This window comes from Microcaecilia unicolor, chromosome 5, assembly GCF_901765095.1.
Source record: "Microcaecilia unicolor chromosome 5, aMicUni1.1, whole genome shotgun sequence".
In the NCBI taxonomy this organism is placed as follows: Eukaryota; Metazoa; Chordata; class Amphibia; order Gymnophiona; family Siphonopidae; genus Microcaecilia; species Microcaecilia unicolor.
This window is the reverse complement of record NC_044035.1, coordinates 110,795,456-110,867,544: the sequence shown is the minus strand read 5'-3', so window position 1 is coordinate 110,867,544 and position 72,089 is coordinate 110,795,456. Positions and strand designations below refer to the sequence as shown.

The window sequence follows — 72,089 nt, the reverse complement described above, 5'->3', positions numbered from 1 at the left end:
AATTTATTTGCATTCTGCAGAGGGAAATAAGTATTTGATCCCCCACCAACCAGTAAGAGATCTGGCCCCTACAGACCAGGTAGATGCTCCAAATCAACTCGTTACCTGCATGACAGACAGCTGTCGGCAATGGTCACCTGTATGAAAGACACCTGTCCACAGACTCAGTGAATCAGTCAGACTCTAACCTCTACAAAATGGCCAAGAGCAAGGAGCTGTCTAAGGATGTCAGGGACAAGATCATACACCTGCACAAGGCTGGAATGGGCTACAAAACCATCAGTAAGACGCTGGGCGAGAAGGAGACAACTGTTGGTGCCATAGTAAGAAAATGGAAGAAGTACAAAATGACTGTCAATCGACAAAGATCTGGGGCTCCACGCAAAATCTCACCTCGTGGGGTATCCTTGATCATGAGGAAGGTTAGAAATCAGCCTACAACTACAAGGGGGGAACTTGTCAATGATCTCAAGGCAGCTGGGACCACTGTCACCACGAAAACCATTGGTAGCACATTACGACATAACGGATTGCAATCCTGCAGTGCCCGCAAGGTCCCCCTGCTCCGGAAGGCACATGTGACGGCCCGTCTGAAGTTTGCCAGTGAACACCTGGAAGATGCCGAGAGTGATTGGGAGAAGGTGCTGTGGTCAGATGAGACAAAAATTGAGCTCTTTGGCATGAACTCAACTCGCCGTGTTTGGAGGAAGAGAAATGCTGCCTATGACCCAAAGAACACCGTCCCCACTGTCAAGCATGGAGGTGGAAATGTTATGTTTTGGGGGTGTTTCTCTGCTAAGGGCACAGGACTACTTCACCGCATCAATGGGAGAATGGATGGGGCCATGTACCGTACAATTCTGAGTGACAACCTCCTTCCCTCCGCCAGGGCCTTAAAAATGGGTCGTGGCTGGGTCTTCCAGCACGACAATGACCCAAAACATACAGCCAAGGCAACAAAGGAGTGGCTCAGGAAGAAGCACATTAGGGTCATGGAGTGGCCTAGCCAGTCACCAGACCTTAATCCCATTGAAAACTTATGGAGGGAGCTGAAGCTGCGAGTTGCCAAGCGACAGCCCAGAACTCTTAATGATTTAGAGATGATCTGCAAAGAGGAGTGGACCAAAATTCCTCCTGACATGTGTGCAAACCTCATCATCAACTACAGAAGACGTCTGACCGCTGTGCTTGCCAACAAGGGTTTTGCCACCAAGTATTAGGTCTTGTTTGCCAGAGGGATTAAATACTTATTTCCCTCTGCAGAATGCAAATAAATTCATATACTTTCCACAATGTGATTTTCCGGATTTAATTTGTGATGTGCTATCTCTCACTGTTACCAATAACCTACCCTTCAATTATGGGCTGCTCATGTCTTTGTCAGTGGGCAAACTTACAAAATCAGCAAGGGATCAAATACTTATTTCCCCCACTGTATATATATATATATATATATATATATATATATATATATATATATATATAATCTTGGAGAACCACTACCTGTTGCATCTATGTGAAATCCTGACCTCATAGATAAAGGAGGTGTGTATGGGGGGGGGGGGGTAAGACAGTATTTTAAAATCAAATTATGATTTTAGCTTCTATTACACATTTTTCATCTCAATACTCAGAGCATTATAATTCAGGTACAGTAGATAGCACCTCAACCCTGACTCCCCTGATTCTTAGCCCTTTACCAATCATAGTATTTATTATTTCAGGGTAGCCTACACTCTGCTCCGGATTATATTTCTAAATTACTGGTTCCTGACATACTCTCATGCTGCCTCTGCTGGCCTCCTTTCTCTGTTGTCCATCTAGATATTACAGGCGATTTAGGCCCCTATCTATGAAACTCGCCCCCACTTGAACTTAGACTTCACTCTTCCTACCCTAAATTTAAACAAGCAGTTAAAATTTGGCTATTGACTCAGACTTTTTGCTCTCTTCTTTAGCTTGGCCCATAAGCCTTCCTGGGCACTCTGTTTTCCTTCTGCCTCCCTTCCCCTATCTCTACCTTCTCTCAGTTTAATTTGTAAACTGCTTGTGACATGTTTATTGTGCGATTAGCAGTATATCAAGCAATGGTAAATAAATAACAATACAGTAAATAAATGAGTATTAAGGTTTTTTTTATTTTTTTTAACCAAACATCGATAGCTAGGCCGGCCCATCCTATTGTGTTGTCTTTTCAAATTTTTTTAATGGCTTGTTATGTTTTTTTTCATGTTTGCTTCTAAATGGTACATTTTGTTCTCCTAATTATGTTAGTGGAACAAAACATAGCAAATACATCACGAGCAAGGTTTTTTGGCTTATCAAATTATAAATGTACACAAATAAGAACGAGGGCCCAGCCTTTACTTATTGGTACAACCGAGGCTAAAAGTGCAATTGCTGAGGATTTCCTATGTATTACAGTTTCCTTGTAAATGTTATATAAAACATGCCGTGGAGTTAATTACATAGTTTCTGAACCATCACAACAGGCTCCACTTCTGAATGAGAAGCAGGGTTTTCATTCCTGTACTCTTGTGATTCTTCGTAATGTACAAGGCAGTGGGGAACCAGGACTGTAATACAACCTTGATTTTTATAAAGCTGAAGGAGGTAAAAGAATAAAGTCTATTACCTTGTTTTACTTTACATTTATCGGATTTTAATCCTCCTAATTTGCAAAGAGCTAATTCTGGATGTTTATATTCCTTCCTGCAATATTAGCAAGAGTGATCTTAAGGCTTCTACATTTTTCAGATCCATTTTGATTTTTTTGTACAAGTGCAGCTGTTTGAAACATTTTCAACCTATATAAAAATGTAAAAGAAAAGCAATTACAAGCAGTTAACCTCCTGTCTTTGGGGCCCTGTTAATAAGGGGCAGGAGGACTAACAAGGCCTACCGTGAGCTAAAAGGGTTGTACGGCAGGACGTACTGAGGCATCCTACGGCACTTTGGCCATCAGCGCAAACTATTCCTGTGGTACATAAGTACATATGTATTGCCATACTGGGAAAGACCAAAGGTCCATCGAGCCCAGCATACTGTTTCCAACAGTGGCCAATCCAGGTCACAAATACCCGGCAAGATCCCAAAAATGTACAAACCATTTTATACTGCTTATCCCAGAAATAGTGGATTTTCCCCAAGTCCATTTAATAACGGTCTATGGACTTTTCCTTTAGGAAGCCGTCCAAACCTTTTTTAAACTCCACTAAGCTAACCGCCTTTACCACATTCTCTGGCAACCAATTCCAGAGTTTAATTACACGTTGAGTGAAGAAACATTTTCTCCGATTCGTTTTAAATTTACTGCATTGTAGCTTCATCGCATGCCCCCTAGTCCTAGTATTTTTGGAAAACGTGAACAGACGTTTCACATCTACCCGTTCAACTCCGCTCATTATTTTATAGACCTCTATCATATCTCCCCTCAGCCGCCTTTTCTCCAAGCTGAAGAGCCCTAGCCGCTTTAGCCTTTCCTCAAATTTTTTTTTGTCATGGGAGGTGTGTCTGGGGGTGGAGAGTAGGCATGCCTATGCTATTACCACGCACTACCCAATTAGTACAGGAGTAGCGCAGGAGCCCTTACCGCCTCTTAAATAGGTGCTGATAAGCGCTTCCAATGGTAATGACCACACTCTAATGGGGAAATTAGCATGTGAACAATCAACCCAGATCAATTCCACTGCTTACTAATATTGATAATCTCAAGCCACTCACATGCAGTTAAAGGGTATCTATATAGGTTAAGGGGGAAAAAAAAGTCTTATCAAACTGCGGCATAAACTCATTTGTCAATTGCACACAGTGTAAAAAAAGTGGGTGAAAGGAAGCTTGCTCTCCAGCGTTAGAACGCCTTAAATCTTGAAGTTTTGCGGTGTGGTTCCCTGAAGAAGCAGAGCGAAACAGGACTGTTGGGACTGCACTTGAATTACTACATAAGCTGGAACCTGCCATTCTAGATGCAATTGGACAAGGAGAAAAGATAAGTCCCTTTAATTTCATCTATCTGATATGTAAGGATGTTGACACATTAGGAGGTTAAGAAGTTCCTCCTTTTTTCTTGCGAAGAAAATTAAACTCAATCACAATAAAAGAAAGAAAGGTGTTTTTTTGTCGATGATTACTTTTTTACACTGTGTGCAATTGACAAATTAGTTTATGCCGCAGTTTGATGAGACGTTTTTCCCCTTAACCTATATAGACACCCTTTAACTGCATGTGAGTGGCTTGAAATTAGCATGTGGCCATTACAAAAAAAGAAAACAAATGCAGCTATTTTACTGCTGCACTAAAAGTGGCCGCAGCGCATGGGAAACCGACGCACTGATAGCAACACTGGCCACTTTTTAGCACAGCATAGTAAAAAGATCCCTTTGTCATTAAGCTGTTACAAACATCCCTTTGTTCGTAACAGCTCAAGAAGTTTGGCTGGGTGGTGAATTATGCAAAAAAGTCAATTGTTACCCACACAGTACTTTGTGCTTCAGCACCAAACAGGGGGATCTGTCTTCTGCCCAAAGAAGGCATATTGATCCAGGTGCATCCTTGAACTGGCTGATCTGAGACAATTGCCAATTCACAAGAGAATTTCAGAATGCTTTCAGCGGTATTTGTGACCTGGATTGGCCACTGTTGGAAACAGGATGCTGGGCTTGATGGACCTTTGGTCTGTCCCAGTATGGCAATAGGGAGAAAAAGAGAAGAGTGGGGGAAGATAGGCTCTTTCCAATCAATAGGGGAGATGTATATTTGAAAAAGTATCATATTTATTATAACAGGTTGACTGGAAGAGAAGAGAAGGTTGTTCTGGAAGAGAAGGAACTGCATGTTCTTTGAAACTGGTTTTTCTTGGAGTATTAATCATTCAAGTACTCGATATACTGTTGGAAGACTCCTGAAGAAGGTGCTATGGCGCCGAAACACGGCTGTGTTGAGTCAACCTGTTATAATAAATATGATACTTTTTTCAAATATACATCTCCCCTATTGATTGGAAAGAGCCTATCTTCCCCCCACTCTTCTCTTTTTCTCCCTATATTGTTTCGTGGGGATTAAGTGCACCTCCACACTTTGTGTGGCTTCATTTTTTTAGACCAGTATGGCAATACTACTACTACTACTACTATTTATCATTTCTATAGCGCTACAAGGCATACGCAGCACTGTACACCATACTTATGTACTTATGAAAGCACTTAACAGGCTGTCAGTGTGTGGTTATGCATTAAGAGGTGGTGCAGTAGTTTGCCCGTTACTGTGTGTTCTGAATTTTTCCTGAGGGGGCAGGAACACTTACTAGGGAAATTCGGTGCCTAAAATTAGTTTTAAAAAAGGAGGTAAAATGCCTCACGTGACCATGAGATGTAGAAAAAACAGTGAGGAAAAAACAAGGAGGATGCCAAAAAAACTTTATTAGGATTAAAAGCGACCCGACATGGACGTATTTCAGTCCTAAGGCCTGCCTCAGGGGTCTTGATCAATCTGGGTATGGCAGTGTAATTTAATACACCGATGAGAATTGATGCCCAATTATTGGATAATATAAACCTTCAATCTTTTCTCCTTGAAAAAATGGCATGCAAATCAGTTCTGAATTTTTCCTCAGGGGGCAGGAACACTTACTAGGGAAATTCTATCAATGGTGCCTAAAATTAGCTGCCAACTCTGCACCCAAACTTTCAGCATGGAAACACATTCTAACAGCTGCAACACGCCAAAATGGGGCTGAAAGGGCAGAATGGCACAGAAATGCACTTACATGCCCAGTTCTAGGATAGTGCCTGTGTATCTGCACGCAACTGCAAAGGGAGCGCTCCCATGGGAGGGGCATGAGCGGGCCAGGGGCATTCCAGAAAATTGTGTGCAGTATTATAGAATACCGCGGATGCGCGCCTGGATTTACACTTGATTTCAGTCGGTGTTAAGTCCTCGCATCCAAAGTTGGACACAGACTTTTGCACACAACTGTATTCTATAAAGAGTGTAACTCAGTTTGTTTTGTGAAGTTTAAATATATTGGTTACACCTTTCAACTGAAGCAGTAAAAGGATTTCTCCTTCACTATATCATGTTGTGTTTACCTTTGTGAAGCCCGTATATATTTCAAGAAATTTTGTTGTTCTACAGGTCTAAGCCAAGTGTAGGGGAGGCTAGGACTTTAGTAAAAATAGCACAGCTAAAAACTTGTGATTAGTACAGTTTATGTTTGACATGTAGGACACTGAGAGAATCAAAGAGATATATATCTCTACTCCCCAATATTGCTAAGATTGCCTGAGGATCAAGTGCTGGACTGCTAAAGTCCTAAACTATGCCTAATGTGTTTGTGCATCCCCTCCCTTTACTGAATCTAGTAGAGGCATTTAAGAGCAAATTTTGTTCATGATCTTTTCTTTTTTTTCTCTCCCTGATTTTCCACTGTATTTCCTGTGTCTGAAATGCTAGTTTTGGAGTGGATGAGTGGCCTAGTGGTTAGAGCACTGGTTTTGCAATCCAGAAGTGGCCAGTTCAAATCCCGCTGCTGCTCCTTGTGATCTTGGGCAAGTCCCTTAACCCTCCATTGCCTCAGGTACAAACTTAGATTGTGAGCCCTCCTGGGACAGAGAAATAACCAGAGTACCTGAATGTAACTTACCTTGAGCTACTACTGAAAAAGGTGTGAGCAAAATCTAAATAAATAAAACTCAAGGGAGCACTCTTTATACAATAGCGTTGGCACCTATTTTTTTTTTTGGTGTCCATATTTAGGCACCATTTACTGAATCTGGCCCTTAGTGCCTCCTAAATAGGAGGTAAGTGGTCCTGCATTAATGTCCTGCAGGTACCACTCAAAAATAGTTACATTAACACATGATTTTCAGTAACAAACAAAACAAAAAAAAATAGAAGGAATGCCCCCCAGTGTGCTGCATTAAATCTGGACTCAGCACATGGCAAAAATCCTGGGTTGCAATGCATTAAACCCAGATTCTAACACACTTTAGTAAAAGGGCCCCTTAAGTTGACCTTTGTTCATCCCTAATCCTTTAGGGGCCCTTTTACAAAGCCATGGGAGGGCTAACACGCAGGTAGCACGTGCCAAATTGGCACTACTGCTGAGGCAGCACATGCACCTGGCGGTAATTCCGTGTTTGACGTGTGCCGAATCCAGTGGTAGAAAATATTTTTCTATTTTCTACTGCGTGGGGTATTCCTGGCAATAATCAGCAGCGCAGCCACATTGGCACACACTACATGGTTACCGCATGGGTAACGTGCAAGCCCTTACTGCTAGGTTAATGGCTGGCGGTAAGGGATCAGGCCATAAATAGGTGAGTGCTAGTTTTAATTTTTGCGCACGCCCATTTCCCAGCCAATTAAAAAATGGCCTTTTTCTCAGCCGTGGTAAATTGTGGCCCAGCGTGCACCAAAAAGATATGCCCACATTACTGCAGGCCACTTTTTACTGTGGTTTGGTAAAAAGGACCCCTAAACAAAGCAGTGCTGAGAAGAGGAAAGCAATGGCTGTCTTCATTCCTTCCAGTGTATAGACTGGAGTTGCCATACTCAACTTCATATCCACTGATAAATCTTAGGAAAAGAAGGAAGGAAAGAAAAAACAAGGAAGCCCAAACAAATGTCCCAGAACAACAGATGGAAACTAATCACTGCAAGCCTACTCCACCATGTCATGCTTTCCAATCAATCAGATGCCAGTCTTCCACCACGTTTCATTATTTCCAACTTCGTTTTAATAAATTATGGCATTCATCCCGTGAAAAGAAGACAGACAGAAGGAAAACATAGGTCACAGATTGTGGGGTTTCTTTTTTTACATTTATTAAAATTTTGAATACTACATACAAGAATCCCCTTGTTCAGAAAAATGGAACAGATATAGAAAACAAAAACAGGAAAGCTAAATCCTATTCTCTAGACATTACCATTAAACAAAGCTCACCATATGGGGGTTGGAACATTACACTTAGGAGCAAAACATAGGAAATTTACTAACATAAAGAAATTATGACAGCACTCTGCTCAGATACATTTAAATTGACAGCATATTTATGAGACAAAATATCAGGTCCCCACACAGTTTTATCAGCTACAAACATTGGGGCCCTTTTACTAAAGGATTGCCGTGCAGCAACCCAGAACTACCACCAACCCAACACGGGTGCTGGCAGTAATTATGCCCCCAGCATTTGCCATTTCCAGTGCTATGGAAATATTTAAAAAATATTTCAGCAGGGGGTTACCCAGTGGAAATCAGGCAGCATTGTGCGCAGTAATGCCATCACAACCTATTCACTTTGAATAAGCTGTGTCGACAGTGCCACGTGGTAGCCGCAAGTGTGGCTTTGTCAGTGGGGGGAGGGGGGTTAGTTTTCTCTGCATTCATTTTTAATCTAACTAGCTCAGCCCAATTCTCTAGGCTGACATCCTGACTACACTTCAGAAGCCAGACTGGTTGATCTTTCAAAGTAAATTAACGCATTAGCCATCAGATGCCTAATGCATAACTCCCTTAGCCTTTGAATTTCAAAACTTATACAAATCATATCGGGCCCGGGATGACTGAACAGCATTCTTAAATATGATAAATTAAAAAGGTGGAGGTAAAATATTTTCTTAGTTTAAACATTTATGAATATTTGAAGAAGTGACATTAGTGAATTATAATGTTCTCCTGAAGATGCCATCTTGGCGAAACGTGGCTCCATGTTGGGAACAACAGCAGATTTAACTGAGCATAAAATTCATGATTTGAGACACGTTATTAACCAGCAGCACTACAAGACTGGACACGATACTATGAGATAAGTGACGCTTCTATTATTGTTATGACTATCAGATATTACTGACACATAAATGCATTATGTTAAATATCAACTTATGACTTTATAGGCAGGTTGGAGAGGTGAATCCAGTGCTACGATGGTATAAGATTGATGTGCTATATGCTGGTACCATGATAAACGAAGGTTTGGTACTTCAAATACACTTTTTAAATTAATCTTTTATCAAATTTATTAGAAAATAATCAACTGGTATGAAGTTGGAAGAAATACAATTAAGTGATACCAGATAGAATATACTAGAACCCTTGTTATTGTATTAAACTATTATGGACCCAAGGTGGTTGCTTAAAATGCCAGCTTCAGTGGGGGCCGCAAACTGCTACAATAAAGGTTAAAATAAGTATTGTCAGTCACAGTATCTCAAAGATCCCAAAACAGGTAGTTTAGGCAAGGGAAGGGTGGGCAGATTTCAAGCACTTGGTCAATGGTTTTTGCAAATTACCCTCAATTTTTATGTGTTGATGTGTTTGCCAAAGTTTAATATTTAAAGGTATGGCGCCAGTTATGCGTTTTGCAGGATCATTCAGGGAAGGGTGGTGGTAAACTCATCACAATCATTTATCAGAATCTTAGGTGGGAGAAGCCTGAGCCTGAACATTAATGGAAGTGGGAACATAGGTGTGTTTGGCTAATTGCCAAGCACTGGGCCCAGTTTAGCAATCATTTAAGGGAATATTTTAAATCCCTGCCATCATCATAGTGCAATAGATGCAAACAGATCAAAAATGGTTTTTGATCAAAAACAGTTATAGTGGAGTGGGTTTAATTTTAGCTCTAAACTGGGACAGGAAAATGAGAAGTCATAGTTGGTACTAAACCAGGCTTAACAACATCCTTATTTTTTTCTCGGGTAAATCTAGTCTGATGCACAAGAAAGGCCCTTTGACAACCTTAAGCTGGTGTAAGGCCATTATTTTAGAAACATACACACATTTAAATACCAGTTTCAATAAGCTGCTATTTACAGGTGGAAGACCATGCCCCTAATGGCTAGTGCAGTGGGCTGAGAACCTGGGGAACTGGGTTCAATTTCCACTGTAGCTCTTTGTGATTCTGTGCAAGTCACTTAGGGGGAAATTGAATAAATGGCAGCCAAAGCTAGGTGCCAGGATGATCCACACTAAGCTAGTATTCTGTAAAGGGCACTCTGCATGGAACCTTCACAGAATACTAGCTTAGCATGCATTTTGCCTAACTTTAGGCAATATTTACACCCAACTACTGGCAGTTCAGCACACAAATCAAAGTATTTATAACATCACACCTAATTTTTGGCAATACACCTGGCCTACCCATGCCCCCGTGATCTGCACCCAAAACTGCATACCCAACTTTGGGCGACCTATACAGAATGCAGCGGTTAATCGTCCATTTTTTGCAGGTACAAAACTTAGATTGTGAGCACACGATGGCCAGAGCAAGTATCTGTATATAATGTGAACAGCTTTGAGTGTACCAGTGGCGTAGCCAAGGGTGGGCTTGGATGGGCCCAGGCTCACCCACTTTGGGCTTAGGCCCACCCAGTAGCAGCACACCTATGATGTGGCTGGCAGGGATTCCCAAGTCTCACCAGCTGAAAACTCCCAACAACTGTCCCTCCTGCATACCTTGTAAATAGCAGATCTCTGCCTGCAGCGAGCAGCAGCTGATACATACTACTCACACCGGCCCCACAGCCTTCCCTCTGACGTATTCCTGCCTATGCGGAAACAGGAAGTTGTGTCAGTGGGAAGGCTGTGGGGCCAACATGAGCAGTGTGTATTAGTTGCTGCTCACTGCCGGCAAAAATCTGCTATTTAAAAGGTATGTGGGTCAAAGGGGATGTTTTGAGAGACCATATAGCATGCAGGTGAGAGAAGGAGAGAGGAAATCACCTGTGGGATGGGGTGGGATTCTTTGGCCCATCCATCTTGGGCCCAGGCCCACCCAAAATTGGGTGTCTGGCTACGCCCTTGGAGTGTACCACAGAAAGGCGGTAGATCAAATCCCTTTACCCTTTACAAATCAAGGGAGTGTGGTTTGTGCATGACTTGAGTGAGAGGTATTCCCCAGTTTACAAAAGGAATATATATCTATGAGAAAAAAAAAACCCTTCCTCATCAGGTTTCACACCAGCTCAAAGGCATGCATAGGTTTTTAAAAATTGCTTGTTTCAGCTACTGCTTACATGGGGATTAAAGGAGACTCTCCTAAAAAAAAAATCAAAACTATTACAGCCTCTCTATAGTTTACAGACACTTGCTAAACTGCTCTAAGCAGAGCAGAATGGCGTACAGTCTACATTAAATTATAAATAAAAAGAACCCCATTTAAGATAGGAAAGTATTATAATCACACACGAAGGTAGAGTAGGGGGAAAGAAGGGACTAAGAGGGAGGGGTAAAGCTCTATGTGAAGAACCAAGTCTTTAGCTCATCTTTAAAACTCTTAAACCTGGAGTTACTGCTAATGGGAAGTGGAAGACTATTCCAGATTTGGGGTGAAAGGAAAGACTACGCCTAGTTGACTCTAGTTAATTGCTGGCATTAGGTTTGTAAGATGGGGCAGCTTCCATGTGGAAGTACTGACGCCTCCAGATGGGAGCTGTCAAGTTGGGTCCATTATCCGACCTAAGCATGACCTAACCTGGAAGTCTCAATTCCAATCTTTATGTTCTGTGTAAAATGAGGCTCCAAATGTCTTAAGAAAAGTAAAATGCAGGGAAGGTAAAGAATGACATTTTGGTTCCGTTAGTCTTTAATAGAAACACTCATCAGAAGAGTTTGTATGTTTCAAAACTCTTCTTTTAGAAGGCATCACTGGGTTATAATTAAAAAAAAAAAAAAAAACCCTCTATCCTTATGCTGACTCCAACAGTACATTTGAAATATAAATAGAATTATGGTAGCTAATTCCCTGAAATATTAGCTTCTCCGTTTTCTTTTATTGAGAACTTAAAAAAAAAAAAGTCCTGGATCCGTGAATGAGGCTACATGCTTCCTAACTATGCTTCAGGCAAGGCAACATTAAATTAAATGTAGATATAGCTTCCATCTGTTTTTCGAAAAGCTAACATATGCACATAGATTTTTTTTAAACACTTATATAATATCTTTATATTAAGATGCAGTTGTAAGTAAGGTTTTACAAAGTGATACATGTTCCATTCAGTAGTCACATTTAAGGAGGCAAAAGAAATTTAAAGGGCCAGAAACAACTTCTTGTCCTTTCCACTCAACTGACAAAGGACGCTTTGACTACTTTCTCAGTTGAATGGAAAGGACTTTTATGAACAAAAATCAAGTTGGGGTCCTTGATACAGCTTTGACGAAACATGGTCCATGTTGGGACCCAGATTTTTGTTATGAAACAAACTACGTACTAAAGTTATTACTTTTTAATGGGCACGTCATCACTGATGGCATAAAAATATGAAAATGTGTGATGATTATATGCCGTTGGACAAAGTGTAAGACCAGTGGGTCTGTGCTAGTCCTCTTGATAACATATGAGCACTTTTCAGAAATATTAATAATTTTCTACATTTCTGAATTTGTTATAAATAGTACTGTGGGAAGTTTTTTTGATACTGATCATTTAAATTGCTTGGCAGTGCCTAAGCCAAAACCAGCTATTTTGGGGGGCGTTCCAGGGGTGGAATCAGCACTTAGCTGGTTAAGTTTTAGCTGCGCTCATATGATTGGATATTCAATGCCAGAGCCTGGACATAGCCCAGCATTAAAATCCATGCATAAAGCCATCAGCGATGTGCAAAACACTGACTGCTGCTATGTACCCCTGAACTCCACAATAAGATGATATTGATGTAACATGGTGTCAGAATTATTGAGCAGTATGCTGAATCAGATACAAATATATAACAATATAAAAATACAATTTTAAAAGACTTATTGAAACTACAACAGGGGAACTGATCTGAACTCCAAATCCCTCTTTCCCCTCCCTTTGGGAACATTTAAAGGACAAAAGGCACTACTTCAGAAGTCTTCAAACTTTCTCTCCCCCTCCCACTTGAAGGACTGTTTAACAAAAGCTTGGCTGGGTGGGTACTTGAAGGATCATCAAGACTTCTGCAGAACTGCAGACAGAGGGTCTGGGAAGGTATAACTCCAGCAATTGATTCAGAATGAAAGAATAAACAGGAAGCCATAAACCACTTGCCACAGAGGACTCAGTGCTCCCCCCCCCCCCCCAGTTCAGATAAGACTTCAGCACATGTAAAGACAAAGGGCTGATGGCATGTGACCCCTTGCAAACTACAATACCCAAGATCCTCTGCAAGCTTCAATATCCAGGACTCAGGGAACATTATAAAAGGCCTGGAAACAGCCCAGCTCTCTCTCTTGGGACCTGCTTCTTCTTGGGATCTGCTTCTTCTTGGGATCTGCTTCTTCTGAGGACCTGCAGCTCACCTGCCTGCTGTGAGGACCTTCCTCTGCCTCATGGCTCTTCACTGGACCACAGCATGCTCTATAACAAAGACTGTTCTGTAAATTATAACCTCTGATTTAAAAACCTGCTACTTTACTTAAGCACAGATTCTCTGTAAGATGTCTTAAGACTCTTATCTCGCTGCAACATTAATCGCTAAAATTGTAACTTAATAAACCCTTTTGAATCTAAATATATAGTACTCCTGTTCTTTCTTAAACCTGGTAATGCAGGTTAATGTAATCCAATAAATGTACTTAATGCTTAATTCATTGCAATTGTGAATCTTGTTGCTTTAATCGGCAACTGGTGGAGAATTAAAAAAATATATATGTATATGTATATAAAATTATAAACATTAGTGAGTGCTCTAGAGCTATCCCCAAGTATAAATTAATTCTTGTTACATTGAAACATTTCATACAGGGTCATCACTCAATTACAATGCAAAGCAAGGCACAAATTGTTTATAGGTTACCTTTGAACATTTTAAAATGTTCTGTACAGTATTTAATAATAATGTTGAGCTTACAATATTAAAGGTATATTGCATTTCCACTACAATGATCAAATAATCAGTGTTAGATTATTTTCTGTGTAAGGTATAGCTTTATGCAATAATACATACTAGCATTATCAGTCCTAGGTCTAGCATGGCCACCTCCAATCTGCCAGACATCTCACCGGCTTTGGGTGTTCTAGTACTAACCCAGTTACACTGTGGCTTGCCAACTCTAATTTGAGATCTTAGATTTTGTATGGTTTTTTTTTACTGTCAATGACAACACAGTCCCTGAGCACACTATGGATCAGCTTGCAGCAACCCTGGATGATGTTACATAAGTACATAAATATTGCCATACTGGGAAAGACCAAAGGTCCATCAAGCCCAGCATCCTGTTTCCAACAGTGGCCAATCCAGGTCACAAATAACCTGGCAAGATCCAAAAAAAAAGTACAAAACATTTTATACTGCTTATCCCAGAAATAGTGGATTTTCCCCAAGTCCATTTAATAATGGTCTATGGACTTTTCCTTTAGGAAGCCAGCCAAACCTTTTTTAAACTCCGCTAAGCTAACCACCTTTACCACATTCTCTGACAATGAATTCCAGAGTTTAGTTACACGTTGAGTGAAGAAACATTTTCTCCGATTCGTTTTAAATTTACTACATTGTAGCTTCTTCACGTGCTTCCTAGTCCTAGTATTTTTGGAAAGCGTAAACAAACGCTTCATATCTACCCGTTCCACTCCACTCATTAGTTTGTAGACCTCTATCATATCTCCCCTCAGCCGCCTTTTCTCCAAGCTGAAGAGCCCTAGCCGCTTTAGCCTTTCCTCATAGGGAAGTTGTCCCAATCCCTTTATCATTTTCGTCGCCCTTCTCTGCACCTTTTCTAATTCCACTATATCTTTTTTGAGATGTTGCGATCAGAATTGAACACAATATTCGTGGTGCGGTCACACCATGGAGCAATACAAAGGCATTATAACATCCTCATTTTTGTTTTCCATTCCTTTCCTAATAATACCTAACGTTCTATTTGCTTTCTTAGCCGCAGCAGCACACTGAGCAGAAGGTTTCAACGTATCACCAACGATGACACCTAGATCACTTTCTTGGTGCGTGACTCCTAACGTGGAACCTTGCATGATGCAGCTATAATTTGGTTTCCTCTTTCCCACATGCATCATTTTGCACTTGCTCACATTAAACGTCATCTGCCATTTAGACGCCCAGTCTCGTAAGGTCCTCTTGTAACGTTTCACAATCCTGTTGCGATTTAATGACTTTGAATAACTTTGTGTCATCAGCAAATTTAATTACCTCACTGGTTACTCCCATCTCCAGGTAATTTATAAATATGTTAAAAAGCAGCGGTCCCAGCACAGACCCCTGGGGAACCCCACTAACTACCCTTCTCCATTGAGAATACTGACCATTTAACCCTACTCTCTTGTTTTCTTTTAACCAGTTTTTAATCCACAATAGAACACTACCTCCTATCCCATGACTCTCCAATTTCCTCTGGAGTCTTTCATGAGATACTTTGTCAAATGCCTTCTGAAAATGCAGATACACAATATCAACCGGCTCACCTTTATCCACATGTTTGTTCACCACCCCTTCAAAGAAATGTAGTAGACTGGTGAGGCAAGATTTCTCTTCACTAAATCCATGTTTATTTATATTTATTTATTTATTTAGATTTTGCTCAAACATTTTTCAGTAGTAGCTGATGGTGAGTTACATCCAGGTACACTGGATATTTCTCTGTCCCAGGAGGGCTCACAATCTAAGTTGACTTTTGGGCTCATTTTCGAAAGAGAAGGGCACCCATCTTTCGACACAAATCGGGAGATGGGCGTCCTTCTCCCAGGGTCGCCCAAATCAGCATAATTGAAAGCCGATTTTGGGCGCCCTCAACTGCTTTCCGTCACGGGGACAACCAAGTTCCCGGGGGCGTGTCGGAAGCGTAGCGAAGGTGGGACAGGGGTGTGCTTAACACATGGGCGTCGTCGGCCGATAATGGAAAAAAGAAGGGCGTCCCTGACGAACACTTGGCTGACTTTATTTGGTCCTTTTTTTTTTTTTACAACCAAGCCACAAAAATGTGCCCTAAATGACCAGATGACCACTGGAGGGAATTGGGGATGGCCTTCCCCTACTCCCCCCAGTGGTCACTAACCCTCTCCCACCTTAAAAAAATGTTTTTAATATTTTGTGCCAACCTCTATGCCAGCCTCAAATATCATACCCAGCTCCATGACAGCAGTATGCAGGTCCCTGGAGCAGTTTTAGTGGGTACTGCAGTGCACTTCAGGCAGGCGGACCCAGGCCCATGCCCCCTACCGGTTAAACTTGTGGTGGTAAATGTAAGCCCTCCAAAACCCACCACAAACCCACTGTACCCACAGTGGGTTTGGGGGGCTCAGCACACAAGGTAAGGGAGCTATGCACCTGGGAGCAATTTATGAAGTCCACTGTAGTGCCCCCCAGAGTGCCTGGTTGGTGTCTTGGCATGTCAGGGGGACCAGTGCACTAAGAATACTGGCTCCCCCCATGACCAAAGGGCTTGGATTTGGTCATTTCTGAGATGGGCGTCCTCAGTTTCTATTATCGACGAAAATCGGGAACGACCATCTTTAAGGTCGACCTAAATGTGGAGATTTGGGCGTCCCCGACCGTATTATAGAAATTAAAGATGGCCGCCCATCTTCCCCGTCCCTTCGCGGGGACATCCTGCGATGATGCCCTCAGATAAACCTGGGCGCCCCATTTGATTATGCTCCTCCACGTCTCATTAATCCATGCTTTTGAATATGCTCTGTAATTTTGTTCTTAATAATAGTCTCTACCATTTTGCCCGATACCGACATCAGACTCACCGGTCTATAATTTCCTGGATCTCCTCTGGAACCTTTTTTAAAAATCGGTGTTACATTGGCCATCCTCCAATCTTCTGGTACCACGCTCGATTTTAAGGATAAATTACATATCACTAATAGCTCCGCAGTCTCATTTTTCAGTTCTATCAGTACTCTGGGATGAATACCATCTGGTCCAGGACATTTGCTACTCTTCAGTTTGTAGAACTGCCCCATTACATCCTCCAGGTTTACAGAGAATTCATTAAGTTTCTCCGACTCGTCAGCTTCGAATACCATTTCCGGCACCAGTATCCCACCCAAATCTTCCTCGGTGAAGACTGAAGCAAAGAATTCATTTAATCTCTCCGCTATGGCTTTGTCTTCCCTGATCGCCCCTTTTACCCCTCAGTCATCTAGCGGTCCAACCAATTCTTTTGCCGGCTTCCTGCTTTTAATATACCTAAAAAAAATTTTTACTATGTGTTTTTGCCTCCAACGCAATCATTTTTTCGAAGTCCCTCTTAGCCTTCCTTATCAGCGCTTTGCATTTGACTTGACATTCCTTATGCTGTTTCATATTATTTTCAGTCGGTTACTTCTTCCATTTTCTGAAGGATTTTCTTTTAGCTCTAATAGCTTCCTTCACCTCACTTTTTAACCACGCTGGCTGTCATTTGGTCTTCCATCCTCCTTTTTAATACGCGGAATATATTTGGCCTGACCCTCGCAGTTGCTCCTCTAAGTTTTTTTTTCATTGTTCTTATCATTTTATCATAGTCTCCTTTTTTAAAGTTAAACGCCGACGTATTTGATTTCCTATATACTTACTTCAAAGCTAATATCAAATCTGATCATATTATGATCACTGTTATCAAGTAGCCCCAGAACCATTACCTCCCGCACCAGATCATGCACTCCACTAAGGAGTGGGTCTAGAATTTTTCCTTCTCTCGTTGGCTCCTATACCAGCTGCTCCATAAAGCTGTCCTTGATTTCATCAAGGAATTTTACCTCCCTAGCGTGCCCCGATGTTACATTTACCCAGTCAATATCAGGGTAAATGAAATCGCCCATTATTATTGTGTTGCCCAGTTTGTTTGCGTCCCTAATTTCCTTTAATATTTCTGCATCCATCTGTTCATCCTGGCCAGGCGGACGGTAGTACACTCCTATCACTATCCTTTTCCCCTTTACACATGGAATTTCAATCCACAGTGATTCCAAGAAGTGTTTTGTTTCCTGCAGAATTTTCAATCTATTTGATTCAAAGCTCTCGTTAATATACAATGCTGCCCCTCCACCAATTCGATCCACCCTATCACTATGATATAATTTGTACCCCGGTATGACAGTGTCCCACTGGTTATCCTCCTTCCACCAGGTCTCAGAGATGCCTATTATATCTAATTTTTCATTTAGTGCAATATATTCTAACTCTCCCATCTTATTTCTTAGGCTCCTGGCATTCGCATATAGACATTTCAAAGTATGTTTGTTGTTCCTATTTACATCATGCTTCGTACTTGACAGTATTAATTTGCAATCTTTTGTCTGATTTTTTTTTAGGACACCTGATCTACTATGGTCTCTTTTGCAACCTCACTATCAGGATACTCTATCTTCCCTGTTTTGGTGATATCTCTGAAAGATACCTTATCCCGAACCATGCACTTTTGAGCGACTGTCGGCCTTCCCCGTTTCTAGTTTAAAAAGCTACTCTATCTCCTTTTTAAATTCCGATGCCAGCAGCCTGGTCCCACCCTGGTTAAGGTGAAGCCCATCCTTTCGGAATAGGCTCCCCCTTCCCCAGAATGTTGCTCAGTTCCTAACAAATCTAAAACCCTCCTCTCTGCACCATCATCTCATCCACGCATTGAGACTCTGGAGCTCTGCCTGTCTCTTGGGCCCTGCGCATGGAACGGGTAGCATTTCAGAAAATGCTACCCCATAGGATCTGGATTTGAGCTTTCTACCTAAGAGCCTAAATTTGGCTTCCAGAACCTCTCTCCAACATTTTCCCATGTCATTGGCACCCACATGTACCAAGACAGTTGGCTCCTCCCCAGCACTATCTAAAATCGTATCTAGGTGACGCGTGAGGTCCGCCACCTATGCCAGCCCTCTGGGGCTTGAGGGGATTTGTGGTATAAAGGGTTGAATTTTTGATACAGCAGATGATCCTCCAACTCTCGCACATGGCTCCAACAGCATCTCAAATAGTCCATAATCACTTGATGAGCGATGCATCTTCTCCAAATGCACTCTGAATTCTGTGTCCATTGGCTCCAGTAACTCTTGTATAGAAGAACATTCTCAGAATAGTTACCTGTTATCTACACAGGTCAGAATGGTGTATCATCAGAAATCCTTCCCTCTCCCTCTCCACACAATGAAGCATTTTGCAAAGTCTAAATATAGAAAAGCAAGCTGTCCCCTAAGTCCCAGCCTAACCTCCTCCAGCTTGGAAAGAGGAAGAACTGGGCTATGATGTATGGTTTCTGGAGTTTATCTTTAACAAGCTAGACTATTTGTTCTATAGCCAGAAGCATTGTTTATTTTGTATTAGAGTGTAAGGATAGTTTTTGTCTTGGTTTATAAAATCGCCATCCATATTCTAAAAACGATATTGGGACACTAACTTGGAGTGATAAGGTTTTCATTCACATGTAATGAAATTACTCAATAGGATAATCTACACACCAAAAAAAGTTTACAATTGAAAAAAAAAGAAAGGAATAGCAAATCAAAAAGCTAACAAAAGAGAACTATTTTACCAGAAACGACAGCAGTCATTAATAAGAAAAGATATGAGGCAGAGCAAAGCCATTCATGCATCAGATTGTTAAGCCATCAGCACCATCTTGTGGCTGTAAACAAGAATCACATTTACTCAGTTTTATTCATGATTTAAAAAAATGTTAACCTACATAAGAATGTTCCATGTATACAATGAGGCCGATTTTCAGACTGTGGGTGTTAACTGAGAGCCTATATTCATTGCCAGGTCATTTCCAGTGACCAGCATTGAATATCTGGTTTAACTTTGGCCGGTCAGACTTTAACCATGAAGCCGATAGTCAACGCTGGCCAGTTAAAAGTAAAACCAGCCAGAGATATTCCAGGATTTCACACATGCAAATATGGCCACCAAACGTAGCCAGTCTGACTTTAAACAAATTGGTGGATGCCAGTGATATTGACCGATATAACCGGCTAGCTGCTAAATATCAGCAGATAGCTGGCTATCCCGCATTTGACCGGCCAGCTGCTGATCCTGGCTGGTCAAATGCAGCTGAATAGCAGGTGAAATAAGTTTCTAATTTCTTATAAGAGCATTATGGTCTGCCAAGCTATTTGAAGTAGAGGACATGCCAAATTTTGGGGTGTCTCATAATCCACTACATGTATGTACAGGCAAAAATGATTTAGATTTAATATTCAATTATCCGCTAGATTTCAGATATTTAAGTGGAACACAAAAGTGAAGTACAATTTGTGAAATTAAGTCTTTTGAAGACTCCAGTCCACGATTTATATAATATATCTTTTGTAATTTCCTTCTCCTGTTCTGCATTGAGCCTCTTCTATGCTTTCTCTGGTATGTAGCACCACCTGCTGGAAACCATTGTTGTAGCACAAATTGGTGAAAAATCAGTTTCAATGAATGCTGCATTAATTCTATAATGACATTCTAGAAATCAACTGAGACAATGGAAACCGTTGTTGCCTGGTGAGTATCAGGGTGGCTTGCTATAAGTAATCTTTGGACTGTTTGTGAGGTCAGGGCTGGGACCAGGCACAACTGGGAGGCCGAAGGGCACAATAAATCCATTTACTCAGCACTCTCCTTTCAACCAATGTCATCAATCCAGGCTAGAAGCTGCAACTGGATAGTATAGCCAAACATGGGACAACTTCAACATTAACTATGTAGAGGCAGTAGCATTAAACACATTGGTGGCAATTCTATAAGTGAGCACCTCCTTCTAGGTATCCCAATGCCGTACGGTGACAGCGTATTCTATAAACAGCATCTGATTGCCCAGATTCCATTACAGAATGCTAGTGTAAGCCAGCATCAGTGTGGCTAACATTGAGATGATCACAGTTACACCAGCCATAGAGCTAACAAATGCCAACAACAGCATGTGTCATTTACAGTAGAAGCTCCCCTTGCATATTCTAATGGCTCTTCTTCCACCCCCATCCCGCTCTCTGTTGGGGTTCCTCAAGGTTCTGTCCTTGGACCGCTTTTCTCGATCTACACCTCTTCCCTGGGCTCGCTGATCTCATCACATGGTTTCCAGTACCATCTCTATGCTGATGACACCCAGCTTTATCTCTCCACTCCCGACATCACGGTCGAAAGTTTCGGCCTGCCTTTCAGACATCGCTGCCTGGATGTCCAACCGGCATCTGAAACTGAACATGGCAAAGACTGAGCTCCTTGTCTTTCCACCCAAACCCTCTTCTCCTTTTCCCCCCCTTTCCGTCTCTGTTGACAACGCCTTCATCCTCCCCGTCGCCTCAGCCCGCAATCTCCGAGTCATCTTCGACTCCTCCCTCTCCTTCTCTGCCCATATCCAGCAGACAGCTAAGACCTGTCGCTTCTTCCTCTATAATATTAGCAAAATTCGCCCATTCCTCTCTGAACAGACCACCCGAACCCTCGTCCACTCGCTCGTCACCTCTCGTCTTGACTATTGCAACCTTCTTCTCACTGGCCTCCCGCTTAACCATCTATCCCCCCTTCAATCTGTCCAAAATTCTGCCGCACTTCTTATCTACCGCGTGAACCGATACTGTCATATCACCCCTCTCCTCAAGTCACTTCACTGGCTCCTGATCTGCTACCGTATACAGTTCAAGCTTCTCCTTTTAACCTTCAAATGCACTCAATCTGCAGCCCCCCATTACCTCTCTACCCTCTTCTCATCGTATGTTCCCACCCGTAACCTCCGCTCTCAGGACAAATCACTCCTATCTGTACCCTTCTCCACCACCGCTAACTCCAGACTCCGCCCATTCTGCCTCACATCACCATATGCCTGGAACAGCCTTCCCGAGCCCATACGTTATGCGCCCTCCCTGACCATCTTCAAGTCCTTACTCAAAACCCATCTCTTCTCCCTTGCTTTTGGCGCATAACCACCTTCCCCACTCATGATACCTACACTGACTACATAGTTTGTAACCTTTAGATTGTAAGCTCTTTTGAGCAGGGACGGTCCTTCTCCATGTTAAACTGTACAGCACTGTGTAACCCTGGCAGCGCTATAGAAATGCTAAGTAAGTAAGTAATTATGCCCTGGCCTATATTATAGCATTTGTGCATGCCCTTACAGAATATCATTTAGGGTGCTTATGCACATTATGTGCGAATTTTCTCTGCACTTATACTTGCAAAGGATGTATGACTGTGGACGCAGTTATAGAACAGCACTTTTAGTCTTTCGGAGATTAGATTTCCCTATAACTCCTTTTCCCTGAGCTTGCAGGTACAATGTCTTTGTAGGTGACCACTTTTCCTGATGGGTTCACTACTATTGTTTCTGTCTTGTTTCTCCTCCAGTCCTAGGAGCTTCCTCTGGTTCCTGCTTTTGCTTCTAGGCTTCATCTCATTACTCTCTTTCTTCCTCTTGTAGCAAGTTTGTGGAGGGCTGGCTCCCCATTCCAGCTGTCTCCTGAGTGAAGTGCTGCTTTGGTGCTTGCATTTCCACTCCTCTCTCCAGATACCAAGGCTGTATTAGCTAAAGACCCTCTTCTCTTAAACAGGTGAATTGTTATTAGGGAGAATAAAGCTTAGCCTAGTCCACTACCACTAGTGGTATAGTGACAGGGATCTGGAGCCAATGTCACTGGGCCTGGAATTTATACCATCACCGTTTCCTTCCAAAGTGTGTCTCTTCCTACCACTATCAATCACAGGTAGGAGTTAGGTAACCCCTGTCCTGAAGTTGTGAGAATCTTCCAAGTCAAAAGTTCACATACCTAGTACTGTTAGAGGCACGAGAGTACACTGTTAAGCTGTTTGTAGAAAACAGGATCTAAGTGCTTTCTATACCAATATAATCATCTTAGTTCATAATTTACAAGAGGCCTTTTATTTTTCTCCATAACTTAATTTGAAAGACCATTTTGGAAAGTCCAACAGGAATGAAAAACTTACTATTTATTGCACTGATAGTAGGCCTGCATTTTCAGCATGCTCTCATAAAAAATAAAGGTTAACAAATACAGATTAAAAAGTTATCTTTGTAATGGGACTAATAAATATACTGCCTAATTCTATAAAGTTACATGCCAAAATTTGCAACCAGTGCGCTAATTTGTGCGCACAATTTATAGAATACAGTCAATTGCATGTGTAAAATAATATTGGCCTTAATCACTTATTTCCTATAACTGGTGTTAATTGGTCCTAATTGACAGTTACATGCCTACATCTCCTTGGTCAGTACTCTGTTTTGTGCTCAAATTGCAAAGCGTGCAACTGTAAGTGCGTGGACCTGGGACAGGCATAGGCAGGTCAGGGACATGTCAGGTAGTTACATGCACAGGTTATAGAAGACTGCAGTGGTCCCCAAACCTGGTCCTGGAGGCACCCCAGCCAGTCAGGTTTTCAGGATATCCACACTGAATATTCATGACAGATCTGCATGCACTGCCTCCACTACATGCAAATCTCTCTCATGACTGGCTGGGGTGCCTCCAGGAATATTCATTGCAGCCACGCTATCTGCAGTTGTGACAGCTGAGGAGCGGTACTGATCTCAGTGATATCTTGTCGCAACTTCAAATTACCCCTATTCACGTTAAGCAGCTAGTGCAGTATTTTGTTTTGTTTTCTTAACCACACTGGCTGGTTTTAAACGCACAGCAGCTGTTAGTGTGGGACTACACTAACTTCTATTGCATAGTCAAACCCAAGCTACTGCTTAACGCAGCTTAGTAAAAAGGGCCCCTTAGACATCAGTCGCCTCCATTGATGTTTTAGATGTTGATAAATGTAAAATTGTTCCTTCTATCGCATGTTTTTAGTCCATATAGTTGCATTCCTGTAGATATTTTAGAAAAGGTTCAAGACAGCAGATCCTTTTCTAAAATACTAGAACTGGACAAACTGGATACATCCCGACTTGGACGTCTCCATTCTGATTTCTATGTTCTATCTAAAATGGGGCTGCACATGCTGCATAAATGTATTAAATGCTGGTGGCCCCTACTGCATATCAGCTCCTGTTGTTTAACACACACATTTGCCTATTTTTTTAAAATTTTATTTCTTTCTTTTATACCACCTGCAAGCCTAAAGGCTATTGAAGCTGTGTACATTCAGGTACAGTAGGTCTTTTTCTGTCCATGCAAAGCTCACAATCTGAATTTGTACCAGAGCAATGGAGGGTTAAATTACTTGCCCAGGTTCACAAGGAGCAGCAGTGGGATTTGAAACTGGCTGCCCTGGTTCTCTGCCCACTGCTCTAACCACTTAGGCTACTCCTCCCACTAAGGCTATATTAAACATAACCAGCAAATTTGTCATCAGTGTCCAAAATATACAAGACTGGTCAGCTGACTTCATATATCACCTGCATAACACACAATCAGCCTTGACTAGATGTAGCCAATGCATATAACTGTCTTCAATTAGTACAAATGAGCCAGGGCATTTCCATACTGAAATATGCATTTATTTCTCTAGCATTTTATTGCATTAAACATCATCATCGTTTGACTTTAACCCTATACAAAGGATGTAATATTCTTGGATGCCAAGTTGCCCAGGCACCTTAAAATCAGTGCATGGCACTGGCCCAGACAGACACTGCCACCGTAGATGTGCCTTGGGAGAGGAATTGCCACTGCAGCTTGTGGGAAAGAAACACCAAGAGAGAAAAAAAAAAAGGCAATTCCCCCCTCCCCACATAGACTAACAGGGAAAAAGAAGTCCGACTGGTGCCCACATGTTCTCATTTTTTCACCCCCAACTATATTATATGTGATTAAAAGGATCATAGTGTTTTTAAAATCCAATATTAATTGGAGATATCAGGCAGGAAATAAAAGGACTTTGAATGTTTAAATCACTTATGTAACCAGTTCAACACACTCGTTCATAAATCATCCCAAACATGCCGGACTACTGATTTTTGAAGTTTGCTGCTCTTTTCTCCACAAAAGCCTTCATTCCTTCTTTACGGTCCTCCTTAAAATGGGAGACAGAAAAAAAGGCCATGTTACATTACAATCCGCCTTATTTTCAAAACAGAAAGACACCCATCTACACTTCTTCCCTTGGTTCATTAATCTCATCCCATGGCTTTTCCTACCATCTCTATGCTGATGACTCCCAAATCTACCTTTCTACCCCTGATATCTCACCTTGCATCCAAACCAAAGTTTCAGCACACTTGTCTGACATTGCTGTCTGGATGTCTCAACGCCACCTGAAATTAAACATGACTAAAACCGAGCTTCTCATTTTTCCCCCCAAACCCACCTCCCCACTCCCCCGTTTTCTATTTCTGTTGATGGCTCTCTCATTCTCCCTGACTCCTCAGCTCGAAACCTTGGGGCCATCTTTGACTCTTCTCTCTCCTTCTCTGCTCATATCCAGCAGATCGCCAAGACCTGTCGTTTCTTTCTTTACAACATCCGTAAAATCCGCCCCTTTCTTTCCGAGCACTCTACCAAAACCCTCATCCACACCCTTGTCACCTCTCGCTTAGACTACTGTAATCTGCTTCTTGCTGGCCTCCCACTTAGTCACCTCTCCCCTCTCCAATCGGTTCAAAACTCTGCTGCCCGTCTCATCTTCCGCCAGGGTCGCTTTACTCATACGACCCCTCTCCTCAAGTCGCTTCACTGGCTCCCTATCCGTTTTCGCATCCTGTTCAAACTTCTTCTACTAACCTATAAATGTACTCATTCTGCTGCTCCCCAGTATCTCTCCACACTCGTCCTTCCCTACACCCCTTCCCGTGCACTCCGCTCCATGGATAAATCCTTCTTATCTGTTCCCTTCTCCACTACTGCCAACTCCAGACTTCGCGCCTTCTGTCTCGCTGCACCCTACACCTGGAATAAACTTCCTGAGCCCCTACGTCTTGCCCCCATCCTTGGCCACCTTTAAATCTAGACTGAAAGCCCACCTCTTTAACATTGCTTTTGACTCCTAACCACTTGTAACCACTCGCCTCCACCTACCCTCCTCTCCTCCTCCCTGTACACATTAATTGATTTGATTTGCTTACTTTATTTTTTTGTCTATTAGATTGTAAGATCTTTGAGCAGAGACTGTCTTTCTTCTATGTTTGTGCAGCGCTGCGTACGCCTTGTAGCGCTATAGAAATGCGAAATAATAGTAGTAGTAGCTTCAAGTTACACAACTGCAACAATACCTTGCCAGACTGCCTCCCAAAATTCTGCAAAGTAGGGCACTCATAAGTAAGATGGAGCAAAGTGTCTGCTCCCTTACATGACCAACAATGATCATTACTCCGCCCACATTTTTGTGTTTTTAACAAGAGTCCACAGAGACCGACGATACAAGAAAAAAAATGTCTTATGGACGCTGCCATTTTTTGACTACATGGTCCGCGATCAACAAACTGCTACTGTTGATCTGTCAATGCATCTTGCAATTCAAATTCCCACACTTTCTGAGTACCCACACAAATCTTTCTGGTTTGAGTCTGGCAACATTTATAAATAACTGACATTACCAGATACCATGAACTTTTCAAATAAAGCTGGTATCCACCATCGGTCTGCTAGAGTCCTAATATCTAGTTTAGAGTGTCGCAATGCATGTAGCAACTGCAACCATGGGTAATTCTGAATATCAGGAAATGCAAACTCCCTCCCTTAAGGTCTGAAAAGTCTTAAATTTCCCATCCTGTACCAGCTACCACACAAACCAAATCTGCCAGATAGGCCAATGAACTCGGGGTTTTTTGCTACTAGAATACTATTATTGTTCCGAATGAGAAGCAATACCTCATTAGAATGACAACATGCTTCCGTTCAAACAGCTGAAAAGCAATCATAGTTATAATTACTGGAAACTCCCTTCCGCATGAAAAGGCAGCCATATCTGCTAAATTTTCCAGAGGAACTGGAGTCATCAAAGCGTATTCTACCTGCAACCAAACAGGCTTATTCTCACAACCCTGCACCTGAAACCACTGCCCACTTTGACTTAACAAATATGCCAAATGGTAGTGCACAAAATCTGGCAGATTTACTCCCTCCAACTGCTTAGGCTGCTACAGTTTCCTCATTCCCATTCTAGGAAGCTTCCCACGCCTTAAGAATTTTTAAACAATCCCCTCAATTCTCTTAAAGAAAGACACCAGAAAGGACAAAGGCAATCTACCCAGAACATAATTAATATTTGGGGCCAAAACCATTTTAATAGACTCCATCCGGCCCCACCAGGATAGATGTAACAGAGACCAACCTTTGACCAAAACATTTCCAAAGATGAAACTAAATAATCTACATTTTCTTGTACAGTTTCCTCCAAAGTGCGCCCACACCTTATACATAAATACTTCATTCCAGAAGCCTGCCGCTTAAAAGGGAACAAACAAATATCTGCTCGATACAGCTGCCTTGACAGAGGGAAACACTCAAGTCTTATCCAAATGTCTCCTATAACAAGAGACAAGACTAAAACTCTATACCACGGCTAAGAACGCAGAAATTGCTGTGTTTAGCATAAGACCATCAGCATACAGAAATAACTTAATTTCTAGAGGTGACACCTGAACCCCCTCTATAGTCTCTGCCTGCCAAATTGCCAGAGCTAGAGGCTGCATGAAAAGGTTAAACATAAGATGCAACAAAGGACAACCTTGACATGTACCCCTAAACACAGAGAAAACGAACTGCACTCCATTCACAAATATATTTATTTATTTTAGACATCTGTCCCTAACCTTCTTTCTCCACCTTCGCCCATCACCCCTCTTCCCCATGCCCTACACAGCTCCATTCTCCTCCCCCCCACAACCCAGGATCAGCCCCCTAACCCTTCTTTTCTCTCTGCCCAACACCATTTCCATCTCACAATCTCCTCTTGCTCTGCCTCCGCTCAACATTTCCCTCCTCCCTCTTCCCAACCCTAGTCCCTCACAACTTTTTCCCGTTCCCAGCACCAGCTTCACCCAAAGCTCTATTCTCTCCAAACCCCTCTTGTGTCTCCACCTCTGTCTTGCACCAATGCCCATCACAACTAGTCCCCTTATTCCCTTTCCGTCCTCCCAATTCCTCTACTCCTGTGTCTAACCTACAAGAGGATCAAATTTGGGGTGTCTTTTACTAATGAGGTGGTGGGGGAGGGGGGTACTTAGCAGGAACAGAATGAATTCAGCCAACCCATCCTCCTTAGGCCACTGACCAGTCCAGGTTCTACTCAGCTTCTTCCTGGCCCATATCCACATTGTCTTATCCCAACCTGTTCTTGCTCTTCCGTGTGCTTCTTCCAGCTCTGCCTGTTTTCTCCTCTACCTCCAGCCCCACCCCCTTCCTAACCCATGCTTTCTCTTTCTGAGTTGGTGTGCTGCTCTCCTTGTTCATACTGAGCTGGCCGGAAGATGTGGTTCAGAAAGTCAGCTTGATACCAGGAAGCTGCAGAGCTAGTCCCTGAAGTAGAGGCCGCATGAAGAGATTGCTAAAGCCATACCTGCTTCTGAAGGCCATGACCCCATTCTACACCCATCCCACCTCGCCTCAATCCAACACTAGGAACAAAAGGTAGAGCTTACAATCTAACAGCCAAATTTATTAACTTGCATTAATGTTTTAATATGAGTTATTAGTAACTATGATTCACAGACAATAATGAGGCTTGAATTAAATAAGTCAATTTAATAAATCTGGCCCTAAGTTTGTAACTGAGGGAATGGAAGATTGAAGACTTGCCCAAGACTACAATAAGCATCAGTGGGGGGAAATCAGAATTTGAACCCTAGGATCCCTAATTATCCATCCACTGCTTCAATCACCTGATTAGAAATGAAAATGGCCAAGACAAACAGTTCTCAAGGTAGTGGGAGCTTTAAGGTGGATTTATCAACTGTGTCTTACAAATGAAAAGATCTGGCAGTTAATTGTTTATGCATTGTTTATACCTCAAATAGATTACTGTAACTCTTTATACTACCAACTGCAGCTAACAAGTATTTGTTGTACAAAACTCAACCTAAATGCAGCTGCATGGCTGGGGGGGGGGGGGGGGGGGGGGGGGGGGGAGGGAGGAAAGAGAATTCTGCTGGCTCTTCTCATCTGGAGGAATTGCACTGGTCTACTTTAAAATATTGTATCTAAGTGCAAAATGTTTGCATCACTCAGTACTTATCTAGTGATTTAGTTATCTGCAGGTTAAGACTCAATCTTCCCAACAGTATTATAGGCAACTCTTGGTCCTTCTGTGACTTGACTGTCTTCCGCTTAGCAGAGTGTTCAACTATTTTGTTCCATTTTTATGAAATTTAGTTCCCATGGATTAACATCTGGAAGTGAGCTCCATGTATTGTCATAGAGGTTCCAAAACCTGGATCTGATCCCTTGAAATTTTAATGCTGTTTAAGGGATTGATAATGGGATTGAAGTACAGAATTTATGAGGCAGAAGGGAGCAAGTTGGAGTACTGATGGATTATCTACATGGGTTTCTTTGAGTTATTACTGATGCTATTTTATGTAACTTGCTCAGAACACGGTGTTTTGGTTGAGTAATGCTTTTAATAAAATAAAGTTTGGGATAAAACACAGAAGACCCTTAGAAATAAAGTCTAAGGCTAGGAAAGTTCTGTTGGTACCACATTAAGAATAAGCAGACTACATGAGTCTTGCAATCCTGATCTGCCATCCGTTTCTAGCGCTATGTTTATTTGGCTTCTTCCCTGCTCCTACCAGAGTATCTGAAATGCCCTTTGCTGATTTAGAATACTTACTGTAGCAAATGTTGTATAAAATAATTTCTTCTCCAGTCTGTTTCCTTCTGCCAAAGATAATTCAAAAGCTTAAAGAAAAAAAAGTAAAAATAGTGTTACTTAAAATCATGAAATCACTCTTAGGCTTAAAGAAGAGAGACTGCATTTTGAATGCTATCATTAATGGTCTCACACAACACCAAACCATCATATTCCACAGTATGTCCCCAGTTAGGTCTTTATTTAAATGCTATGTATAACAATCCAAGTTCCACATAAGCAGAAAACAAGACAGAATACATTTATAAACAAACAAAAAAGGCAACAGACTCCTTACTATGATAGAATAATAGTAAAAAAGGTAGACTAATAGAAAACATAAACATATGAAATAATTTATTGGTGTGAATCAAAAAACAAACCTGACGTGGCCACGTTTTGCCCTCAGGCTGCGTCAGGGGTCAAAACTAAGAAATAAAAACATTGATATCAAATCATCAAACATAATTCATATATATCAACTTTCATTATAAAACCATTCATATGTGTCATTATATTTTCAAAATAATTTCAAATAAATAACAAACAACATCAATATAGATATACAGTCAACCATGAATATCAAACAATTATATGAAAAACTCATATGTGTCAATCATGATAAACATTCATGTATGTCATAAAATATTGCAAAAATAGCTTAAAAATACATGACATTGATAAATAATTAAAAAACAATATAAATAAACTGATATCAAAATATATGATAAAGTTAAAAAACTTGAAATTCATCCTATATAATAAAACGTACCTCCAACATTCTGAAGCTGACTGCATGGCTGAGGAATTCCTGCTCTCTGTATCCATCTCCTGAATTGACATCACGTACTTCCGGGTTCATCATAAGCAGAAGTGACCAACCACACGAGGTTTCTCGGCTTCAGAATGTTGGAGGTGCATTCTATTAAATAGGATTGGCCAGTTCCTTAAAGCACAGCCAGAGCTCAGCGTCCTGCACAGTAACGCTCCCCTGCCTCCGTCGCAGCTGCCGTAGTGAAAGGCCGTCAGCCTTCCCTTCGTTTCCTGTCAGTGTCCCGCCTTCTTCTGACGTCATTGCGCGAGGGCGGGACAAGACAGGAAACGAAGGGAAGGCTGACGGCCTTTCACTACGGCTGCTGCGACGGAGGCAGGGGAGCAAGGAGAATCGCGGAGTGGGTATGGATGCCGGGCAGGGGAGCGAAGGGAATCGCGGGGTGGGGATGGATGGCTGGGGGGGGGGGCAGGGGAGCGAAGGGAATCACGGGATGGCTGGAGGGGGGGGCAGGGGAGCGAACGGAATCACGGGATGGGCATGGATGGCTGGAGGGGGAGGGCAAGGGAGCAGATGGGGGGGGGGGCAAAAAAAAGGTGCCGGTACGCCGTACCGTTGCGTACCGGCACAAAAAAAAGCACTGATCATGATTGACACATATGAGTTTTTCATATAATTGTTTGATATTCATGGCTGACTGTATATCTATATTGATGTTGTTTGTTATTTATTTGAAATTATTTTGAAAATATGACACATATGAATGTTTTATAATGAAAGTTGATATATATGAATTATGTTTGATGATTTGATATCTATGTTTTTATTTTAGTTTTGACCCCTGACGCAGCCTGAGGGAGAAACGTGGCCACGTCGGGTTTGTTTTTTGATTCACACCAATAAATTATTTCATATGTTTATGTTTCCTATTAGTCTACCTTTTTTACTATTATTCAGAATACATTTATAGCCTTTTTTTTAAAATTGGGAGCAGGGAAGGGAAATATCAAAATGGCACAAGCTGTACCCAAAGGCATAATATGTCATAGAAGAGGGTTTGGTATGTATTCTGAAAACTTATTTATTTATTTTAGCACATTTATATCCCACTTTTTCCCACAGTTTTGCAGGCACAAAGTGGCTTACAATGTACTGATGAGGCTAACGCCAGATCAGTTCTTATACAAATACAATCAAATTAAATAGGATAGAAGGAACAGGGTTAAAAAAAAAAGAGAAAAAAAAGGTTAAAGTGTCTAAAATGGTCCACGGATAAGTCATTAGGAAAGACTTTAGGTTATACGTTGAAACCATAGAGAAGACTGTCCGAGAGAGGCTGGACATAGGTAGTTTCCCATTGCTGAGACAGCTCTGGTTAGCTGAACAGCTCTTGGCAAGGCGGTCCATAAGTGGGTGGAGGTGAAGTGGAAAGCAGCCCCTAAGATGAGTGGTGAAGTGATCCGTTCACTCTATGGTATTCAGACACAAAAACTAAGTGGCCCCAAAGGCGCTGCTCAACAGGTGGAGATCGGGTCAGGAGACTAAAGCGATCATGTGGCAGGCTGGGCGGAAAGAGGCTTACACAGAGTACGGCAGGAGGAGACCAAGAGAGCAGAAGAAGTCAGCAGCCTTGCTAACATGCATACAATCACCCATGAAGGAAACATGAACTCTCTCTGTGTATATATATCCATATGCAACAGTGGCGTAGCCAGAATGTAATTTTTGGGTGGGTCAGTGGGAAGGTTGGGTGGGCATGCATTTCCTCTTCCCTTCTCCACCCCCCCCCCCCCCCCCCCCCCCCCCCCCACCATCATGATGAACTTTAAAAGTTAAATACTATAAATCTGAACCCCTCCCCACCCCACCCTGACATTCCCATCTGAGCCCCCCTGCATGACCCAGTCCCCACCTGCCTACCAGCTCCATGATCGACGAGCAGACGACCCTCGTCTTCCACCCGGCACTGAGCGTTTAAAAAAAACGGAGAAACGCCTCGCGTCTGCTGTGCGCTGCTGTAAAGCAAGCAGCAAATCATCTTGTCGCATCGGCCCTTCCTTCACTGTGTCCCGCCCTCGCGGAAATAGAAAGTTACATCAGAGGGCAGGACACAGTGAAGGAAGGGCCGACGCGACAAAGCAATTTGCTGCTTGCTTTACAGCAGCACACAGCAGACGCGAGGCGTTTCTCCGGGGTTTTTTTTTTTTAAGGCTCGGTGCCGGATGGAAGATGAGGGTCGTCTGCTCGTCGATCATGGAGCTGGTAGGCAGGTGGGGACTGCAGCGCCAACAGAGCACCCCCCTCCCCACCTGCTGACACCCGGGGCAGGGCGGACGTTGGCTGGGCGGGCCTGGAGGGAAACTGGCTGGGCCTGGGCCCGTCCAGGCCCGCCCGTGGCTACGCCCCTGATACGCAAGTTAAAGAGGTCTTCTCATAGAGCTAGATGAGTGCATTGCTGCTTTAATTAGAAGATGAGTTCGCATCATTTGACTAAACTTGTAAACCAACACTTTTCAATCTTTTGTGGCTGTGACTCCGAAATCATTGTCAAATAAAATTGTATGATCCCCTCCACCCCCGGTACCGAATAATGATGTACCTATGGAGAGATCACCCAGTTCAGAACCCTAAATGCAGGTTGTGTGACCCCCATTTGGTGTCCCAGCCCACTGTTTGGAAAGCTCTATTGTAAACCTTTTCTGAATTACGATAACCATGTCATTCTCAAGCATAGGGGTATTCACCAGTGTTTTATGTGGGCAGGAGATGCTTCTCCATTTATGGTATTCAGTGGCACTAAACCGTCATGGCAAGCAGAAGATACTTATCTGGAAACTTTTTCCAAAGGTTGAGGGGAATCAGCTCAAACAAAGATAGTTCCTGTTGTATCACACTTGTGATAAGAGTACAGCAATCAGAGGGTCTCAGTCAGCAATGACTAGTAGCCCATCAGCCAGCATCACTGCCAGACCACTCATTTTTTGATTGAGCTTCCCAAACCAATACTCACTAACCCCCTGGAACAGTGATTCTGCAACCTAATGCTTGGGGCACGCCAAGACAGTTGGGTTGCATCCAACCAGTCAGGGTTTCAAAATGTGCATGAAAGGACTGTATGCATATCTCTCAATCACTGAGAGTATCCTGAAAACCTAAGTGGTTGGATTCAAACCAAAGGTTGACAAGTCCTCATGCCCATGGTCTGTAAACTGCTTTGATGTACTCTGGTTTCAAAGGACAATCAAGTACATTTTTATAAATATGTAAGCCTCCTTTGTTGTATAGGTGAGATAGGTGGCTGCCTAGTCACTGCCCAGGATAGTGGAATCTGGGCAGGAGCCAACCTCAAGGTTGGAGGACCAAGCAAGCAAGGCATCGGACTTCCACTCACACATGTCACGCTTGTGAGGCCTTCTGCCCAAACGGAGCACAGTGAGGAGGTTTTGAGTATGCGCCCTGTTGGGCAGCCGAGCAAACCCCGAGGCTTCACCTGGGAGGACCACCGTTCCCTGAGGGTTGAGCCCCCAGGTGCAGGCGGCCCGCAGGACTTCCGGAATCGGCAGGGGTCAGACGGCCGCAGCCAGCAGGCAAAGGAGGACTGGGCTCAGATAGAAGCTAGGGTCAGGTCAAGTAACCAGCAAAGAAGAGTCTGGATCAAGGAGTAGTCTGGAATAGCAGCTAGCGGAGGGGTTCCGGATCAAGCAGAGGTCTAGTGAGACAGCAGAGGAGGAGCCGGGTTCTCAGCAGAGGTCAGGTTAGGCAGCAAGCAGTCAGGTTCCAAGCAGAGGTCAGGTCAGGCTGCAAATATAGAGTAGTCGAGTTCCAGGCAGAGGTCAGGTCAGGTAGCAAGCAGAGAGTAGTTGGGTTCCAGGCAGAGGTCAGGTCAGGCAGCAAGCAGAGAGTAGTCGGGTTCCAGGCAGAGGTCAGGTCAGGTAGCAAGCAGAGAGTAGTCGGGGTCCAGGCAGAGGTCAGGTCAGGCAGCAAGCAGAGAGTAGTCGGGTTCCAGGCAGAGGTCAAGTCAGGTCAGGTAGCAAGCAGAGAGTAGTCGGGTTCCAGGCAGAGGTCAAGTCAGGTCAGGCAGCAAGTAGTACTAGACAGAGTCTCCTAGTAACACAAGCAATCTACCAAAGTAGTAGAAGCCGAAGCAAAGTGTGTAGAGAGAGCTGCTCCTTAAATAGCCCCCACCATCGGGACTGATAGCTGTCAGCTGGCAAGAGGTGGGGACATAGAAATCAGCTGGCCCAGGAAGTGTGGATAGGCGGGCCGATAGGAGAAGGTGGAGGCGAGACCCGAATGGCCAATCTCGAAGCCAGGGCGTGGCCAGAGTTCCCAGGCTCCGCGCCCGGAAGGGAGGTGTACATCCTGGGACGCCAGCGTGGCCCAACATGGCCGACGTTCCCAGCAGCAACAGGGGGCAAGAGCTTCGTGCCGGCGCCGTCCCAACCGCCAGCAAGGCAAACAGGAAGGGGAGCAGCCCGCGGAGCGCTGATCCAGCCCGCCTGACCGACGCTTCTCGTTATGAAGGCGGGATCGGAGAGTGGCTTGGCCCCGGGGAGCGCGCTGCAGGTGAGGGACGCGACACACAACAAATCCAGAACACATCATGAAGTAACTTGAAACAAACTGGAACTTTACTGCACCGACAATTGATGGAAGCACAAAACCCATAGTCAAGTCAAACACCAACTTATGCACATTGCATATCCTTTACTTCCTGCTCACACTTCAATTCAAGGCTACCAGGGTAGGCTGATGGTATTCAGTAAATTGTTAAGTACAGTTCAGTGAGATATTACATTCACAGTACACAGATACCTTTGCTGCTGTAGCCTGCTACAGTTAAATATGTTTCTTTCTATGTCTTGAATTTTCCTCCACTCTGCTATGGGATGTAGCATCCCATAGGAGTAGTATATGAGCTGCCTGGGTGGTAGGGCTGACTTGTCCTGAGTTTCCCCTTACTCCTTCCACTTGAGATATGCGAGGTGAGAAGGGTCCCTCCACACCTTCTCACTGTAGCAAGTCAGCGCCGGGTTTCAGACCTCTCATTTGCCCAAGCCTCTGAATCCTTGCTTCTGCAAGTGCTGTGAATGTCTAACCAATTGGGTATAGATGGGCTGATTCTCTCTCTCTTGGGAGCCAGCAGCAGGCATTGGCAGGAATGGGGCTTTCCCCCGACTGGTATGGTCAGTGGCGAGAGAGGTTCTAAAGAACCTTTTGGTGGCAAAGTCAGAATTTAAATCTTCTTTAAGGGAGTGTACTACTGACACTAGCAACACCCCTCGGAAGGTCAAACTCCTCCCTGCTTTCAGGTTCCCTTCTAGAAACTACCAGAAACTTCTCCAACCCTCTAGCAGGATCTGCTACCAGAAGGTCTGAGTACCTTGTCCACTAGAACAGGTGTAGGAAGCACACAGGAAAAAACAGCAGCTCAGAAGTTCAGAACTCTGCTGCACGTCTTATCTTCCGCCTGGACCATTATGCTCATATCACCCCTCTCCTCAAGTCACTTCACTGGCTTCCGATCAGGTACCGCATACAGTTCAAGCTTCTCCTACTAACCTACAAATGCACTCAATCTGCAGCCCCTAATTACCTCTGTACCCTTATCTCCCCTTACGCTCCTACCAGAAACCTCCGCTCATAGGACAAATCCCTCCTCTCTGTACCCTTCTCCACCACCGCCAATTCCAGGCTCCGCCCTTTCTGCCTCGCCTCTCCCTATGCTTGGAATAAACTTCCTGTGCCCATACGCCAAGCCCCCTCCCTGCCCATCTTCAAATCCTTGCTCAAAGCCCACCTCTTCAATGTCGCCTTCGGCACCTAACCATTATACCTCTATTCAGGAAATCTTGACTGCCCCAATTTGTTTGACTGCACATTTTGTCCATTAGATTGTAAGCTCCTTTGAGCAGGGACTGTCCTTCTTTGTTAAACTGTACAGCGCTGCGTAACCCTTGTAGCGCTTTAGAAGTGTTAAGTAGTAGTAGTAGAAGTGCAGCCTAGAGACCTCAGGTCTGTAGACAGCTTGAAACAAAATGCTGGGACAGATTGCTAGGGAAATTCATCAACAGATCACTCCTATTAGTTGACAGAAAAGAAGGCTGCCAGCCACCAGCTAGATACAGAAACTGATGCATATTAGGAAGAGCAAGAGGAAAAATACATACAGCCATATACTGTATATTTTCCTTTGTTACACCTTCTCCCTGGTTTTTGTGAACAAATGATTTCCTATTTAAAAAAGGAAATCATTTGGGGTGTCCTCATCCACATCTCCTTCCACTCATAACACAAAACTGGATCCATAAAATGTATGCAGTCCCAAATAATTTTAATGGGAGGCCCTCCCCAATTAATGCAGGGATCCAGCAGATAACACTAGATCCAATTAATCACATCCTTTTGTAAACTTAAGTGTTTCCTCTGAATTAGAGAGAACAGCAAAAAGAACACTGAATAGAAATCTTTAAGAAATGTAAAACAGAGTGGCAGTGGAAAACCAGTCACAATCCCAGTGGTGCAGTCGTCACCTCAGGGTAAAAAGAAAATTTATTATTGTAAAATTTAGCTGAAAATCGAAGGTGGACCAGCGTATGGCTGGGCATGCTGGATTTCTAAAACTGTTTGGATCTCTCTCTCTGGGTGTAACGGAAAAGAAAGCATATCCCCTTATAAAACCAATAGTGGCATCATTTTTGAAGGGTCTAACTTCTTCAGCGTAACTTCTTCAGCTTAAGTTCTCTAACACTGAATGCATGGACTGGTACATGCACTAAAGTGCAGCAAACAATTGTTTTGAATGTGAAGCTGTAGGTACTGCCTACACTATAGCTTTCTGCTTAGAATCTATGGAGAATACTTTAGCCACACCTCAACATGCTGGTCCTAAGGAACCAGGCCTAGCTGGTGAAGGACATGCACATGGGAATGAGGGCCTTAAGTACATAAGTATTGCCATACTGGGAAAGACCAAATGTTCATCGAGCCCAGCATCCTGTTTCCAACAGTGGCCAAACCAGGTCACAAATACCCGGCAAGATCCCAAAAATGTACAAAACATTTTATACTGCTTATCCCACAAATAGTGGATCTTCCCCAAGTCCATTTAATAACGGTCTATGGACTTTTCCTTTAGGAAGCCATCCAAACCTTTTTTAAACTCCGCTAAGCTAACCGCCTTTACCACATTCTCCGGCAACGAATTCTCCTATTGATCCTATCCGCTGCCACCACAAAGATATCCCAAGAGGCATCCTCCGGCTCTCATATGCAAGCTACAAGCCCAGAACTGACACAAATATTTTTAAAAAGCAATTATCTGCTAACCACTCACATTTCTGCATAAATAGTGCACACAGCATCACTGCCTAATGGCACCAGAACTTAATCATTAAAAATACCCCTTATACCAGCTTTCAAAATCCACCTGCCCCAATAAGATAACTTTTTGTAACCTTATTTGCAGATATTAGCTCATAGAAATTAAGGCTGAGTGGAAAAGCACTATGATACGATGGCATGCACCCAATAGGCACTTGCATTTCCATTAGTCTTCATATTTCCTTCTGTTTAAATATTAGTCATCACGTGAAATGCAAGTGCCTGTTGGGTGCTTGTCATCATTATCATAGTACTCTGGCATTTTTATTAAAATGTTGATGATACCTTTAATCTCTTTGTCCATTCAATCCTCAACCTCTCTGTACAAAGTCAGCTAAGAGGATCTTTTGTAGTAAGAACTAAGGCTACCAGTTTTTGTTAAAAAGGTAAGCTAGGAGGAGTGGCCTAGTGGTTAGGGTGGTGGACTTTGGTCCTGGGGAACTGAGGAACTGAGTTCAATTCCCACTTCAGGCACAGGCAGCTCCTTGTGACTCTGGGCAAGTCACTTAACCCTCCATTGTCCCATGTAAGCCGCATTGAGCCTGCAATGAGTGGGAAACCGTGGGGTACAAATGTAACAAAAAAATAAAAATAAATACTGGAATAGGAAAATTAGAGATGAAAGCCTCTAAATCTATGGCAATCCACTAAGCTGTCCAATACAATTCTGATGTATCATTTTGCAAAATGAAATGGCTGTGCTTGTTTTTCCTACAGTCTTGCTCCTCATTTCTGGGTGTTGACAGGTAATATACCGAGTGCTGGAACATTTTTCCTGAGAAAAATACTGCAGTGCTTTGCCATTGCCTTCTACAACCCCCTCATCTGGTCTTCTCTGTTGTGTCCCATTTAGTACTAACTAGGGCCTACCCTACTTAGCTTCCAAGATCTAAGGTATGTGGGATCTCCTAGGCCATTGTTGCTTCGATATATAATTATGAACTGCAGAAGAGAAGTAAACATTATATGATGCTTGCATTTTTTTTTAAAACATGTAACACTAGCAAACTGTACCCTCACTGTGTAAAACCCCATAAAGACCTCAAGAGTATCTGTGAGAAACTCATGTACATGTAATGCAGAAAACTATTCAAACTCTCAGGGTAACACTAATGTCACTGATAAGAAAATGTTAAGCAAATCCTCACTCACCTCCATTAACTGCTTCTTTTGCTATGGATACTATAAGTTGAGAATTCTTTGCAATTTTTTCTCCACAGCGGATGGCTTCTTCAACTAGTTTCTCAGCTGGGTAAATTTTGCTAACAAGGCCTGTCCAACAATTAAAAAAAAAAATGGTCAACTGAGTAGTATCAGCAACAACTAGATCATTAATTAAGCTATTTGCTAATATCTGCCTTATGTTGAGAGGCCCAGTTCCCCAAGCCTGCAAGGTCTTTATGCAGTTCCTCACAATACATTCATATTTTAATTTGTATAAGCAGCATTTGCAAAATTTGATCACTTTGCTTTTGGCTCAGTTTTCAAGATCATTAATATATACATTGGTCACAAACCCGTAATGATTCAGCTCTGGTAGAGAAACCAGAAGAGATTTACTTCATTGTTAAAGCTGTCCACTTAGTCCTATATTGTTTCCTATCTTTTAACAAGCTTCCAATCTACAGTAGAACAGATTTCTGACAAAATGAAAAAGATAAAGGGACAGACTGCATTTTGGTTTAACTTATGTGAAATGTCATCAAACGTTTCTTGAAAATCCAGATAAACTGACTGGCTGACCTTTACCAACATGCTTATTTTCATCTAATGATTTTTTTTTTTTTTTAAGATGTGAGGAATAGGAATGTGCAGGCAAACAAAAATTTCACTTTGGTTTAGTTTCCTATGTTGTTTACAGGCTGTTTTTTTTTAAATTTCATTTTGTGTTTCTGTTTTTTAAAAAGCCATTTTAGAGCACAACTGGATAAGAACACCACTGAGGCAGAAATACAAAAATACAGCTAGGCATAGGCTGGCTACAGTAGACTCAAGAAGCAGAAAAGCTCCTCCTGGAAGGTAACAGGGTCAAGGCTGCCTTGTGCAAGGTATCTATTAACATTGGGGGGAAAACTTCAGAAATGTAATAATACTGGAAAGAAACCTGTCATTTGTTTTTGTTTTGTTTTTCCTGTCTCATCAGGTTAGACTCAAATTTAACCAAGTTATATGTGCTTTTTTTTTTGTTTGTTTGTTTAGGTGGCTGAGCCTATCTTTGAACCAGCCAAAGTAAAGGTACTGATTCTGTCAGAATCTCTAGCAGGGACTCCTGAGGCTTGAATGTTAGCCTAGCACATGGATTGCTCAAGGTATCCTAGTTCTTGTCTTGTACTAATCTACTATTCAAGCCTCAGGAGAACAACAATGGAAAAGAAAATAAGCCAAGAGAGGGCAGAAATGCTCAAACCTGCTCTGAGCTGGTTCCTATTGGGTAACTCAGGAGGCAGAACTAAGATTACCAGCAATGCAAAAAAACTAGAAATAGGCTAGCTGTAACAGTTTCCCAAGAGGCAGAACAGCTCCTCCTGGAAGGAAACTGTCTCCTGACATTTCAGGGGGGGGGGGGGGGGTTCCAGTCCTTTCAGGTTAGGCTCCAATTTAACCAAGTTCTTCTATCAGCTTTTCTATTTATTGACCCAGACATTCAAATCCCAGCTTTTTGATCAACCTAGCATGTTCCCTTGAGGTCTTCCCTATTTCATCTTTTTGCTGTACTTCTTCCAACTAAGATTCAGCTTGTATATGCTAGTCATTCATAATTCAGCTACACCACATCTTATCTCTGGAACTCAAGCATATAAAGCGGAGAGTTAGTCTTACCTAGTAGGCTTTCAAATCTGGTCTAAAACTTGGGTACTTGAGGAGGTTTCTAATCTGACATCTGGAAGCACCAGAAATACATAACTACTAACTGATGTCTGCAAACCTCTTCTTGGGCATACTGGAGGAGCTGCATTAAGTTTTCTTTGCCTGAGCTTTCTAACCATCCCCTGGTTCTTCATTTTTTGTAAGGAAGAAAAATCCACCTAGGTGGATGGACAATGAAGTCCCACGAAATCAAACAGAATGCAGGGAAACATTATCAGTTTCTGACGTAACTCTTCATTTTTTGTAACTTTCTTCTCCTTGATTCTGATTTCTCTGCCTTTTCCTTGTTTAATGTAGCCTGTTTTTAGCCTACTTTGCTGTGCAGCTCTATCAAGTCTATTTTAATGCATTTAACTTCCAAGCTAGGAAGGCAGGCTGCACGTTTCATCTTCAATGGCATCAAGGATATTCCTAATGAATACGCATAGCATAGATTTGTATTAAATACAAGCGTTCTTTTAAGGGTATCCTGGAAACCTGGCCCGCTTGCAGTCCTTGAGGACTAAACCTTTGCACCCCTACTAAAAGGCAACAAAAAGGAACATTTCAGAAGGAAGTGTAGACTTACCATAGCTACTGCTAAGTTCTATAATATCAAAAAGGCACAACAGCGAGTTACAAAAGAAAAAAATAGGGGCTCCCGAAGAATTTTTTTTAGGACAGGACATTGATTCAAACATATAGCCCTTGCTGAATATGGTAATCTGGCCATTACAGGAATGGTATGGCATGCAAGGCTGCATGTCAAGAATGTACTTGTCATATTGCCATTATTCGGTACTGAGATCTACAATTTAGATATAAGAACTGCATAGGATAGCGGAGGGAGAGAGAGAGGAAAGAATGCTTTCCAGATCCTGACTGTTCTCGAATTTAGTTTGACCAGTAGTACCAATTTCTCATTTCCCTGAGAGCAAATACTTGAAAGAACACATTAACAAGAAACTATTAATTTTAAAACAAACATTTTGTTTCATTTAAGTGATAAATGAACAGGGTAGCAAAATCTCTGGTCAAAAATGTGAATCTCTCTACTTCTGGGTTTTGACCACTGGACTCCACGAGTAGATGAATACTATCTCCACCTTAAGCATGCAGAATACAGAATCTCATGTCTACTGGAACATGCTGTTTTTGTACCTGCTTGTTTGGCTTCCTGGGCTGAAATTCTATCTCCAGTGAGAATCAGTTCCATTGCCAATGATTTCCCAACTGCTTTTGTAAGCCTTTGTGTTCCACCGCCTCCTAAAACAATTAGGATGTGAGCATTTATTGGTTAATAGAATAACCAAAGACAAATCTAAAGGTTTTTCAGAAAACAGAAAGAAATCTTTGCTTGGTAAAAACAAACTTACAAACAAAAAAAAGAAAACACTGTTTTACTTTAATTGGCAGCACAGGAGTAAAAATGATCCCAAAGTTCATTTGAAAGAATGTAACAGTAAATTAGTTATCCCTTCACTACTCATCCCATTCTCAGACCAGGCTTGTGCAAGTGGAGAAAAAGTTTCCTTCAATTAACACACCTTTTTCTTCTTCAGAGATCTAACAGACAAAAGGCTTCTCTTTAATTCTCATTCATATTCCTTCCAAGCACTATTCCCCCACCCCAGTACTAACACCCTCTGTATAAGCTTTTGTATCAAAATGTTCAAGCTATCAGCTCATTAGCTGATGCTTCTCCTAACAGCAGGTGCTCCTTCCACTCAAACTACTTCAAGAGTCTGTCATTTCTTAGGCGGGGGGGGGGGGGCACTTGGCCACAAGTACCCACCCATGGAAAGAGGTGGCAGCGCAAGATTATCCTATATAATAAAACGCACCTCCAACATTCTGAAGCTGACTGCATGGCTGAGGCATTCCTGCTCTCTGTATCCATCTCCTGAATTGACATCACGTACTTACGGGTTCTTCACAAGCAGAAGTGACCAATCACACGAGGTTTCTCGGCTTCAGAATGTTGGAGGTGCATTCTATTAAATAGGATTGGTCAGTTCCTTTCCTATATAATAAAATGCACCTCCAACATTCTGAAGCTGACTGCATGGCTGAGGCATTCCTGCTCTCTGTATCCATCTCCTGAATTGACATCACATACTTCCAGGTTCGTCACAAGCAGAAGTGACCAACCACATGGTTTCTCGGCATCAGAATGTTGGAGGTGCATTCTATTAAATAGGATTGGTCAGTTCTTTGAAGCACAGTAACGTTCAGACACCAGAGAGAGGGGGGGGGGGGGCTGACAACAGAGAGAGGGAGGGAGGGAGGGGGGGCCTGACACCAGAGGGGGGGGAGGTATCTCTGTCACACACACACTCTCTGTTTCACACACTCTCTCTCTCTCACTCTCACACACTGTATCTCACACTGTATCACATTCACTCTCTATGTGTCACACAGTCACTCACACACTCTCTTGGTCTCATACACTCAGTCTCACTGAGATTCTATGTCTCACACACACTCTCTTGCACACACTGTATCTGTGTGAAACACACTCTCTCTCTCTCACACTGTGTCTCACATACGCACTTGCACACACTCTCATTCTCACACACACACACTCTTTCTCTCACAGACACACTCACACCCAGACTCACTCTCTCTCACACACACACACTTGCACATTCACTCTCTCTCTCACACACAGTCACTCTCACATACACTCTCTCAAACATACACACTCTGAGGAAAACCTTGCTAGCGCCCGTTTCATTTGTATCAGAAACGGGCCTTTTTTACTAGTGCATAATATATTTGTGTGCACTGCATCATCCATATTCATCATCAACCACCTAAGAAAACGGAGGCTTGCCCAGCTGGCCCAGGATAAAAACTACTGTTCCAGAGGAATTTTTACCCATCTTCTTTTGATCCTGTTCTATGCCTTCTAATTTTACCTCCCTTTTCCATTACCTTCTCATCTTAAGCAAGTTACTGAGCTGTAGCAGGTGTATCCCGAGGACAGCAGGGCAATTATTCTCTCATCTGTGGAGCCTGGTGTGGAAACGCTGCCTAGCATACTCTCTTTTTTTTTTTTTTTTTAATTTTATTTATTAGATTTCAAAAATTTTTTTACACGTAAAACATGTAAATAGTAATACATTGTATACCTTGATCAATAATCTAAACAATTATATTATTAATAATTTGCAAGTATACAAATTCACCAAGTAAGAACAGGTTATACAATTAATTAGACCACAACTATAACTTCCAGGGGAAACGTGAATTAGATTATAGGAGATCTCAAGGAAGAAAAAGAAAATAATCGTTTATGGCCTGGCCTATCTTATCCTTACTACTATTGATAATCTGGTAACATCAATTACTCTGCAGGTGTAATGGCTACTTTTTTCATCGCTAAGAATGCTTTAAGATGTTCCGGTTCAAAAAATATATATTTTACTCCCATATATTTAACCAGACATTTACATGGGTAAGCAAGTAAATATGTTGCCCCCAAGGCTCGGGTCTCTTCTCAATATGAAAGAAATATCTTTCTCCTGTCCTGAGTTGTCTTACAAACATCCGGGTATATCCACAATCTTTGGCCACAAAAGGTTTTTAAAACATTTTTGAAATATAACTTCAGCACAGCATTCAAATCCTGTTCAAAAACAAAAGATATCAAAAGAGTTCTGCGCTGTTCAATTTCAGATAAAGATGAGTCTAATATTACTGAAATGTCCAGTTGTGCTTGAGGGTCCAAAGTTATATTCCCCATTTCAGTTGTCTTACCCTTGTCTCCCGATTCAGCTTGCAAAGGAATTGGAAGATAATATATTCTATTTAAAGGAGGAATAGCTGAATCTGGATATAACAAGATTTCTTTTAAATATTTCTTGAACATTTCAATAGGACTCAGTTCTTTAATCCAGGGGAAATTCAATATTCTAAGATTCAATCTTCTATTAAAGTTCTCAAACTGTTCAATTTTCTTGTGGATTACTATTTTATCTGTTACTAAAGATTCAGTCACAGATTTTAAAGATTTAACTTCCTGCTGAAGTGCTTCAGTTTGTAAGACCGATTCCTGCTTAGTTTTTCAAGAGAATTAGTCAAAGAGTCAATTTTACTTACTAACAGAGAAGTCTCTCGAGCAGATTTTATTACCGTCTGGCTCAAGCCCTGTAGTATCTTCCATATCATCTGCAGATTAATCTCCGCCGGAGGGTTCCCCTCCAAAGAAATATCCTCAGCGTTCGGGGGGGAGTTAGCGCCATCTGAGGTTTGGTCCAACACGCCTTCCGTAGTGGCTTCATCCTCCTCCCTCCGCCCCGAAATCGCTGGCGGCGGAGGTCGATTATCTGGCGGCGAAAAAGATATTTCCAGTGCTGAGGGAGATATGGCTCCTCCAATAGCTCCCAATTCAGCTTCGCTCGCCCTATTTCCTTGGATAGGCGTCGCGAATCGGTCCAGTGTTTGTTGGGACGGGGAGGAAGTTCGGGCCGCTGGCGTCAGGCCCTTAACTGCCTTAACTAGCCCCTTCCTTTTGGTGTGAGGCATTTCAGTTGAGAGGAAAAACACAAAGATTAGGCTCCCAGCAAAACTACCGTGAGCGATCCACGAACGCTCCGGCCGCCATCTTGACACGCCCCCTACATTTCTTGATCTGACGAAGAAGGGCAACCTTCGAAAGCTAATCAAGAAATGTATTAAGTTATGTCCAATAACAAAAGGTATCATCTTATTTTCTTTTCCATGTTTTATTTTGTTTGATTTCACTCAGCATGTAATTAAACTCTGGAATTTATTGCCAGAGAATGTGGTAAAGCAGTTAGCTCAGTGGGGTTTACAAAGGTTTAGATAGCTTCCTAAAAGAAAAGTTCATAAGCCATTATTAAGATGGACGGGTTAAATCCACTGATTATTTCTAGGATAAGCAGCATAAAATGTATTGTACTGTTTTGGGATCTTGCCAGGTACTTGTAACCTGGATTGGCTACTGTTGGAAACAGGGTGCTGGGCTTGATGGACCTTCGGTCTGTCCCAGTATGGCAACATTTATGTCTTTATAGCTAAAAACTGAATTCACTTCCTACAGGAGTCTGGGAGAGTATGTGAGAATAACTGGCCTGCTGTCCTCAGAGAATACCTGACACATGTAAGTAACTTTGCTTTCTCCAAGGACAAGCAGACCATATAATTCTCATATGTGGGAATCCCTAGCTACTAGGCTCACCAAAAACAAGAACAAAAAAACAATAGGGACTCGCAATGGCAAGGCCAATTAGATCAATTAACCTGAAACTATACAGTGGGGGAAATAAGTATTTGATCCCTTGCTGATTTTGTAAGTTTGCCCACTGACAAAGACATGAGCAGCCCATAATTGAAGGGTAGGTTATTGGTAACAGTGAGAGATAGCACATCACAAATTAAATCTGGAAAATCACATTGTGGAAAGTATATGAATTTATTTGCATTCTGCAGAGGGAAATAAGTATTTGATCCCCCACCAACCAGTAAGAGATCTGGCCCCTACAGACCAGGTAGATGCTCCAAATCAACTCGTTACCTGCATGACAGACAGCTGTCGGCAATGGTCACCTGTATGAAAGACACCTGTCCACAGACTCAGTGAATCAGTCAGACTCTAACCTCTACAAAATGGCCAAGAGCAAGGAGCTGTCTAAGGATGTCAGGGACAAGATCATACACCTGCACAAGGCTGGAATGGGCTACAAAACCATCAGTAAGACGCTGGGCGAGAAGGAGACAACTGTTGGTGCCATAGTAAGAAAATGGAAGAAGTACAAAATGACTGTCAATCGACAAAGATCTGGGGCTCCACGCAAAATCTCACCTCGTGGGGTATCCTTGATCATGAGGAAGGTTAGAAATCAGCCTACAACTACAAGGGGGGAACTTGTCAATGATCTCAAGGCAGCTGGGACCACTGTCACCACGAAAACCATTGGTAACACATTACGACATAACGGATTGCAATCCTGCAGTGCCCGCAAGGTCCCCCTGCTCCGGAAGGCACATGTGACGGCCCGTCTGAAGTTTGCCAGTGAACACCTGGATGATGCCGAGAGTGATTGGGAGAAGGTGCTGTGGTCAGATGAGACAAAAATTGAGCTCTTTGGCATGAACTCAACTCGCCGTGTTTGGAGGAAGAGAAATGCTGCCTATGACCCAAAGAACACCGTCCCCACTGTCAAGCATGGAGTTGGAAATGTTATGTTTTGGGGGTGTTTCTCTGCTAAGGGCACAGGACTACTTCACCGCATCAATGGGAGAATGGATGGGGCCATGTACCGTACAATTCTGAGTGACAACCTCCTTCCCTCCGCCAGGGCCTTAAAAATGGGTCGTGGCTGGGTCTTCCAGCACGACAATGACCCAAAACATACAGCCAAGGCAACAAAGGAGTGGCTCAGGAAGAAGCACATTAGGGTCATGGAGTGGCCTAGCCAGTCACCAGACCTTAATCCCATTGAAAACTTATGGAGGGAGCTGAAGCTGCGAGTTGCCAAGCGACAGCCCAGAACTCTTAATGATTTAGAGATGATCTGCAAAGAGGAGTGGACCAAAATTCCCCCTGACATGTGTGCAAACCTCATCATCAACTACAGAAGACGTCTGACCGCTGTGCTTGCCAACAAGGGTTTTGCCACCAAGTATTAGGTCTTGTTTGCCAGAGGGATCAAATACTTATTTCCCTCTGCAGAATGCAAATAAATTCATATACTTTCCACAATGTGATTTTCCGGATTTAATTTGTGATGTGCTGTCTCTCACTGTTACCAATAACCTACCCTTCAATTATGGGCTGCTCATGTCTTTGTCAGTGGGCAAACTTACAAAATCAGCAAGGGATCAAATACTTATTTCCCCCACTGTATACACACTGGTTGTGAAGGTGCAGCCTGGAACGGAATAAACCAGGCCTAGGAGGATGGAGTTCGATTCTAAACCCAAGCAAATTCTGCAGGACTGTCTGACCAAACTAGCTGTTGCGTCGGGCGTTCTACTCAAGGCAGTGGTGGGATGTGAATGTGTGGACTGAAGACCAAGTTACAGCCTTGCAAATCTCTTCAATGGAGGCTGATCTCAAGTGGGTTGCGACACAGCCAAAGTTCTGACATTATTAGCCATGACATGCCTTCCAGAGTCGGACCTGAGTGGGCATAAGTGAAAAAGATTCAGTCTCCTAGCCAATTGAAAAGAGTGTGGTTATCGATGGGATCAAAAGAAACAAAAAAGCTGGGTGGACTGTTTATAGGGCTTAGTCCACTCTAGATAGTAGGCCAAGGCTCATTTGCAGTCCAAGGTATGCAGTGAGATTTCTCCAGGATAGGCATGAAGTTCGTGAAAGAATGTTGGCACGACGACTGACCGGTTAAGATGGAATTCCAACACCACCTTAGGAAGGAACTTAGGGTGTGTGGAGAACTACTCTAATGCGATGATATTTCATACAAGGTGGATCTGCTAGTAGGGCCTAAAGCTCATTGACCATGAGAACTGAAGTGGCTGCCACAAAAACAAGACCTTCCAGGTCAAGTACTTCAGATTACAGGAATCTAGTGGCTCAAAAGGAGCTTTCAACAGCTAGGTAAGGACAATATTGAGGTCCTATGACACAGACGGCGGCTTGATAGGGGCTTTGTCAAAAGCAAACCTCACAGAGGCTGTCCAGAGATATACTTACCTTCCACAAGGTGATGGTAATCACTAATTGCATTGAGGTGAACCCTTACAGAGTTGGTCTTGACACCAAATCCGGAGAGGTGCAGAAAGTATTCAAGCAGGTTCTATGATCTAGGGTCTTGCCCTCATACCAGAGAGCAAACCTCAATTTGAAAGTACACACCTCTTAGTAGAATCTTTCCTGGAAACTAACTCCAGAAGATGCAGGAACCGTATCTGCCTGGGCCAATACGGGGTGATCAGTATCATGGTTCCCCTGTCCTGCTTGAGTTTCATCAAAGTCTACTCTATGAGAGGAATGGGAGAATACGCATAGAGAAGACCTGTCCCCAATGAAGGAACAAAGCGTCCAACGCTAGTCTAACAGGTGACCTGAGCCTGGAGCAGTACTGAGGGGCTTTGTGGTTGTGTTGAGTAGCAAAGATGCACTGAGGGGTGCCCCACTCTTAGAAAATCTTGCGGGCATTACTCTGCTCAGTCTGTCAGCCAGGTTGTTTTCCCACCAGATAGGTGGCTCTGAGAACCATCCTGTGTTGGACGGCCCAGTTCCACATCCTGACAGCCTCCTGATACAGATGGTAGGAACCTGTACCTCCCCTACTTGTTGACGTAATACATCACAGCCTGATTATCTGTTTGAATGAGAACAATTTGGTTGGACAGCTAATCCCTGAAAGTCTTCACAGCATTCCAAATTGCCTGACGCTCTAGAAGGTTGATCTGAAAATCAGTCTCCTCGGCAGACCATAGACCTCGAGTATGAAGCCTGTCTAAATGAGCTACCCACCCCAGGTTGTATGCATCCATTGTTCACACCTTCTGGGGCAGAAGAACTTGGAATGGTAGCATTTCTACACTGGGCTCCATGGATGTCATTCACATGTGAGAATTATATGGCCTGCTTGTCCTCTGAGATATAATCAATTTCATATTTCTAAATTATGTTTCCTGGCAATAACATGTTGTCACTGCTGTGCCTATAAATTCCTCTCCTTATGCCTAGCATCTGGTTACAAACTCACTGTCAAACCTCAATTCTTTAGAAATTTTGTTTTTAAAAAGCCCCAATTCTTACAATTCTCTACATAATCTTTAAATCTAGGCTCCACTGTTTCTGGATGGAACATTGCAATGCAAATTTTCAGTTTCTTGCACTCCTGTATTTGTGAAGGGAAATGGAAAATAACAAAAACTTTTGCTATTGTACAAAGACCAAAAATAAAGCATGCAAGCGTTACAACCACTCTGGAGCAGCAAATAGATACAGATTAGTCATATTGTTTTTTTCCAATCCCCATACTCTATAGCGGTACTCAGACCATATACGCCACATTTCATCTTCACGTGGACTCGGTTTTCTCTAGTTTGGATCACTGCTTTCTTATCCTTGGTTATTATTTTAATTTTCCCTTTATACTTCCTTGCATGACTTGCTTTAGCACCTTATACTGACCTTACTAAACACACACACACACACACACACACACACACACACACACACACACACAAGGGTTCTGTCTGGGGACAAAATAAATCCAAAATGTAACCAAGTAGAACCAAATTTGACATGGGAAAAATGCTAAAAGCACATCAAATTAAAAAATGAGCTCCAGAGAAATTGCATTTCCCCAAAAATGGCCCAATGCATTTCTATAACAAAAAGCAATTCCTGTTTCTGCAGCATTGAAACTGATACACTGAACACATAGCAGTTCGGGATCACTCCATTCAAAACTGCCTCTTCCATCTTCTCTACTTTCCCAGTCACAGACACACAGAGCCAACATACACATACACAGTGTCCGGACATAATTCCAAGTGCAATGCTCCCCATGTTTTCCCCACTTATGTATTTGGTCCATCCATGTCTGACTGCAGCTTGTTTAGCTATGCTTCTTTTCTCCTTATAATAAAGGAATCAGTTGATGTCATATGATCTAATTACGATGGTTGTTTTGCTTGCCTACCTATTCAAGTACTCCGAACACAAAATTACACAGAATAAATACATGCAGTTGTAATATAAGAATCTATTGGTAATATTAATCAAATCACAAAAAATTGACAATTATTTACCTGGAATGGTTGCAAGTAAAATTTCCGGTTGCCCAAACTGTGCCTTCTCGCCAGCATAAATGATGTCACACATCATAGCCAACTCGCAACCCCCTCCAAGCTTTAATTAAAAAAGAAATATATATATATATTTACACCGCATTAGGCAACTTAAACATTTTTCATCAAGTAAGTCTAACCTATCAGTTCAAAAATGAACCTTTGAAACATCACTGGTTTTTAAGTCTAACCTTGAACATGAAAAAAGCAGAGTAGAAAGCAAACAGAAGGGGATATTCAGAAAACTCACAACTCAGTGTGACTGTGTAGATGCTATATTTTGGAACATTACATTGCCCCAGACATGTCTCACAAGGTACAAATAGGATGGAGTTGGTCCAGAGGGTGGCTACCAAATTAGTAAGTGGTCTTGGTCATAAAACATATAGTGATAGTCTCATGAACCTCAACATGTATACACAGGAAGAGGTGGGAGAGAGGAGATATGCTAGAGATGTTTAAATACCTCAGTGGCGTTACTGTACAGGACGTGAGCCTTTTTAAAATGAAGGAAAACTCTGGAATGAGAGGGCGTAGGATGAAGTTAAGAGGAAACAGACTTAGGAAGAATCTAAGAAAATACTCTTTCACGGAAAGGGTGGTGGATGCATGGAATGACCTACTGGTGGAGGTCATGGAGATGAAAACTGTGTTGGAATTTAAGAAAGCGTGGGACAGACACATGGGATCCCTTAGGAAAAGGAAGAGTTAGTGGATACTGTGGAAGGGCAGACTGGATGGGCCACTTGGCCCTTATCTGCCGTCATGTTTCTATTTCCTGGTCTTGCACAGTCCAGTGACATTAACTAATAGGATCTGGAGATGGGCTAGAGGGAGGGGACGTGTTGGTTGAATTTTCATATTTAGGATAGTAATAACTAGACATATTGGTCCAAAAAAATGGCAACAATTTGGAGCTAAGCTGGCATCTGGTACAGTAATACAATAAAAAGCCTTACAAATACAATAAGTGCTTATACTCCACAAAGTTCCAGCCAAGTCCTATACGTTTTACAATAAAAGAAGCTGGGCATACCCAGGAAGTATAACTTATGAACTGATGAGTTAAAAATATTTTTTTTAATTTTCATGAAGTCTTTATTGATAAATATTATACAACATCAGAAACATAACATATCATGCAGATCAATTACATTCCATTTAGGCAGAATACCAATCTCTGGGAATACTGCGAACAGATTGTACTAAACATGGTAATACTCCCACTGTGAACCTAAGGAACACAACTTACTGCATTAGTGCGATTATAGAACTAATCAGAATAACCATACCAAAACTTCAGACTTTATGGTTTTTTTTAATATTCCCCAACTCCCCCCTTCCCCTACCCCAAAGAACCTTATACCACCCCCCAACCTACTCTTCCCTCCCCCCCCCCATCTGACACCACCTTGACCAGAGACATCTATGAATTTATACATGAAGAGTGAAAGGATCCCAGATCTTATGCCATCTACACAATTGATTGCGTCTTTCCGCTAATAATCTTTCCATCTCGCAAACATGTCTCAGCTTTTGTATCCACCAAGTTAGCGGTGGGGTTTTACACTGCTTCCAGTGAGCAGCAATTACAACTCTGGCAGCGCTTATGGCCTGTTTCAGGAAGGTTTGCTGGGCACATGGTAGACCCGTAACACCTGCAGAGAACAAGAAAACAGTCGGGCTCCAGGGTATCTGGCAACCCATCCACGTCTGCAGTCTGCTACGTATCGATCTCCAATAAGCACCAACCTTCCTGCATGTCCACCACAAGTGTCCCGCTGTACCCTTTACCCCACAGCCCCTCCAACACAGCCCCGTCGTTGTGGGATAAATGCGCTGAAGACGCTCAGGAGTCAAGTACCACCGATACTTGACCTTAACCGCATTCTCCTTAAACGGTACATGAGGCGACACTCCCACCGCAGCCCGCTCCATTCTCTCCCACATCGCCTCCTCCAGTTCCATGCCAAGCTCTCTCTGCCAACTCTTCCTATGGAGTGTGTGGCTCGGTAACTGCCTATTAACAATGTGATATAGGCGCGATATCAGACCACTGGTCTTGGGTGGGCCCTCACAGATAGCCTCTAGCGTTGATTGTTCTCTGGACACTACCTCCCGAACTGCCCGTGTCTGAAGGAAAGAGGTTGAGTTAAAAATATTTTAAAGTTGAAAAAGATAAGTTTTCAAAGCTCTCATAAACTTTTGTAATCTTCGTTACATTAAACAGTAAGGCATTCCGCCATTTAGCAGACTGAAAAGAGAATAGTCCATTAAATATCGTTCTATATTTTACTCATTTAGGACTGGGATATTGATAATAGTAGAAGCATATTTGTCAATGCTCTATTTCTGTTAAGTAAGATTAACCTGATCTGATAAAAACTTGGGAAAAAATCCATGCAGAACAAGAACGATCACTATACATAATTTAAAATTGATCGGAAGCTAATGAAGGAATTCAAACCTCGATGATCCACACATCGATCAGACTGCTGTATTTTGTAAAGTCTGTAATTTTTTCATCAGCCCATTGGCTAGCCCCACAAATACAGCATTACAATAGTCGATATGGGCTAAGAGTAAAGATTGAGCAATAATTCTAAAATGCATTTAAATTAAAACTTACATTTTACTACTGCACCAAGGGCATAGAGAGCATGTACATGTTTATGCACATGTTTCACAGCGCCTTTAACAAAAATTACTTTTCAAAAACTTTTAATAAAACAAATAAAGAAGCAATACACACCTTTGCTTCAACGAACAATTCCAATATACTCAAGTAATCCCAAGAACCCCTTCTTACCAGCCCCCACCCCCGTTGCCTTCCACCATCCATTTAGGCGCTGTCCTTTCCCCCATGGCCTCTTCATTGGCATTGCAAGTGGTTCATTAAAGGCTCTACAAGACACTCAGAACTCTATAGCAAGTGTTATTGCAGGTATGTCACGTTATAATCACATTTTTCCTGTCATGAAATCTCTGCACTGGCTTCCCATTAAGTTTCGCATTGAATTCAAGATTTTGGTGCTAGTTTTTAAGGTGTTGAATAATTGTGTTTCCCTACTGCACTGTTCCATTCTGAGATTTTACCAACCCACATGTTCAAGATCCTCACAGTTACTTGAGGTTCCATCGTTTCGTCAGGTGCACTTAGAAGAGTACAGATCCTCCACTTTCTATATTAGTGGCCCAAAGTTGTGGAATGCACTACCTGCAGAGCTTCATTCAGTGCAGAATATTGCTCAGTTTAAGATTTGAAGACCCATATGTTCATTCAGGCATATGGGTCATTGGAATAATGCTTTTTGTTTTTGCTGTTATATATTGAGAATTATTAGTTTTACTAGACTGCTAGTTTTGACATTATGTTTCATGTTGTATAATTTGTATTGGTTTATTTTATTGTGCATGTATTCCTGTTCCCCGCAACAACATTGCACATGGTTCTCAGGGGGGACTTCTCAATAACTGCTCCCCTCCCTCCACACACCACTCCATCTTCACACAGTGATCAGGTTCTGCTTCCCACGTCTCTTCAACACAGGCGCTATAACTTCCTTACCTTTTCAAACTTCCCCTGCGCTCAGCTGCCTTGAATACTGGGTTCAGATCTGGTCGCCATTATCTCAAAAAAGATATAGCAGAATTACAAAAGGTTCAAAGAAGAGCGACCAAAATGATAAAGGAGATGGAGCTCCTCTCGTATGAGGAACGTAAAGAGGTTAGGGCTCTTCAGCTTGGAAAAGAGACAGATGAGGGGAGATATGATTGAGGTCTACAAAATCCTGAATGGTGTAGAACAAAGTAGAAGTAAATCGATTTTTTACTCATTCCAAAGGTACAAAGACTAGGGGATACTCGAGGAAGTTACATAGAAATACTTTTAAAACAAATAGGAGGAAATATTTTTTCACTCAACGAACAGTTAAGCTCTGGAACTCTTTGCCAGAGGATGTAGTAACAGCAGTTAGCGTATCTGGGTTTAAAAAAGGTTTGGACAAATTCCTGAAGAAAACGTCCATAGTCTGCTATTGAGACAGCCATGGAGAAGCAACTGCTTGCCCTGGGATTGGTAGCATGAAATGTTGCTGCTAATTGTGTTTCTGCCAAGTACTTGTGACCTGGCTTGGCCACTGTTTGGAAAACATGATACTGGGCTAGATGGACCATTGGTCTGACCCAGTATGGCTTCTCTTATGTTCTTTCAAGAAAGTTAGTCAATTCCAAACTATCCTCAGAAACATCTGCCTGCTGGTTCCCAGATGATAAGTAATAAGCCCTTGAGATAGGAGGCATAGTGTCTTCTGTAAATTGTAACACTTCTCTTAAATACTTTTTAATCATCTCTAATGGTGACAATAGAGGGGATTTGGGAATATCCACAAATCTTAAATTTAAATGCTTCAACTGATTCTCAATGGACTCCAATTTACCATTAGGAATTTATCCTTATAAAGCGCTCTTTGAACGGTTTGTAACTCTCCAACCTGCTTTTTCGAGATCCCCAAAACAACAGCAGAATGACTCAATCCCTCCTTAGACTCCATCACATGGGAATGCTGCAAATAAACTCTCACACCAAACTTATCCAAACATTCTGACATTGAATTCTCCAATCTTCCAATGGCCGCCAGAACTTCTCTCCAACCCACACCTGGACACACTTGCCTGAATCTCTATAGACCTTGAACCAATGGTGCCGGAGCTCTGGTCGCTCCCGGACCGCAAAACATCTCCAGGGGTAGCCAATGCCCCAGGCAACACAAGATCAACGACTGAAGCTGCTCCCATATCGAGGCTGTCCCGCTATCCAAATCTAGGGCACCGACACCTTCCGACAAAGCACCGGTCAGACAAGCCTTGCTGGTGGTTTCACTTCCGGGTATCGGGAGAGTACAGCGTACCTCGGGGCTCAAGAAGTAATCACTTCTTTCTGCTTGCACTAGCTCTCCTGAACAATGTGCAGAAACTGAGGCTACCTCCAATGCTGGAACCATATATTAGTCTAGTCAGTTGACCAGGAGGCGGACCAGCAGTATCCTCAGTGGAAAAGGTTCATGCCTTGCCTTTATGCTTCTCTATCGGGTTCGGCTCTACAGACAAACAGTCCAAACCATCAGAGCTCATGCCACCACGTCTTCTCTTGTAACCATCTTGACTCCTCCCTATTAATTGATTTTTGTATTATTATTCCAGGAGACTATTTGTCCTGAGGCAGAAGAAGAAATATAGCTATGTCAGCAATGGTTCTCCTACACATGGTAAGATAAATTGATTGTTATGAATTTAATATGTTGCACAAGATAAATTTTGAAAACATTTGGATACAGACACATGAAGACTGCACATGTAAGGACCAATGATGAGAAATGGTGTGCTGCGGTTCTCCCTAACGAAATTTACTGGGTGAGCTGCCACCACTGACTGGGCCAAATATTTTTTTTAATAAATTGTTTATAAATATATATAGTATACAAACTTAGTTGCGACTGAAGATATTATTGTGGATCTATTGAAAGTTTGACAGCACTGGGAGCTTTCTTGTTTTTTTTCTCTCGTCATTTTCCCCTGCTACTGTTAAATGCATCACTGAACCTTTAAGCAACTGCACCATGACAGAAGCTGCCCTCGACTCCCAAAACTCCCGGTCTGAAACTCTATGCTCTAACTCATCCACTCTGGGCATAAGACCCTCTAACTTTGCCTCCAGTCCTGATATACCTGTTTACACCTCTTGTAGCTCATGGACGAATCTGATTGCATTACTTTTAACTACTAGCAGCCTGTCACATGCACCTACTAGCTCTCTCTTCTCAGGTCTCTCCACCTCACATGCATCACTTAAACTGGGGCCCAGCTGGTCCTTGCAAAAGTTTTGCAATCTGCTAGTCTGCGTGTCTTATCTGGGTTACATCCTGAAGTTATCCAGTAGATATCTTACACAATGTGGTGAGTGACTCAAGAATCTGACAACAGCATTATCAGGTAATCTCCAATCCAGATAGGCGGAGCTTTGGCAAAGTGCAACCACCGCCATTAGTGCACACCCTCCCCCCCTCCCAGTACCATTTTTTGAATGCATCAATCACGGCTAGGCAAGCATCAATGTAGTAAATGTTCAATGCAGAAAGAATTATTAACCAAACTTTTATAATCTTTGAAACTAGCATTTTCTTCTCTATATCAGTACTCTTATCCTCTTCAAACCTCACCACTGTGCCCATATTGCTATTTTTTCTCCCCTTTCTCAATCAGCCTCCCAGATTTTTTTTCCTTTTTCACACCCTAATTTTCTTACTCTATCACCTCACCTACATCCTCTACTCTGCCTCTCACCACGAGTATTCTCAAAATTCATGGGCTGGAGTGTCCTAGCTCTGCTAACTTTGCCAGATCAGCATAGGTAAGATGGGGGTTGTTGGCACATAGGTTTTGATTATACTCATGGTGCCAGGAAACAACTGTAGGCATGCATATAAGAAGGGGACCACGTTCCCACTGCTCCTCAAATCAGCTAGGCCAGTATCCTGCTCCTACTCCCTCCAGCAGGCCCTGTGAGACTCTTCTGCTTTTCCCCATTGCCTATCCATAAATCTTTGGGTCTGTGTGTGGGACCACTGGGGAGTCAGGTACAGTTTCACTGTATAAAGAAGCCTGGTAAAAATACTTAGAACTGGTATACGAAGATAAAAGTAAGACAGTAATTGCATAGACAGCTGAGATTTTAAAAAAATGCAGCTGTAAATAATGGGCCCAACACTCAGCTAGCGGCAATCAGCATTTTGCTGACCGCCACTGGCATTATGCCCAAAAATTTAATGCCAGGACATGTTCGGGCTCTGGCACTGAACTTCCAGGTATACAGAGCCAGTCAAAATATAGCCGGTTAAGCATGGAATTCAGCACTTATCCAGCTATAAAGAACCGCACAAAGACTTATTTATTTATTTATTAAGTCAAATTTTATATATCGCCTTAAAACTAACGGGTAGGTCTAGACAGTGTACAATAATGTATTAAGAATAAAAGAAAAGAACTACAATAATTTGACAGGAAAGCAATTCGAATTCATTCATTCACAAGTTAAAAGATAGCAAAGGAAAGGTAAAAAAAAAAAAAAAGGGAGAGATGAGAGGAACGGTACAGGCAGTGGCGTAGCCAGACTGCCAATTTTGGGTGGGCCTGAACCCAAAGTGGGTGGGTACAAAATTTTCTCTCTACCCCCCTCCCCCAGCAAAATTTAGTCACACTAATCAGATGCATTTGTCACATAGGGGTACAGTGCTGCTTTTCAGTGCATCAGGTTTCAGAAAATAATTTATTTAATAGCCTAACACCTTTTCAATGAGCTTTCAGAGGCCAAAACCTCCTGCCTCAGGCCAGTATAATGCTGTTATGGTATCCTCTCCTGACCTAAGGAAGTATTGGTCTCTGAAACGTTATTAACACGGGTACCATATTACTTGATCCTAAATTAAAAATAAAATTATTTTCTTTACCTTTGTTGTATGGCCATTTACTTTTTCTCATTGTGTTGCTCCCAGTCTCTAGATTCTGCTTTCCTTCATTTTCTCTTAACTCTTCTGCACCATTTGTCATTTTTCTCTCCTTTTTCTTTGCTTTCTTCAATATTTTTCAGCCTCTCTCTCTCTGTCCAGATTTAATTCATTCTTACTATCCATTCTTTAATTTCCTTCTCTACCTATAGCTTTTCATCTTTTTCTCACCCTTGTTCTCTCCATGCCCCTTCCTCTTATTCTCTACTCCCCTTTTCCATCCAGCAGCTCTCCTCTTTCTCTCCCCATCCTTCCAATGTCTCCCCTCTTTCTTTCTGCATCCTTCCATCCAGTGTCTCCTCTTTCTCTCCCCATCTGTCCACCCATCTACCCTCTCTCCTGATCCTTCCATCTAATGTCTCTCTCCCCCTCCTTCTATCCAGTGTTTCTCTATCTCTCTGCCCTTTTCTGTTCAGTGTCCCTTCTCTCTCCACATCCTTCCAGTCTCTCCCCTTTCGCTCTGCATCCATTCATCCATCTCCCCCTTTCTCTCCCCATCCTTCCATCGTGTCTTTCTCTCCCCATCCTTCCATCTGTTTTCCCTCTTTCTCTCCCCATCCTTCCATCCGTCTACCCTCTCTGGATTCTTCCATCCATTCTTCTCTCTCTCTCTATTCCCTTCTTTCCATCCAGGCCTGCCCACCCAACACAGACCTGCCAAGTCTCCCACAAAACACGCAGCGCCAGCTCCCATTTCCGGCCACTGCTGCTTTTCCTATTGAGCAGCAGCGGCCCCTACAAAAACAAAAAGCTAATTAAACAACCAAAAATGTTTTTAAAAAGCAAGCACGGCACCGCAGGCAGCCATTGGCTGTCGGCTCTGCAGCTGTTCCTCTCACCTCTCATATCGCTGCGCTCCTCCAGGGTCCTGCTCCAGGGGCAGTAATGTGAGAGGCGAGAGGAGCAGCTGCAGAGCCAACAGCCAATGGCTGCCTGCGGTGCCGTGCTTGCTTTTTAAAAACATTTTTGGTTGTTTAATTAGCTTTTTGTTTTTGTAGCGGCCGCTGCTGCTCAACAGGAGAAGCAGCAGTGGCCAGAAATGGGAGTTGGCGCCGCGTGTTTCGCGGGAGACTTGGCAGGTCTGTGTTGGGTGGGCCTGGAGGGAAAGTGGATGGGCCTGGGCCCGTCCAGGCCCGCCCGTGGCTACGCCCCTGGGTACAATTAGATTTTGGGGGGCCTAAATTTTACATGCGGCCCAAAAAAGGGATGCAGAAATGGGAGGGTCATGGCCATGGGTTTCAGTTACACACATAATTATAGAATATAATTTCTATAGCTTTCGTTGGTGAAAATGGCAGCACTTAAATTTACACGTGACTCCTCGGCATTAAGTGCAGTTTATAGAATGGCGCTTTCTTCAGCACTGTTTTTTGGCATCATATATAGAATTCACCCCCCAAGTGTCAAAAGGATATGTTTCCCCTTCCCCCATTTACTAATACATGCATTTCTCTTCAAGGACTGGGTGTGAAGACATGGCAAAGCATGACTTATTAGGGTGAAAAGAAATGTATGAGGTACATAAGAACAGCCATACTGGGTCAGACCAATGGTTCATCTAGCCTAGTATCCTGCTTCCATCAGTAGCCAATCCAGGTCACAAGAACCTGGCAGAAACCCAGAAACATGGGAGTTTTGTGCCCGTGGGCAGACAGACAGACAAGACAAATGGAAGGAGCTTCCCCAATAGGTGTTATTGCTTGGGTGAAATCCACCTAAAAAATGTAATGTAAATTCTGGTCAATTAGCAATTTAACACACAGTCCAAGAAAAGTAGAGGATGACACAAGTGACCACCAGCTGCAGAGAAGGTACAGTCTAAAGCACCAGCCTTAAAAACCCTGCCTCAGGGGTTACAAATAAGGCTAGAGAAAACATTTTAAAAACCCAGAATATATAAACACCTATATATGTGTAATATAAATATAAAACAAATACATATGCAAACTTAAAAACATTTGGTAATACAACTTTAAGAAACTCCATTCTATAAGTGATCCACTAAAACTGACTGATCCATATTCATATGAGGGCAATCATACTGATACATAAAAAAATAAGCAGAAACAATCAAACATGTTTAAAAATAGATAATGCACATATGCTAAAGTATCTTTTTAAACAGTATACTGTAAAACATGCATATACATAAGTACCTTTATATAACAAATGAGCCGCCATACAGCATAGATCATAGTATTAAGTTGTATAACAAAACTTTTTAAAGTTTACATATGTATTTGTTTTATATTTATATTACACATGTATGGGTGTTTATATATTCATGTTTTTTATGTTTTATATAGCCTTATTTATAGCACCTGAAGCAGGTGGCACTGTCCACTGAAACATGGCGGGATCCTAAGGCTGGTGCTTTTGAATAAAGAGGAATGTAGTGGCTGACCTAATTTCAGTTTTGGCACTGAAACCAGCCCGAAATCCAGGTTTTGGTTGAAAATGCCACTGTGGAGATGACTAGGGCAAGAGCCACTGAATCGCTGTGGTCCCAGTTAGGTCACTAGACCACCAGCATGCCTAACGTAGGCCGAGGTGAGGGTGAGCGGGGTGAAGCAAGGTAGGCAGGGGGCAGGGCCTGGCCAGTTTCATTTTCAGCCAATTTTGGCCAGACTTTAAAAGAATAACCTAAAATGGGGGGGATGGGGGGTCAACTATTCAGGCAGTAACAAGGAAGCTACTACTAAACTACTGGAACATTCACAAAACTGCATTTAAAAATTAAGCCGACAACTCACTTAAAACATAAACTGAAAAGCATGGTAAAAAGAAAGACTTACAGCAAATCCATTAACAGCGGCTATGATGGGCTTCCTGATCGCAGAAATTTTGTTCCAATTTGAAAGAAAATCCCCACTATAACATTCTTGGAAGGTTTTGTTCTCCATTTCTTTTATATCTGCTCCCGCTGGGAAAAAAAACAATAAATAAACACTGATAAATTATAAAACCCAGGGCTTTTTTTGAGGGGGTACTGAGTACTGGCACTTTTTCCATTGTCTGCTAAAATTAACCCATGGTCCCCAAGTTTTAATGAAAGCACACACAAATTCTGCCTTGTCATAGATTCTGTGACTGGTTGCAGGGGGCCTGGCTATTGTGGGATGGGTCCCTCAGTGATCACCCCATCCCTGAAGGGTGCCTGGCATTTGAGTACCAGCACTTTTTTCACTAGAAAAAAACACACTGATAAAACCACATTTCATTCTGAGGACAATCAAGACTGGAAGAGACACCAGAACCAAGAACTGTCACAACTTTAAAGTAAACTTTTAAGGAAGTGGGAGAAAGGAAACGCAACCTTGAGTTTGGATAACCTCCTCCCGCACTCAAGTTCTACAAAAGCAGATCTGAAGAATGTTCTTCTAAGAGATTGATGGGTGGGGCAGGGGGGATGGATCTCCCTTTCTAAAGAAGTACAGGTATAAGTAGAAATTACAAATGTAGTGAGGGGAGGGAGATGGGGAAATATGCTTTCCCAAACTTGTCCTAGAGGACCCCAGCCAGTAGAACTTTCAGGATATCCATAGAGAATATGCATAAGATAATTTGGCATACCACAGAGGCACTGCATGTACATTTCTTATTTTCAGTGCAAATACCCCAAAAACTCAATTGGCACGTGGTCCCCTAAGGCAGGTTTGCTTTAGAAGATTAAAAGCTAGATTTTTGAAACTCATCTGCATTCTCATGAACCCTGATTGTATATATATGATTTAAAAAGAAACAAAAAAAAAAACCCTACACGTTTGACTCTCTCTCCTTCTGTCGTACACTACCAATAAGGTACTAATCTCTTTTCAACACTTTTAAGGAAATGTTCTTGAAATTAAGCCTGCTGTAATCAAAATAAATAGTTCTATGTCCACAATGACCTACCTGCAAAAGCCTTTTCACTGCCTGTGATGACAATGGCCCCAACTCCAGGATCTTTCTCAAATGATTCAGCAGCCTGGATCACCTCCGTTATCAGCCCATCACAGAGCGCATTCAAGGCTTTAGGACGGTTCAACTGGATCATGCCTACATTCTGATGTTCCCCTTTCTTCTCCACCAAAATATATTGATAAGAAGAGCCTAAAAAAAAATACCATAAATGCATCATTATTACAGTCTCTGCAGAGTTCATGATTTTAAACTTCATTTTGCTGTAAAAGAGCTGCCATCCATAACCTACCTGTTCTCGAGTGCTTTGAAAAAAAGATTCTGCCACAAGTCTCTGATAGGCCGATCAGAAGCAAACAGGCGCTAGAGGCTGTTAGCGCTATACTAGCGCCCAAGTTTGCTGCTACCTCATGATCAGAGCCCCCGAGTGCGTGAAACGTGCTTGCGGGCTCTGAACACAACTAGCATGCGAAACAGGGTTCTTAGCACAAGTAACATGCCTATTCATCCCCAATGATTAGTGACCAGCACGCCAAAAATTGGTTCGTTGGCTGCTGCAAACCCTACGACAGCTCCAAGACCAACAGCTTCTCCTCCTCACCCCTCAGTTGGAGACCAGTCCAGCAGCAGGGACTAACTCATCGAGATCAGGGGGAGAGACAAACACCTAGAACCTTCTCCTTCCTTGAAAGGGATAGAAGCTTCATGTGGGCACATAAACAAGAATATTTAGATAAAATAGAACCCATGGAGAGGACCACATGATGTAATGCTTGGGCAAGGCTGTACGCTGTACCAGTTCAAGGTGCTTAGTCATCAGCATTAAAGGGACAAGTCCAACATAGATGCCAACATCTGTGCATATGTTATTGTGTAAATGAATACATGTATAATGTGCACATACACATCAATTTTCCACCTATACACTATTTGAAAATGTGTCTCACAGCATTATATTACATAGAAATATTTAGCATTGAAATTCAACTTTCTATAACTGAACAATATAAAAACAATACAAATAAATGTGGAGACAACATACCAAACATGCTTTCATGCCGTGATCCAACAAATTTCACATAATCACACAGCAGCTACATAAAGGCATTCAGCCATCAGAAACTCAGACTTTATAGCACTCATAAAGGAGCAGCGATGGATTTTTAAATGAAAGTCTACATATCCTACTGGACTTAACTGTAAGACTGAGTGGCACACTTGTGCATACAAGTTTACTTGCAACGATGGATGTGCCGTGAGCTGTTAAATGAATAAATTGTTAGTGTGCCTGAATTTGATTGGTCGGGAAGGAGTTGTTTTTTTTTTTTTAACGAATGCAATTTTTCTGAGTACGACTCTCAAACCTCTGAAGCTCATTGGATGGGAGGTTGCTATGGTAGAAGAACTTTCACACACATTCTGAGTTTCTTTTTTTTTTCCCCTCTTGTTTTAACTGGATTGGATAAGGGACAGCTTATGAGTGCCCAACAGATGAATCCTAAATATGTTGGAGAAGTGATAGTGGCTTTGTCCTTTTAAAAGATTAAAGGGTCCTTTTACTAAGTGGTGGTAAGGTAAACCCCCCTGGTGGCGGCATCTGGCATAATATCAGATAGCAGATGATGTTAAGGAGTGGTGACCATGGGGTAAAGTTTCCCAGACAAATCTGACACCAACAACGGAACAGATAACATTTACTTTCTTGTGTAGAATTAATTGCTATAAGTTCCTCAAATTGTCAGAAAAGAACAATGTATCTATTTTTCTAATTACAGGATTAAGGGTATAACATAAGACCACATCACAATTTTCAGATTTAAGGTTTTAAGGATAAAGTTTATGCATCCTTCTTATTTATTCAGCTAACTTAGGGGCCCTTATATCAAGCAGCGGTAAGGTTACTGTACAGGTAACGCACGGCAAAACAGCACTACTGCCGGGCACACCCAGGCAACCGGAAGTAGTTCTGAGCTTGCTGCACGCCATTTCCTGTGCTAGAAAACTATTTTTATTTTCTGGTGCAGGGGCATGGAATAGGCGATCCTGGCGGTAATAGGGCAGCATGGGAACACTGGTGGCGGTAAAGGCTCAGGCAGTAAATGGCCATGCGCTAATTTTGATATTAGCGAACGGCCTTTAACAACTCAAAAAATTAGCCTTTTTCCCACCGCAGTAAAAAGTGGCCTTGCGTGTGGCAATCCAATACGTCAACACTATCACAGGCCACTTTTTACTGCAGCTTGGTAAAAGGATCCCTTAGTTTTCATTAAGAGCTCGACTCTTTTGTTGTCACTTTTTATGTTTCATTTCATAAATGATTTTATCTCGGGCACAGGATAAGTATTTTTATTTTCTCTCCTCTCTCTCTACTGACCTAAATACCTCAGTTATTTTGTCCAAATCTAATTCTCTATTGCAGCACCACAGGTCTGATCTTCTTCAGATACCTACTCCCTACCTTTACAAACTCAAAAATGTATTATTTATTTATGTATTTATATTTTGCTCACACCTTTTCAGTAGTAGCTCAAGGTTACATCGAAGTACACTGATGCTAATCAGGCCTGTACTAATAGCATTTTTTTTTTCAGATGCAGTTACTTTTTCCTGTCTAACTTTCCCCAAAAATCAACAAAATAATTAGTAACCCTGCCTACACCAGCCAACCTCACATATTCATTCACTCCACAGATACTGATATACTTCACAGCAACACCCACTCTCTCTCTCTCTCTGTTAGCATGTCACTGCTGCACATCAAATAAACCCGAAACGTTACTCTGTCACACCTGTCACATTTCTGTATCAACACAAAACTATTTTTCCCACTTCCATGGACAACAGCTTCTCACACATCCTCTCATCAGCTCAGCTCCCTCCCTACTGCCTGCTTCAGAAGTTTAGTACTCTCTCCTAAAGTTTTTTCAATCACGAGGTAACTCGTGCTGCAAGTTGCAGTAGGCAACTCCTGCCCTCCCTTTTCCAACCTATGAACCCTTGGCAAAAGCCAACATAAATAAAAAAATCTTTTTCTTTTTCCCTTATCTCTGTCAGGGTCTTCACTGAGCACCAAACTCCCATTTTATGTTTGTAACCTTTTACACAGCTATGCCCACCCGTCACTTCTTTAACGTGCATATTAGTCCTAGCCCGCTCCTGCCCAACTCAGACCTTCAGGGAAGCTCTCTGGAGCCTTCTCCAAATACAGCTAACATCTTCGTGAGCTCAACCCTGAGCACCAGAACCAGCCTGGCTCCCTGAATTGGGCTGGCTCCCCTCAGGCCCGATCCAAGGCTCTTTCAGTACATGCACTGGAAAATCGCACATGCTCAGTATAGCCCTGACCGAGCCTGGCCTTCCCTGACCCCACACTCCCAGTGCATGCGCGAGAAACCATGAATTTGTGCAGCCACAGCCCAGATTCTCTTACTTCCCATCCGGCACTCTCTCTTATCTTCTGCTGCCTGGAACTTCAGCAACCTTCAGCTGCCGCAATGCAGCTTCTCCAACCTTGATCTGCCTCCCGCAACCCAGACCTGAACCCCAAGCAGCCAGGTATTTAAAAAGATATATATATATTTTAAACCTAAAGGGCTACAGCAAGCATTTACACGTGCTTACTGTGTGGGAAAATGCACTACCGCAGGGTGCACTCAGTTGTTCCACAGTAGTGTTTGCATTTGCGAATGCTTCCCACATGCTAAAAAATACTTTTTTTTTTAGCACTGGGGGCATGTTTGGGGCCAGGAGAGTAGGCATGCCCAATGCTAAACGGTTAGTGCAGCTACATTGCTGTGCACCTACCGATTAGCGCATGGTTAGCACATGAGCCTTTTCTGCCTAATTGGGAAATAGGTGTCTGTAAGGGTTCATGCACTAATTGGGAAATTAGCACATGGCCATTAATTGAGGAAATGAAGAATCAGCCATTTTATAGCTACTATAAAAGTGGCCTCAGTGTGTGAGGAAACCCACGTACTAGTCATAGCGCAGGTCATCTTTTAACACAGATTAGTAAAAGGGCCCCTATGTTTGGTTTCAGTACAAGCAGTATATAGATGCTATGCTTGTGTTGGCAGCACTACAAAATGGCCTTTTTTTTTTTTTACAGGTGTGCTGAAAATTGATTCTGTGCGCATCCATAACACGCACCTACACTACCGCAGCCCATTTTTCAGAACACCTTAGTAAAAGGACCCCAATGTTAGCTGAGGCAAACTACCGCAGAACACTAACGCATTTTGCGGACGGCCTTTTTTTCCTGTGCTAAGGACATGTTAGCACTTCACGCGGTTTAATAAAAGGGCCCCTAGGTTTGGATGATGCTTTTTTTTTCTTTTAAATTTAAAAACACATTTGATTTTTTTGTTCATTTAAGTAAAAACCATTGTTTTCAAATAGGGCTCTATGTAAACTCAGGGAGATTTTGGTGTCTGACTAACAAAGTTCCTATATTTGCTACACAGGCACTAAATTATGAGCACACCATTTTACTCCCTATATTTTATTTATTTATATTTTTTAAATTTTTTTGCTCTTTGGGTAAAAAGTTTAAAGTATTAGAAATATTTTGTGTCAGGGTGTTTTGTTTGAGTATATTTTGGGTCTCTGAAATTTTCATAAGATACTGACAAAACTATGATACAGGTGTGTTAACTTCATATGCAGTGTAGCCTGTTTTAAAACAGTGGTTCTGTACCCAGTTTTTCTGAACCTGCTCAGTCAGATTGTTTTCAGGATATCCACTGAAAACTTCATAAACATTACAACACTGCTATACCAAAAAACCCCTAAGATCACGACCTTAAGAGAATCTCGAGAATGAAGAGGTTATGATTATCTAGGACATCCCCATTCCAACCAATAAAAGGCTGGATGACAGTGGTAAAAGAGAAAAAAACAGTAGAATGGTACTGATGACAGAGGTGCCAATCCCAAGCGAGTGAAGAGAAAGAGAAGATCCTCAAGTACCCAGAAATGCAGTCCAAAACCAAGAAAATGTGGCATTATTTTGGGCATCGCAGGGTTGATTAAAAGGAATTTTCGATCACACCTGGATAGGTTGCTTATACACATTACATATGAACTCCAGAAAGAAGCTCTCTTTGGCATGTGCAAGTGCAACAGGCAAGCATTAGCAGTAAATCTGAGACTTGAGATCATGTTCCACATTTTGTTTTATGTGTACACATAGTAATAAACCTCACCCATAAGCCATTTGGAGACACTGCCCTTGAAATATACACAATATATATATGCATTGTGTCTGTTGTATGCAAATAACCTTCATGCATAGTGAATGGTTAGCCTGAAAATCACACTGCCAGACTGTGTGCCAAAAACCAGGTTAATAACCATTGCTTTAGATCATGGTGAGAAAACTCATCATAATCAAGCGAAATGACAGGAAAAATCTAATGTCTAAGCAGTTAACATACAAATCTATGAAAGTTACAAAAAAAAAAAAAAAAGTAAGACAACTGCTGACTACAGAGAAATGCTAACTGCATGATCACTTAATACTGAAAAGAATTTCTAAACCAGCAAGAATACATGAGAAACTAGTTGCATGATGGGTAGAAGTGGGGGCAGTTTACATTCATCCCAGGCCAATTTTTTGTTATCCCCCTCCCCGATCTGTGCTCTGCCTGGACTCTACACACCAGGCTACTTTCTGCTCTGACTCTAATTTTGTGGAGCTCTTCACATTTAGACACATTTGGAAAGCTTGTTCTGGAAAAGAAATAACTGAGTTTTCACCTCCTTTTTACAACAGGCATTCCCTTAATTACCTAATTAACTGCTGGATGGTGGTGGGCATCCACAGCATCAGAATGCTTTTTTTTCCATGTACCCTTATAGTTCTCTGCTGGTTGGAAACTGTTGTTTTATTATCTAGTGGAGTAGCTGCCTAGTGGTTAGAGCACCAGGCTTGACATCCAGGGGTGCCTGGTTCAAATCCCACTGCTGCTCCTTGTGATCTTGGGCAAGTCATTTAACCCTCCATTGCCTCAGGTATAAAATTAGATTGTGAGCCCTCCAGGGACAGGGAAAATACTTAGAGTACCACAATGTAACTCACACTGAGCTACTACTGAAACAGGTGAGCAAAATCCAAATAAATAAATACCCTTCCTTATGTCTTTTTGCATTAATACTGTTAATATAGATCTTATGTTTGTTCTGTCTCAGTTGTTTGTTGTTTTTTTATACTGCAGTGATGTGAAGGATTCTTGTAATAATTGCAGTATAATAAATGCCAATTAAACATCAGTCCAGAAATTTTGCAATTCTATGCATTTGCATTTCCTATGCAGTTAGCCAGCCACCTTGCCCCATTCCTTTGCTCCCTCACCCCTTTCACTCTCCAGTAATCTCTGAAATGGATATTTTATTACATGAAAAAAAATTTTCTGGTATATCAAATCCCACCTATTTCCTGTCAAGCTTCATTCAGGTGAAGAGCTGGGTTCTCCAGAACCAGTCTGTTCAATTCTCCACCTTCCATGCAGTTAATATGCAAAAAATGATCATCTTCGATTTTCTGTGCCTCCCCAAATTACTTCCAAATTCTGAAAACCAAAACTATCTTCTCCAAAATTTTAATTCAACTCAGTCTAGCCATTGACAACTTACTAAAGGAAAGGGGCATACACAAATTGAATTATAGACATTTAATAGCATCATTTAGTAAGAATCTCTTCATACAAAACTGAGCTCCGTAAAACAAGGAAATGTAATCGATATTCTGTGTATGTCTAAATATACTAAATGGTATGTGGCCTAGAATACTGGTAGCCCTCCTAATAAATACTATTCTTACTTAACAAAATCTCTTGGAATTGTCTCAGTTCCAAAACAACCAAAATATTGAGCAACGAACACAACCAGGGAAACACTGCAAATCAACAGACTGCATGAATTATGATAAGAGGAAGGTCTCCTCCCCCCTAGTCCAGTGCACAGTTAGAGGGCAAAGAAGTTGGATGAAAACAGGAGTCAGGATGATGTCAAAAAGTTAAGCCAATTAGGTTAGACTGTTTCCCCTTCCCTGCACAGCCATCATCCAAGTACACTCAAAACAAAGCAAACAAACCTATGAGCTGTTGTACCCACATTGTATTTCTTTATTATTGGTAGCATTTTTATTTAATCTCACTTATATTTTCAAACATGCTATCTTGTGCAGCATATAGATGTGCACAGAGGAAGTATAATAACTTTTCATATGTAGAATATTAGGGCCCTGTTTACTAAGCCATGCTGTAAGCATGCTAACTTTTTAGCGCATGTAAAAATTAGCACACGTTAACTCTAAAGATACCCATAGGAATATATAGGTGTCTCTAGCATTAGTGCGCGCTTGTATTACCATATTGAAAATGCTACCATACCATGCCTCTGAGGTTATGTTCCGCTAATATGTTAAACAATTAACTGGCTTTCTTGAAAGGATTATATAAACTTTAGATGCATGGCTAGGGACACAAACATACACTTATTTATTCAACATCACAAATCCTCATGTACAGCCATAAAACAACCTTTTAGTGCGGAGAGTGTTCACAATGAGCTCCTTGTATTATCGACTAGAAAGATATAAGACGCTGCTCCGATCTTTTTTGCTTGACGTGGTTTCAAAGATTATTTAACGCCACATTTTAAAAAAGAGACACTTTTGGATAGATTTAAAAATCAACACACGGTGAGAAGACTCCTGACGCAGGCCTGTATGGCCGAAACACAGCTGTGTCCAGTCTCTTTCTCCCTACTATCCTTTGGCTAATAAAGTGTTTTAATTTTTCATACACAAGTGTCGTCTTTTTCATATTTTTTACTTTTTTATGTATTTATATTTTTAAATACAAATTTGATATATTCTTGTTTTTGATTATTTTTGTTCCTGTTAGTCATCTTCGCTGTTTTTGCTTTTTTGGCACAGTATAAGACATCACAAGAACAAAATATAAGAAAAATAATGGACTGCAATAGGAGTTTATAGCCCATTTAGTTATGTTTAAATAAAAGAGATCTGCATGAAACAAAATATTTATTTTATTTTGACTTACAAAACCACTTGCCCCTGAAACATGTTCAAAACAAAATAATCCATGTGTATCTAAAAGGTAAACTTCTACAAAACAGATGAAGATGTGATTCCATGTGCCCCAATGTTTAACTTCCATTTAATTTCAATATATTCCATCTTTACACCAGGCCTCCCAAGGCCAGATTACAACAACAGTTAAGATGAACCCATCAGGAAACAGGATATCCTCACCCTAATTTGTATTGTATAGAACAGTGTCGAAAAATTGGAACAAAATACAGAGTTTATAACTGCTTTTTCTACCAGCTACAATAATTTTTTTAAGCTGTTTAAGGGGGTCTTTTACTAAGGCATGCTCACGTTTTTAGTGCGCACTAAACATTAAGAGGCACCCATAGGAATACATTGGTGTCTCTAACATTTAGCGTGTGCCTATTTTCAGCAAGTGCTAAAAACATGCGCATAACTTAGTAAAAGACCCTCTTACTGATTTTCAATTTTTATTTCATGATATAAATATCTAGATATGGGAAGCTTTCAATAAATTAAAAAGCAGTCAAATAAGTAGTAAAAAAAAATATTATTCTCCACCTTTTAAAGCACTGTCTATCCAACTCGAACAGCTTTAGACTTTTTACAGATGGACCACGCATAGGCAGCCCGTTATTTCTCTACTACTAATAGTAATCTTTTGCTATTGTTTTGGGTGAACTAAAACGGCGGCAAGCTCCGCCTACTGGCTTCAGCCCATATAATGGACTAGACAGGCTCACTCCGTCACCCGTTTTCATCCAACCTCCTTGTTAGAGGGTGGTTTGAATTGACGCACTCCCCCTGTAGCACCTCTCTGATAGGCTCTAGGCATGGGAGATGGGGGAGTGTGAAGCAGCTGGGAAAGGTCTAGGAAAAGCGTCACGCGACGCGACTGGTCTGGCTCACATGAGCAAGTTAGAGTAGGTAGTAGCAGTCAGGTAAATGGTACAGCAATCTTGCCTGTAAGTGGTTCTGTACTTCTGTTCACTTCAGCTGTTGCTCACTTGTCAAAAATCCGTGTACTTTGGTATAAGGATATAGGGGGCTGATAAACCAGAACCGTGAAATAAATTATCACAAACGTTCTCTCTTGGACTGTACTAAGTTGCAAAGACAATGTGAGGTGCAATATTTTTTTATTACAATACAGAGGTGTGGCCATAATCAGTAACTGGGTGATCGATAGTAAAATGCACCTTTTCCAGAAGGCCACGGTTGCACATTGCTTAACCTCTCAGTTGACACTAACTCGCTGATTTTGGGGGACAAAGCAGGCGCTGTCCTTCTTCCTGCATGTTCTCCGCTTTATAATGACCCACTAAAGTAGAAGTAGCAACGGGCAAGCTGGTGAAAGTCCCTTCAGAAGCACAGCACACACTACCGACCCCAGACAGCACTCACCCGCAGCATAGCGCCGAGCAGCAGTAACAGCTACAGACAGCGGCCGCAGTCTCTGGACCGTCACTCGGCAAGCACCCCACATTATTCAAATAGCGGACAACTTGGGACAAGGCGAGTGGAGTCAGTCACTTTGCAAGTGCAGCACCAGCGCGTACGTACGGCAACCAACTCACACTTCACTTCTTCTCGCGAGAAATTGAATGTACAGACGAGGAGGAAGACCCGGAGAGTTAAAAAAAGGTCCGTTTTGAATTCTGATCGCGTGGATTTCGACTTTGTTACAGTAGATGAAGAAATGTTGGCGGCCGATTATATTTGACAGGGGAAAAGTTTTTTTTTTTTTTTTTACCAAAGACATGATTGGAGCAGGGACATCTGCTACATTTGGTTTTATTAATACCTAAAATAAACAAATATGCCTATTATTAAGTTATCTGTTGAGGCCGCAGGAGCCCCCAACATTGGTCACCACAAAAAAGGGCAGTCTCAAAATTTAGAAAAGAGACAGCCACCATAATACATAATCTCCACCAAATTATATTGTCCACAAAAATTAAACTAATTCAAATAAATGTTTTGTAATGATTTTGCTCATACAGGTTGAGATGGCAGTGGAACCTGAAAGATCCCTAAATGTAGGGTCTCCTTATTGCACCATCTGTTCTTTTTTTTTTTTTTTTAAGTTTTTAAGAATAATTTTTTGCTGGTCAAT

At 42.1% G+C, this 72,089-nt stretch overlaps 1 protein-coding gene across 1 annotated transcript; it reads right to left on the bottom strand.

Annotated features, from left to right (window-relative positions):
* Nucleotides 1-24,321: 24,321 nt before the first annotated feature.
* ECHS1 (enoyl-CoA hydratase, short chain 1) lies at nt 24,322-71,540 on the bottom strand. Its single transcript, XM_030203191.1, has 8 exons — nt 71,378-71,540; nt 61,888-62,085; nt 60,789-60,916; nt 50,393-50,492; nt 41,795-41,899; nt 38,939-39,058; nt 29,614-29,681; nt 24,322-24,858 (listed from the first exon to the last, which is right to left on the bottom strand). The coding sequence occupies exons 1-8, from the start codon at nt 71,457-71,459 to the stop codon at nt 24,793-24,795; spliced, it is 867 nt and encodes a 288-aa protein (XP_030059051.1). The 5' UTR covers nt 71,460-71,540; the 3' UTR covers nt 24,322-24,792.
* Between the last annotated feature and the right edge of the window lie 549 nt (nt 71,541-72,089).

Bases quoted from the DNA above. Each gene is read 5' to 3' on its own strand.
- ECHS1 (XM_030203191.1), bottom strand. From the start codon at position 71,459: ATGTGGGGTGCTTGCCGAGTGACGGTCCAGAGACTGCGGCCGCTGTCT. The intron at 62,086-71,377 runs GTGAGTGCTGTC...ATTTTTTTTTAG, and splicing joins TGCTCGGCGCTATGCTGCGG to GCTCTTCTTATCAATATATT. The intron at 50,493-60,788 runs GTAAGTCTTTCT...TTTTAATTAAAG, and splicing joins CCGCTGTTAATGGATTTGCT to CTTGGAGGGGGTTGCGAGTT.